Consider the following 70,975-nt stretch of genomic DNA (forward strand, 5'->3'; position numbering starts at 1 on the left):
CTGGATCTCCTAAATGAATAATAATTCAAATTCAATCGTCTTTGTTTGCTATAATGTGATGAGTCAGCAAACAAAGGCGCTGCTGCTGATGGATTCAGCTGTGAGCGAGGTCTCTCACACTGTTCAATCCACATCCAACTCTCCTCTTTTGCCTCGTGCTTCAGAAAAGCTAAAAAAAGAAAAAAAGAAAAGGTGCCTCTCTTTAAACTTTGAGGATATCTTATTGCTCATTGGAAACCACTCATATTGAAATATCTTGGAACCAGACAGCTTAAGGCAATAACTCTGAGGAGTTCCAGGAACAGAACTCCTGGAAATCTGAGAATAATGTTGTTTGAGTTGGATCGGATGGCTGTGAACGGCTCCACTGGTGTGCTCACAATCCATTTAGGATGTCACACCTTCTGTTCTGAGCTCCAACACCCATCAGCCAGTGAGGAGGATCGATCGGCTGAGACTCACTGAGTCCACTTCTGATCGGCCTTTGCAGCTCTGGACCATTGGAGGACACCACTTTGACTTTTTTTTCTTCTATTTTCACATACAACAAAGCACCATTGGGGTCACGTTTGTGTTCACCTGATGAAAGCCTAATATTCTCTCTTTTTTAGCTCTATTTTTGGTCTCCACCAACCCCTTAGCTGCTAAATGCTCCACTATGTCCTCCAGCCAGTCCCTCCAGTCTGCTGTTTGCTGCTGGGTAGGCAGAGCACAGTGGCCTCATCAGAGCTTTTTCACTGAAAACAGCTGCTTGCTGCTGGAAAGAAGGTTGACGAGAGTGTTGAGACCGAACCAAGCAGTCAATCTTGAGGTCATAAAACCCAAACAATGAGCTAAACATCTCCGTTGAGCTGAGGCGAGTGGGTTTGTCACCACTAATGACCCCTTTCACATTACGCACAGTCGTTTGATCCTTCGTTAATATAGAAACACTAATAAGACCACCTTTTAAAAAATATCCGCCCGATCTTAAGCTGACATTCTCTTACAAATAAAAAACGATTAGAGAATAGCTGCATCCGTTGAGGAGACAACCACAACATTCCAGGGCCTCCTGGAAGACCTTTATCATTTTTTTTCACTCAGCTGTTAACACAAAAACAGACCTAAAGAGGGAAGTCCAAACGTTCACATTTGCACAGCTGACCAATCACGATAAAGCCCCCGTTTCTACCATGAGGTGGACCATTCCACATCAACCCTAGCAGTAGTAATGGACTGAACCAGTATGTATACAATCCCTGTGAAGAAAGGAGTCATGTAGTGTTAGAGAGAAATTAATTTAGCTTCAAAAATTCAGCGATACAGAACCGAGTGCTGCGACACCTTGCAGAGCCTTCGTGCTTCACGCCCAAAAATGGAATGATGTCAATTTTTGGCTGCCACACCTGGGACACAACGGCGAGAATAAACCCGGCTTAAAGCAGCTGAGGGAGGCTTCTTCCATCACGTTTCATCTGATTGGTTTCAGTCACTTAGACGTGTGCAACACAAACTTTATGATCCCATATCCTGTAATTCCCAGAAAGCATTTGTACCACTGTGTTCTCTTTCACACTTGCCTGAGGATGAATCAGTATGAAGGTAGATTTGTGTCTTTATTACGCAAACAAAGAAATATGTTTTGAAAGCAAATGTCTCACACTGCAATCAAAAATCAAGTTAGTAAGTGAAAATATATAAACTGAGAATAAATTATTTATTAGTTTTGCTTATGAAACTATCATTTTTGGTTGCAAAACGAAAACCTTTGCTTTAAAAAAAAAACAACCTTTGCTTTCAAAACCAAAAGCTACGGTTTCAAAACCAAAACCAAAAGCTACGGTTTCGTTTTGGCTTTTGTTTTGCAACCAAAAATTATAGTTTCACATATTTTTTTTGTTTGCGTAATAAAGACACAAATCTAAATCTGTAGTTGGAAATGTTGCCTTGAAAAGAGAATTAAACTATTTACAGTGTGCAGAACTCTTAAGTGTCCAGGAGTAAAGTATTTTGTGTCTGGATGTGCTCATACTTGGTCCCTATTTAGATATATATAGAAATAAATATATATATTTTCATGTAGAGGTATTTTGTTAACCGTGTTTGTCGGACACAGACAAGAAATGCAATAGTGGAAAATAAAGGCTTTCCCTAAAAGAGAAACCCTCTGTCTCAGTTTGTCATGTGACGTCACAATATTCCCATTAACGGAGTATTTTCTGGATCTCTTTCCTTTTATCTGGGATGCACAATATTATGGACAAGTCAGCAGTTTGACTGGTCGATGGAGGCAAACCGAGCACGAGGTCATAATTCTAGATTGAATTGTCCCACACAAAGTATTCATAGTAGCAGCAGTGGGCTGCTGTAAAGCGCTGAATGGGTTCAGTGTCTCACTCAAGGACATTTGGACGTGCGGACTAGAGGCGGCGGGGATCAAACCGCCGGTCATGAGATTAGTGGACGGCCCGTTTTAACCCCTGAGTCACATCCGCCTGCAAGCTTAACATCTATGTGCAGATTGTTTCAGCGGCTCTATGAAAAATTCATTCTTCAAATAAAGTGACGTGTGGCGCTCAGATGATGCATGGAGGCCGCATAGCTGCAGTGACCTGACTTCCATGTGGTTTTGGTGCAGGTGTGCTACGGGACGGCGGTGACATCGTGATGGATGGAGGCTCATCGTGAGGCCCATCCGCTCACCGTCGCTCCTCCAGCTTAAAACACCGTCACACGGCCCGCACTCGGCAGCCTCCGGACTGCAGCACTTAGGTGACGGAGGTCTCTAGAGAGGAGGAGGAGAAATTCAACATCGCTGAGCCCCAGACTTCAGCACATCGTATACACAGCAGCATCTAAAGTCCTGCTAGCTGATATCAGAGAGATATTCACGTTCCTGATGACGCACACTTTCCCTCAGGCCATCCTGTCAACTTCACTTTTTGATGTGTGGCCCATTGTTCTTATGTCCTGTGTGGTATATGCATGCTTGTTTTCCACTGGATGTGTGTCTAGACTGCCTGCTGTGAATATGTGAGTCAGTGTTAATGAAAGGGCTTGAAAGCCCCCCCCCCCCCCCCCCCGTCATCACAGTCAGAGGCGGAGAGAAGGCCAAATAGCAGTTTAACACTTTTTTTTTAGGCTGACATGACAGTTTATGGGTGATTCATGGCACAGTTCTACAGCGACGATGAGATCTTTAACTCAAATGAACTTGCTGGGAAAAATAAAAGCATGTGCATCAATTTCTGATTTAAATCAGGGGCAACCTAAGGCTCGCATGCCACCAATGGCCAATGGACCCATGGCACACGAGCCGTGATTTTTTTTTTTATTTCTGTGCCCACATGCCAAATGACCTCTATCACAGCCAGTTAGCCGGTTATTGACGGCAGTTTGATTACCTTTTTCCCCCCCATCCGCATTCTCTGAGTTGCCTACTTTGCAGAAAACGGTGTTGACGATGACTACGACTGGTGAAAAGCTTGATAGGTTAAAGATTTCAACTGGTGTGATGATAGAAAACCAAAGGTCCTTTATTCTTAATACATTTTTCTATTTTATTTAAGGCCTATAGGCCTCATTTGACAGCTACGGCCTACTTAGTTCAGGCCGTGGACCACACCACTGGCCTGTCAGCTGCAGCTCTGATGCCACTATCTCTCCAGTTTGTTTTAGATCTCCAGCTGCTCCTATCTGCTGGTTCTAAAACTGTCTTTTGAGATCAATCTAATTTATTATTGTTTCGGTATGACTCACCCAATATGTCACAGCACCGCTAACCAATCATTCTCACTCACAGCAGCGTACCAGTGTTTTTGGCTGTATAACAGTATCATATAACTCTTTCCAACCTCTTCTGTCCTCCCGAAAAAAAACTTCTGGCTCCTCCTGTTGCGTCTCCGCCGTGCGCGCCGGAGAAGCTCCTTCACTCAGTCCTTACTGGAGTTCCACAGAGCAGGAGAAAGACAAAACACTCCCCCCCCCCACCCACACACACACACACACACCCCCAAGGATTTTAAATTACAGTCTGTGCTCAGCTTCTGTTCTGTGCAGATTTTCACAGTTTAAAACACAAACTTTGTTTATTGCCTCTTAGAGGTTTCCGTTTTTTTTGTTCCAGTTTTAATTCGACTCTGCGGTTTCTGGACTTCAACCGCGTTGAAATGGAATATGAGGAGTTCCCTAGAGAGAGGCTATCACGATTTTGAGGTAAAAGCATTTATATTTCCTTACAATGATTTGAGCTGAAGTTATTAAATATTTAGGGAGCACTTTGGCTGAAACCACCGCTGCAGCAGAGTGCGTCTCCCCGCTGCAGTTCATCCATCCGTGCGGTGATGGAGGCAGAGAGTCACCCACGAAACTCGAGCCAAACTCGGGATCAGCGCGCCAGCAAATTAAGTTTGACCTCGGACGGATTGTGACTGTCATCTGGGTTTTATTCCAGTTAAAGTTTCATTTTCACAAGAATCGTGAATTCTAGTTTTAAAACGCTAAAAATAATACTAATAATGAAGAAGAGTAAGATAATAATAATAACAATGCGGCATGTGTTAATAACTAAATATTGTTATTGTAGTTATTACACGGGCAGCCGCTCCTCCCTTGAATGAAGATGGACCCCCCCGCCGTGTGCGTCCTCCACACTCTGCTGGTGCTGATGATCTTGCCCCCTGTTGCCTCGGTCCCCTGCCCCCGACCCTGCTCCTGCCCCCAGCCCGCTGAGCTCCACTGCACCTTCCGCTCCCTCATCACCATCCCAGCTGCTATATCCAGAAACGTGGAACGCGTGAATCTGGGGTCAGTCCTTTGTTGCATGCCTTGTTATTTTTGCTCCACTGTCCGTGATTGGATTACACTCTTAACGCAGTATAATAAAGGGGTTTAACGTTTTTGTCATGTCAGTGCCCAGGCTCATGTATTGTTTCTCATGAATGGGTTTAATGTTTATTTTACCGCCCACCTTGGTGTTGTTGTTTCAGGTTCAACAGTATTAATAAGATTACAGACAAATCGCTGGCTGGTCTGAGAAAGCTGGAGCTTCTGATGGTCCATGGGAACGACATCCACAGTCTACCTCATGGAGTGTTCAAAGATCTCACTTCACTGCAGGTACACCGGCTGAACACACCATGAAAATATTACCTGGGAAAGAAAGAATGCATGAATGAATAGTGGCTAACTGAAAGTTAAAATACAACTTAGAACATTAGTGCTATTGTCACCACATTTAAAACAGTGTGTGTCCAGCCCTTTGACTATGGGTCCATTGTGTTTCTTGACTGACCAGGTACAGCGACGCCTTCAATTTTCATTTAAAAAAAAAAAAGGCCCAACAAATTTGCTTCTGTATCCCTAAACTAAAATTCATACAACATTCACACACTGTTTCATGCTCTCTGACTTTCACTGTTGCTATATTAAGTTCATAAAAAAATATGTCTGCATCAGCACATTAAATATCCAAATGTGTGGTTGAAGATCTGTCATCTGTTCAGCATAACGTGCCTCATCTAAGGAAAATGTGGGATCATAATGTCGTCATTACTCATGATGATTTTCTTTCTCCTCGTTGGTTTAGATGTTGAAGATGAGCTACAACAAGCTGAAGGAGATCAACAGACACACCCTTCAGGGTCTCTGGGCCTTGGCCAGGTTACACCTGGACCACAACCGACTGGAATTCATCCACCCAGACGCCTTCCAGGGCCTCACCTCCCTGCGGCTGCTACAGCTGGAAGGCAACCGGCTTCAGCAGCTGCACCCAGCCACCTTCACCACCTTCACCCTGATGGGCCACTTCCACGTCTCCACTCTGAAGCACCTCTATCTGTCAGACAACATGCTGACATCACTGCCCTCCAGGCTGGTGGCGACCATGCCACAGCTGGAGAACCTGTACCTCCATGGGAACTCGTGGCTATGCGACTGCAACATGAGGTGGCTCCATGACTGGGATAAAACTTCTCCAGGTCAGACTTTTAATTTCCACACTGCAATTTGATTTAGACCTTTCTTTACAGAGTTCAATGTTAATGTGTTTTAAGTGCAAGTGCTTCAACAATCTACTTGCCTAAGTCAATTTTTACTTGTCCCTATATAATTATTGGACAAGTAAAAATTGTCATAAACTATGTCTTTACTCTATGCCATTTTCTCGCGAGTATCAGTATTTTCAAGTTTAGTTCCTTTATAGAAAACATTTAAAGTAATAAAGGTTGACCAAAATGCTATACATTGTTGAAACAACAATACAATATATCAGAAGGCTCACTCCTTAGCTACTTCAATAATCAGGTCCGGAAAAAAAGCGTTTTCTTTTTGACCACTTGCCTGATTGGGCAAAAAGTGGCGTTTTTCTTTTCCACACTCTTTCAGCAGGAAGTCCTTATTGTTGAGCCTTTAAAGACTAGTGACCTGATAGATTATCTCCAATTTATTATAGATTGGAACATTCAAAGATGTTAATCCAAGAATACTTCAAGGTCTTATTTGACAGCTTTTGTGGTTTTTGTCTCCAGGTGTCTTGAAATGTAAAAAGGACAGGGCCCTTCCCGGTGGCCAGCTGTGTCCCATGTGCTCCTCTCCCAGGCACCTCCAGAGGAAAGAGCTTCAGGCTCTGGAGAACCTGGTGTGCAGCAGCCCCATCATCAGTTCTCCTCACAGGACTTCCCCACCTGTTGACGTCGAGAGTGAGGTCATGACCCTAGAGGACTTCAGGGAACCATTTGGGAACATCTCTCTTGGCCTGTCCGACGAACATGGGAATGAGGTGGATTTGGAGTGTGGTATTGGCGAGCCAAGAGTGCTCACCAAGATCAACTGGGAGCAGATCAACCAGCTCCAGCTGGCCTCCAACATCACTGTGTCTGTGGATCTTGAATGCCCTGTCGATAGAGAAAAGTATGAACAACTGTGGAGGCTTATCGCATACTACAGTAACGTGCCAGCCCACTTGCAAAAGGGGATTTTGCTCAGAAGTCAGCCTAATCCAATCTATGTGTACAGACAGGACTCTGAGAAGGATGCCCAGTACTACACAGGTGTTAAAGTTAATATGATGGCCCAGCCGGCATGGCTGATGCAGACATCTGCAAACCTTCAGCTGAACAGACTTCAATCATCAGCCAAGATGGTAAAATTGATCCTGAGCACGGACTTCTCAGAGACAGTTGAGACAGAGCTCGTGCGGAGAGACAGGAGGACATGGGTCATGATTGAGTCAATAAACACGACCAGCACAGTGTTGAGTGCTATCCTGGGAAATTCAAGTCAAATGTACTGCAACGTGCAAAGTTCTGGCCAACCAGTCATCCACTGGATTTTGCCAGACGGCTCTAAGGTGGAGGCACCATACAGCAGTCCAGACAACAGGGTGTCTCTGTCCAGCGATGGACGGCTGGTCATTAAAGCTGTCAGCCACGCAGACACTGGAATTTATTACTGTATTGCCAAGGTTGATGGAGACCTTGCTGTCATGCCATTCCATCTGACAGTGCAGGAATCCTCTAGCCCTCCCCCAGGGGAGGACGCCTCAATTACACCTATCGAGGGATTTGCTGGCAACCCCATTTCCTTGCCTTGCACAGCATCTGGTTCTCCTGATGCTGAAATTAACTGGATTCTACCGAACAGCAACATAGTTAGTTTCCAAGCTAACTCCTCTAGAGCTTTGGTTTATTACAATGGCACACTACATATCCCAGAGACTCAGCTATTGGACAGTGGTTATTATAAATGCATCGCCATTAATCCTCATGGTGTGGATACACTGTCTACAAAAATCACTTTTGTCCGACGCAAAGGGCTCATAAGGCCTTTGAGGAAGTTGCCAACAAGACCTCAGTCAGTGTCAGGGGTGAACACTCAGATTAAAGTCCCCACAGATGATGCAGAGGAGGCATCAGGGGACATTGAGGATGCTCAGGTGGGGGCTCCAATGAGCCGCTTGGATCCTTTGAGGAAGAGAATTCCAGGAAGTGTGGCCCCTGGCAGGAGGGGCGTCCATCCATCGAGGAATAGATGGCGGAGGCCGCCGGTGCTTCAAAAACCAACAGGATCACATGTTGAAGACAGGAAGAACACAGTTGACAGCAGGAGGAAGATTAATATGTCAAAGAGTAAAATAGACCCAGAGAAATGGGCTGATATTTTGGCTAAGATAAGGGATCGAAATGTTCAGAATACCGTGACACCACTCCCAGTTCAGCATCCAACAGAGAGGAAACAGACAGAGAAAGCAACACAGTCACAAGTTACTATTGAGGGATCTTCAGATGGCATGACTGTGCAGGGTCAGGATTACTTTACAACACCACTCACTCCAACACAATATAGGCAAATGAAAACGAATAAACATACAGAAGGTCAAGGCACATATTTGACATTGAACAGTTACACCACACATAATACACGCGATATGACATCAAACAGTCAGCACACACAAAGCATCCATGCTGCAGCAGATACAACACAGACTGTAGACAATGCACAGCACACAGTCCAAGAAACAAATTTGGATATACACACAACTTCAAACAGTGTATTCCTCCCACAGCAGACCACATCTGTTCCCCTCCACGATGTCACTTTCTGGCAGGCCAACACAAACACTGCAAGCAGCAGCACTACATTTTCTCTAAAAGAAAACCAAAGCACAAATACAGATGTTAATGGAGTCAAAACAGCTGATGCATCCAAGGCATCAGAGAGAAGAGAGAATATAGACAGACCGAATGTTGGTACCAACTCTATTAATGACAGAGAACTATCTTCAAGGGGAAGTCAAATTATCCCTTCGGTCAACCTCAATGAACTAGAAACAAGCCAAGAGGAAAATGGAAAATATCTTAGTGTGACTGCCACAACATCACAGTTGCATACTCATCCAAAGGTTACAACACTTGATGATTTGCAATCTCAAGCAATGCTCACACAAGTACCTCCAACAACTACACTAGTACCCACAAGAAGGACCCCCTCCACAAGAAGGAGGGGGTCTGAAGGACGATTCCCCCCGCGCATTCGACAACCTAACTCCAGGAGAAGGAATGGGGATCGTCGGAGAAATCCAAATAAAAGGAAACAAAAGGTGACTAAACCCACCCAGTTTATTGCCACCACGCCTGCAAATGCTCCCCTAGCAACACTCAGGACCACTGCTTCCACACAGCTAAAAATAGACCCATTAGAAGTTAAAACAGCCAATTTCAATACCACTGTTCCATTCAGCGGCAGCCAAGCAGCGTCATCAGGCATACTGAGTCATGAAGAAAGCGCAGTCTTAGGGCATGACGATGAGGCAGCCAGAAAACTCTCCTCCCCTCCAGCTTCTCCCTCCGAAACAAACGACAGCCATCAACCCACAGCCAAACCACTATTCAAAACCACATCAGCGGCACCATCATTTCCAACAGCCTCTCCAGAAGTAGGTCACGGAAAGACAAGTTCTCAAACAACCCTGAAAATCTCAGAAAGTGCGTCTCCTCCTGAGCTCTTGGATATGATCACATCAGTCACTCAGCAGAGGTTTACGGGCAGCCCTCTTCCACCTGTTAAACCCTTAGAGGAGACACAACAGGTTAGCGCTACAATAGACCTTGGACCTATGCCACACTCTGGGGATTTTCACACTCTAACGCAATTGCTAACAGATGTCGGGCAGAATGAATCAGACTATCAATACACACCCACAGAAAAAGGTGACAGAATGCTTTTGAAAGACACTGACATTCATATTTCACTGCCGCCATCCCCATTTGCCTCAGCTGCTTCCTTGATCGAGCATGAAATCAAGACAACCTCTGGACACACTTCAAGTGGCTTGATTACGACACTGAGCGTGCCTCTTGAGGGTGATTTGGACACAGAAGAGGTTACCACAAAGAAACCTACACTACCTGAAAGACCTGCCAACTTTGATGCTCCTTTGACAAGTATCATCAGAACAACAACTGTCTCTGCTACTTCATCAAGGCCTGATGCTGTGATCCCATCTAGAGTGGCGTCACATGTCACATTACCCAAAACATCATCCACAGAAGCCAAAATTGGCCCTTCATTTAGGGCTATCACTCAGGAGGCTCCCAAGATCAACATAATTTCAGAGAACTACGGTCAAGACCAACAAACACAACCCATCATCACATCAGAGTCTAGGAGAACATCAGACTTTCGTCCTGCAACCCAGTCAACTGACAACAAGCTGGCTCTATTTATTAGTACAAATTCAACTTCCCCAGCCCTAAAATTGACCAGCAGGCAGTCAATCGAACCGACTGCCACGCCAGCCCCAACAATTGCTGCAATTCCAACCGATCCATTCAGAGAGGGACTTCCAACAAGCACTCAGGATGTGACCAAAAGGCACCAGCTCCCTGGAAAAGGATCTATTCCAAGAGGGAAGCCAAGAATAACTAACAGCAATTTCCAGACTTTCACTGTGGATGCTGAAACAGATGCTCAGCTTCCCTGTGGGGCTGAGGGTGATCCAATGCCCTTCCTGTCATGGACTAAAGTTGCTAGTGGTATGTATGACTTAACCTCCTAAAAACTCAGTATTTTATGTACATCAGGTCAAACTTCTTTACAAACACTACGGGAAATAGAAAAAAAAGATTAAACCAGTGTAATCACATAGTTTGTAAGAGCCCAGAATATGTTGCTTTATTTAAGTTTCTAATATGCACTAAGTAATGTAAATTATTAATCATCATTATTGTTAGTAGTAATAATAGTAATAATTATAATAATAATACAGAGTCAAATTAGATAAAAGTGCAGACATCTTATTGTTTTTCAATATGGTTAGAGATTCATCATCAGTGAAGATGTGTTTTCAATATGTACAGTACAGCACATTGCTCACACATGATCTCCAAAATGGATGAGGATGAGAATGATAAAATGTGACACCACAACAACTTTTCATTTTTTGTTCCAAGACCCTTTGTTAAAAATTAGAGGAAGCCGGCTTTATGCTTTATCTGCTTTATGCAGATGTGTAAAGGGTTGACTTGTTTTTCGAGCCAGCTTTATGTGGTCATTTGAGGAACTGCAGGTTTTGGCATTGCCGTGCTTCATTTCTCAGCAGCAGAGGTTGCCTCTTTGTACCATGTTTGTTATAGATCTGGAAAAAGATAACAATTTCCAATATTATTTTTTAAAAAGGTGGTGATGAAATAAACTATGTTTAAGATAAGATCAATTAAAATACTACTATTAAGGTTCGGGAAAGATCATGTTTATCTTTTAAAAAAAACACCCATCCGCCTATCTCCTTTTTACTAAAAGACACTCTGCCCTGGCACTGGACATATATTGTGTGACCAGTGGAATCATTCAATATGAACATAATTTCAAGGAGAACTGGGTTGATCAAAAATAATTATATATGTTAGTTCAATTCACTCACATTTTAATGGTACTTCAATATCTTTTCACAAATAAAGTGGAGGGCGCACTCCCTGATAATGAAGCCATCTAATGTGTATTCATTGGGATGAACAAAGCCTTTCTACCAGTCGAAATGAAGTATCCCCTTGAACATTTATTTGTAAGAAATGGCACCCACACAAATGTATTGTGTACTACACCCATTTCATCTACCCTATATTGTTTTTGTCTTTTTAACATCAAATAATTATTCACCTTATATTTATATGTCTGAGCGAACACTGTCTTTTTTACAATTGCTGTCTTTCCATTCATGCAGGGGCGAGCATTGCTCAGAACACCAGGGTCCAGAGGTTTGAGGTCCATCCAAATGGTACATTAATCATCAGAAACACACATCCCTTGGACGGGGGCCAGTACCTTTGCACAGTCCAGAACCAGTACGGCACAGACAAGTTAGTAGTCAACCTTGTGGTCCTGTCTCAGCATCCGCGGATCCTCCAGCCTCGGCACAGAGACATCCCTGTGCACCTCGGTGACAAAGTCAAGTTGGAGTGTAAAGTGGAGGGTCACCCTGTGCCTCGAGTCACATGGGTGCTGCCTAACCATGTCCACGTGGCTGCTGCCCCACTTGGTGTTGCCCCTCAGCAGCATGTGGCCGTCTTTAGTAACGGAACACTCCAGATCAGCCAGGCCACTTACTCAGACAGGGGGATTTATAAGTGCATTGGCAGCAGTGCAGCTGGGGCCGACTCAGTCTCAGTCCGCCTTTATGTCTCCATGTTGCCACCTGTGATTCAGCAGGCACAACATGAGAACACCACCCTCCCAGAGGGCAGCCCCGCCTACATCCACTGCACTGCAACAGGGGCCCCTCAGCCAGTAATCACCTGGATCACACCTGATGGAGTGCAGCTCACTGCTTCCCAATTTGTTACTGGACGCAACCTCATTGTCTTTCCCAATGGCACCCTGTACATACGGGGATTGGGCCAGGGAAACGTTGGGAGATATGAGTGTTCAGCCAGTAACGCGGTGGCATCCAGCAAGAGATCAGTGATCTTGAGCACAAGAAGGAATCTGAACTCTGCCAAGGCCAGTATCACCTTGTCGTCCCCCCAGAGAACAAATGTGATCTATGGGGGGAGGCTGATGCTCAACTGTGTGGCAACAGGAGGGCCGGAGCCCCGGATCATCTGGAGGACACCCTCTAAGAAGCTGGTGGATGCTCAGTACAGGTAACAAATGTACATGCAAAATAATCCTTTTTCTAGAGCAATACATGTTTAAATATATGCATACATTTAATGTCCTCCTGAATGCTATTGTTTCTATTATCTTTGCAGTTTTGACCCCAGGATAAAGGTCTTCCCCAATGGCACTATCACCATTCATTCTGTGACCGACAAGGACAGTGGTGACTACCTGTGTGTGGCACGTAACAAGATGGGTGATGACTACGTTCGGCTGCGGGTCGACGTGTTGACCAGACCGGCCAAGATCGAGCAGAAGCAGCAGAGATCCAATCAGGAGGTGGTGTACGGTGGGGACCTGAAGGTGGACTGTGTGGCATCTGGTGTCCCCAACCCAGAGATCAGCTGGGCACTGCCGGATGGCAGCATGGTCAACCCGGTCAAACAAAGAGATGGTGTCAGCGGGGGACGCAGTCGCAGGTATAAGCTGCTTCATAGTGACTCTCAGAATTAACTTTCACTTCTAAAATATACCTCCATTGGTCCATTCAGAGGTGCTGAATCAACTGAAAGAACTGTTAACAGGTTGTGGTTTTGGTGACATGAATGATTAAAAAAGACTTTATGAGAAGAAAAAGGATGTTTGAGAAGTTCTGAATTAGTTGTAAGTTGGTTATTACAGCCATCTCTTCAAAACTTTCCAAAAAAGCTTTAATGGGGTAAAGAATGTAAGAAACATCAGGAAGCGTTACAGAGGAGGGTCCATTTAGACTTAATAGTAAAGCAGGGTCGTCCTTAAATCAGAGGAGCATTGGTTCGATCCCGGCTCCGCTATTCCCTGTCGATGTGTCCTTGGGCAAGACACTTAATCCGTGTATGAATGGTTAGTTAGAGTCCTGCTGGGCAGGTGGCACCTTGCATGGTAGCCGCTGCCATCAGTGTATGAGTGGGTGAATGATGATATGTAGTGTTAAAGCGCTTTGAGTGGTCAGAAGACTAGAAAAGTGCTAAACAACCAATAAACAACAGAATAAAATAACAGTAAAGTACTGTAAATCCAAAATGTTGGATTATTGCACAAATTAAGCTCTGTGGCAAACAAACGTTTATGATACTTTTGTTGAGGCATAAATGCAATGGCCAGATGTAAAAGATGAATGATAGGCTTTGACTTCAAGACAAGACACATTTTTGCAGCACTCTGTTTGCTAATCTGTAAACCAGATTTGAAGAGGGCCCATTCACTGGACCTTTTCAGGAGCCCAGCCATTTCTGTGGACTGGCCTGCATAAAAGTAATCAATTAAGACATGTAAAGGTTAATTAGAAATGTACATAATGTCCATATAACTAATTGGAAAATATTCCGTGACTCTGCTACTGTGGCAGCTCACCACCTTAAGATTGATGACTCTTTACACTTCCACAGAAAATTACTTCAAGAACCAATTTTGGCATGTGCTGTTACAATACAAACACTCCTTTGTATTTCAACTGGATTTCCTGGTTTCCTGCCATGATACATGCAACATACTGTAGATACTTATTTTCAGTCTATCAAGGCTGGACAACCAAACACATTGTTTTCTGACACATAATAGCTGACTGAATACAGAAAAAGGCTCACAGAGTATCAAATAGTACCTTTGTTGTCAACTGTCTCAAAAAAGCCTTGGAAATAAATACAGAATCTGCGTTCCTGGTACAGTATGGAAAGAACTTCACAACCAGCTTTCATTACGTGCACATACAGTTCCTGACAAAGGATTTTTTTTTTATTTGTGCTGAGTATTTCTTTAGTAAGAAAAGTTGTACATGGAAAAAGTAAGTTACAATAGGTGATGTCCAAATTTTCATAATTGCATTAATTCATAAATGTTCTACTAAATTTACATGAATGCATTTAACTCTCAACTGATAGCTACAGTCATAATAGTGTAAAAATCAATATGTCCCTTCTCCCCTTCCCTCTCTCAACTGTATGTAGGTATGTGGTGTTTGACAATGGAACGCTGTTCTTCAACCATGTCGGCATGCCAGAGGAAGGTGATTACACCTGCTACGCTGAGAACCAACTTGGCAAAGATGAGATGAAGGTTAGAGTCAAAGTCAAGGCTGCAACTTCCCCTCCACAAATCCAGGATAAAAACCAAAAGTTCGTCAGGGTTTTCTATGGTGAGACAGTCACACTGAGATGCAATGCCAAAGGGGAACCAACGCCAACCATCACATGGATATCCCCTACAAATAGAGTGATCTCCCCTGCATTAGACAAATACCAGGTCCTGGATGATGGGACACTGGTGGTTCAAAAGGTCCAGCGTTTTGATGGAGGTAACTACACCTGCATGTCCAGGAACAATGCAGGCCAAGACCATAAAGTCATTAGGCTGGAGGTCCAAGTAACATCTCCAATGATCAACGGCATAAGAGGAACTGCCAACGCCATCAAGGTGGCCGCAGTCCAGGATCAGCGGAAGCTGGTGGACTGTGTGGCAAAGGGAACTCCCACCCCTCGCATCATGTGGGTACTACCAGGAAATGTGATCCTACCTGCACCATACCACAGCAACAGAATGACAGTTCACCAAAATGGTACCTTGGAAATCCGTTCAGCCAAGAGGACAGACTCGGGGCAACTGGCTTGTATCGCTCGTAATGAAGGAGGAGAGGTCAAGCTTGTGGTCAACTTGGATGTGAAAGAGATTGTTGAGAGTCCACAAATTAGAGGTTCCAAAACAGATAGCCTTTCACTGACTGTGGGGAATACAATGACTTTGAATTGCTCTTTTGAGGGCTCAACACTTCCTCACCTTATTTGGATCTTACCCAACGGCACACCATTGCATAGCGGTGCTCGGTTCTCTAAGTTTTTCCACAAGCCCGATGGCTCTTTGATCATCAGCAACCCCTCTGTTTCTGAAACCGGTATGTACCGCTGTCTTGGGCGTAATTCCCAAGGGCTTGTGGAGCGTACGATCACATTGTCCCCGGGGAGAAAGCCAGAGATTAACAACAGATATAACTCTCCTGTCAGCGTTGTGAATGGGGAAAGACTTTTGCTTCATTGTCTAACCAGTGGCGAACCTCTCAGACTAACATGGACGATACCCAGTGGGGTGGTCCTCAACAGGCCACAGAGAGCTGGACGATATGCTGTTCTACCTAATGGGACACTTGCCATCCAACAAGTATCAGTCTATGATCGGGGTTCCTACGTGTGCAGGGCGGCAAATGAGTATGGCAGCTCTCAGCTTTCTGCATCAGTAATTGTGATTGCATACCCACCTCGAATTACAAATGGCCCTCCCCCTGTGGTTTACGCTAAACATGGAGTTGCTGTCCAGTTAAACTGCGTAGCAACTGGGATCCCAAGAGTGGAGGTAGCATGGGAAACCCCTGATAAAACCCGCTTGGCTGTCAGTGCGCAGCCACGCCTTTTTGGGAACAAGTACCTCCATCCACAAGGTTCCCTCATCATCCAGAACCCGACGCAAAGAGATGCTGGCGTCTATCGATGCACAGCTAGGAATGCCATAGGCATCGACTCTAAAGCTACCATTCTCCAAGTGTTTTGAAGAATTTCACTTCATAATGGCCCACTGCCATACTGTATGCCCAAGCAACTGCCTAGATACAAGTTTTTTATGATCATAATGTTGTAAAAACTGCTGCCACAATGATGAAATATTGAGTTGATTAAAACCTGCAGTTGTGCTGTTTAGAGGCAAAACGTTGATGGTATTTTGCAGCACCACAGTTTACCCTTTACATATATTTTTGTATAATCCCCATCACTGGGAATTATCAAGGGCCTCCCATTTTGAGCAATGTTTGCTAAAGAAATGTTAATCATGTGGGTAAGCAGACTACAATAATGTTTTTTGCGTTGCATAATTTTTACAGTTATTGCTCATAGACAGTTGCTGTTGTTGTTCTTTTGGATACCAGTTGTTGTGCTTTGCAGTTTAGCTTCAGGCTAATGACTTGTATAGTCCCTTTGTGCAGTCTATTACCCTTTACTGAATGATTTACCTTTTACGAGTGATAATTAATATTCATTCTATAAGGGGATGGCACAGATGAATAGTTGTAGTTACCTGATTGGTTCTACACAGGCCAAGCACCATAATAAAACCAAAATTAATTAAAATATGTTGACACATTCCTTAACGTCTATATATTTGAAATCACTCAGGGAAATGGGACAAAGAGTAAAAAACAAGTGTCTCTATATTCCTACCATACTAGGACAAAAATACCAACAATCACGTTAAGACTACTGCTGTCCTCTACACAGTAGTCCTACGACTACTCTATGAAATATACATAGGTCAGTGACTAAATGGGAAAACACCACATAATATTGAACAAATTAGTCATTTTAGACTGAAGTAACAAACTGTATAATGACATCAGAATCTGCCTCTATAAGCTTCTTTTAAGTATTTCACATTAAAGCAATTGATCCATTGATCCTGAACAAAGAGTCTCAGGAGCAAATGTACCTTTGCTTCGATGACATAGTACAGTTGCTTCTGAGATTGACAGAATAATTGCGTAACTTATATAACACATTTTCTAACTAGGAAATATTGTTTAACTTAATTACAGAATTGTATGTTCCGAGTAAGATTTCTTAAGGCAGATGATTTGTATTTTTTACTCCAAAGACATCAGTTGGTATCCAATGCTTTTCATAAATGTTTATTTTAAGTAGTTACTGTGTTTTCATAACTGCACATATTACAATAACTGATTGTTTCTGCTCTTAGCAGTGTGCACCATCTTTGAATCTGCTTCTGAAAAATGCTGATCATGGTTATATGTCCTCATTTGTAAATTATTTGTCTTTGACAGACCGTGGTGCAGAGCAATTTTCCCATATTTTATTAAAACATCACCTGTTTCTACGAAGCTCAGAGTTGAAAATGAAACTTTTTATTAGTAAGGCAGGGAAAGCAAAAGATTGGAAAATGATGACTCAAGAATGTTTGCCACTGTACCATAAATGACATAACTGAGCCCCATAACTGACAATATTTTTTTATTTAACTTTGAAATGGTAGTATTGACCACCAACGTTTCAGGAAACATACAGACGTGTGTGACTTTATATACTTTTTTGTAACAGAATTATTCAAAAGTTGAATGTAGTTTTTGTTCAGCTGTCCTTAGAAAGCAGAGCACAGATCTGAGAGAATACTCAATTTAGCATGTTGGATGAAGGAAGTAGGTCACCATTATTCTCGAAGACTAGAAACTTGCAATAATGGCTCAGGGAATACAGCTGCAGTCTCATCTTCCAGAAAGAAGAAACATCTGGAGCCATGAGGAAATCCCCCATTAGTTCAGCAGATTCGGCCTGAAAGAATTACACTTTGACAAATTTACAGGGTGAAAGAACCAAATTGCATTTACTCTTTTTCCTGCAACAAAGTTGATTTACGCGAAAATGTCCTGATAAAATGTGAGAATGGAACAAAAGAAAGAAGTTAAATCAGCAGCTGCAGCAGGAAAAAATGCTGCTGATGTGTCTGTGGCTGCAGGAGGGCAGAGCTCCAGAGAGAAGGCTCTCAGGAAAAGACGGTGTGTGCACCCTAATTAATCACTGGTTTATTGCACCATCCAGCGAGCATGCTAGATCCAAATCAAACAAACCCAATAGTGCATACTGGGTCTGGCTATGTTAAAATCATAGACTATAAAAGAAGGGGACAAATTGGTCTGCACACTACCGTTTTAAAGCCTTGAATTTGGCATTTTGTCCGTCAACATCTTGTTGTTTTTGGAACAGAGGTGACCATATTTGGAAGTAAGGGAGAAGTTTGGGAAAAGCAAGGCCTGGCAGGGCCAGGTATTGTCAGCCTAACAAACGTTAAGTTACCAACTAACAGTAGCGCTAGCTTGGTTAGCACAGTGCATCCACAATTCACTTTAACTGTTGTATTAATTGAGATTCTAATTTTGGCTCGACAAAATGTTACAATTAACTTTCATGAATTGAAAACACACTAATTGTGACGTTACCGATCCTAAGTAGTCAGCAATCAAAGAAAGCTGCCTCTGCCATGCATACGTGAATATTTACTAACGATACACGTATTCGTATTGAACCGCTCGGTACGCATTACGAACCGAACAATACGTCTGAATAATATTAAATTGCTTTTGAAAAAAAATATATAGCTGAAATTGGTGGAGCGCTCAAACATGGCAACCCACCCGACGTAACGTGATGTCCTTCCCTGATTCGCCACGCTCCTATCACGTGACCGAATGTTCACGAACAACAACAGCCTTGATTACAGATCGACTACCGGGTTAATTCAGCATGATCAAGTGAGTACAGGCGTTGCTGACCGTGTTGTCTTTACTAGCAGCTGTTGTTCAGTTAAAGTCTGCATGTCTGCGGAGGAAGCAGCTGTTGATGGAGGTGTTATCAGACCTACGGAGCGGCCGTCTGAAGCGGCTTTAGAGAGGACGGACACAAAACGGAGGACTTTCCTTTTCTTATTAATGTTTAATTTGTTCTGTACAACTATGTACAAGAAGTTAACAACCATAAACTATAAAGGAATTATATTTATATTACTAATATATTATTATATTACATGGATTGCTTTTATTCTTACTATATATATATATATATATATATATATATATATATATATATATATAATTTTATTAATTATAATTATATTACATGGATTGCTCTCAGAGACAGAGACTTCAGACTTCAGCAGAGCAACGAGTGAGAGACGAGTGTTGACCACATTTATGGACCATAATCTAGTAAACCTTTGTGTGTAAGTGTGAATATTAAAGTAGCACTGTAGCTAAGTCTGAAAAATAAAACTTCTAAAACTTTCCATGAACTGTGTCTGTTTTGAGTTTATAGAGGAAGATTTTAGAGAACATCTTAAGTATCAAACACAACCTTTCATTCTTAAAGACTACCTGAGAGTCTCACCAGAGAGGATTTGGCATTTCTGCTTTTTTGCTGTACTGAAAACGTACCGAAACGTGGCCCCACTGTATCGTATCGAACCGAACCGAGAGTTTTGTGAAGCGTTACACCCCTAATATTTACTGTTGCAACAAGTGAAAACTGACGTTGGTACATATTAGCCATCTTAGCATAATGAACATCATGCTGTATTGAAGAAGACTTGAAACTAGAGATTGAGACCATAAACTCATGTTTACAATGTTTACTGAGGGAATAAATCAAGAGAGAAGTAGAGTCATTTTAGACTAGACTTCTATACGACCAGAGGAGTCGCCCCCTGATGGACACTAGAGAGAATGCAAGTTTAAATGACTTTCACATAGTGGGACAGACAGACTAAGTGGACTGGTTATATTATGCTTTGGGAATAGTCCAGCAGAGAAGTATGAACGTTACTTTTACTTAAGTAAAGTATTCTCAGGCTCCTTCCATCTCTGGAGATGTCCGTGTCCATTAACCATCACAGTCAGGGGGTTCAATCACTCCCACCCAAACCCTCTTTAGTTTTCTTCTTGCTGATGAAATCAACATTTTCCACTCTGAGAACTGATTGGGCTGCAGTGATGCATGTTGTCCTCCAGCTAAACCAGATAGCTCACAGCGCTCCACTGGGATGTCTCTGTGTTATGAAGAGCTGTCTGTTTGTGACCCAGAACCTGCTTGGATACAGTTTGGAAAAGCTCACATCTTGTGCCCACCTGTTTTCCTTTACGTGTGTCTGTAGTTTGCTCTCATTACTGAAGGAGACGGTCATCACCATTGAGTAATGCCACGCTTACGGATGTTTACGCCGCTCATGCACAGTTACCTTCCTGTGCTTATCTGCTCTGACTTCAGATGGTCTATTAAGGAAATTGACATCACAGTAAATGGTAAAAAGAAGTCCCTGTTTAAGGGCTCATCATGGCATATATTCTGCTGAGATGCAACAAAATGAAGAGAGGCTTCAGTGAGGGAACCTACTCTGATCCGTGAATGATTGGTTTTTCACATGGTGCTGTAGCTGATTGACGAATCAAAGACAGTACGAGGGAGCTCTGGCTGTGGAGAATTTGTGTCCTACAGCAACACCCAATGCATCTGCACATCAAGGCACTTCATGTCTGAGCAACAGAGACACTGAATTTGAAGAAAAGTTGAAAGGACTGCTCCATCAGAAGGCATTGGCTTCTTTCTTCAGTGACTGAGAACACGGTGTGGGTTCCTTGGTAAAGAAACAGCACTGAGCTAACACCTTTCTTCCTCGGTGGCTGCTGTGATGTTGACGACATTTTCATCAGTCTCAGATTTAGCGCTTTAAGTATGCACGTGTGATTTAGTGCTTGTTTTTGACACGAGGGCTGAGCTGTCTTCCCAAATGCTCGCGTTCATGGTAAATCACATGATCATCAATGTCAGTAAATAAAAGCTAAATTGAAAAGAGGTGACACAGAATGGTGTGGCCTTGATGGTAATTTGTGGTCGGCTGCGTAAATCTGCCAGACTGCTAAAAGTTCAATCTACTAACATTCTAGAAGTGTTTTTTCTGAATACAGTGCAGGAGTGACGGACTCTGCCACTTACGTGCAAACTAAAGGAAATTACATATTAGTAAATATGAATGTAATCACTGAATGAAGCGTCCCTGAACCCCAAATTGCCTCTGAAGACATCGGTGTGTGTGAATAAGCATTCACTTTAGATTCTGATATGGTATGGTACATATTGCAGCATTTGGCCATCAGTGTTTGAATGGATGTGAATGGATGAATGTTGACAAGAGGTCTACAAGCGCTTTGAGTGGTCAGAAGACTAGGAGGCAAAAAAAAAGTTACTCTCGTGTGATTTCCTACAAAAGCCAGCAACACGTGTCTTCAGTCTTCACAGGAAGCAACTTTGTTGGGTTTAGGCAACAGAACTACTTAGTTTGGTTTTGGAAAAGATCGTTGTTTGGGGTAATTTAATTTAACTTTTGGTAGTGCCATCACTGTATTACACAAGTTACATGACAAATATGTCAATGTCGCTTCCTTTCATCCCCCGCGCTTTCACGTGGGGGATGAACAGCGGTCTCCTGGGTGGGAGATCCATCTTTGTTGGACCCATCCACTGCAAATCCCATCAAGATAATGTTTATTAGTCCCTTAGAATTCCAACCCCACGGTTTGTTTCCTGCATGTTAATATCAACAAACTCTACTGTTTTGTTTCTACAGTTTAACAAATACTTTCCCAAATATTCTCGGAGGTTCCAGCAGCTGTGTATTAACTTTTGGACCTTTGGATCATCTCCCACTCAGGGAATTAGAGTGTAAGTCTACGGCAGATGTGGACATGTCTGTAGGCCAACATGCGGCTGTTTCATTTATTCTGCTTGGGTTAGGAAGGATTCACAGATTCGGTTTGTAATTTACAAGTTCTGGACCCCGGCAGCAGAAACAACAACTGTGAAATCCTCTTTTACGAGCTCTCTGAAAAATGTATCTTAGTCAGTCATGAGGTAAGAAATGGACCTTCAATGTTCCAGATGATGCATCTGTCCATTAAATAGAGTGCTTACCGGTCTAATTGTGGGGAACTGGTTTGGTTTGTGGCCCAGTTTCAACCAGCAGCCTTGCGACTGCAAGGACAAACTCCACCCAGCTGCTCCGCCCCAGCAGGGGCCTTGAAATGAGCACAGACCAGAAACCCCTCCACAGCTGACTGTCATTACTCTTGCAATCTCCAATTAGCCTGATCGCAGAAATTGTGGTTCATTAGAATTCGAAGCCGCCGGTTGAACCGCTGATCAAATTAGCTGAGCGGCTTTGAGCATGAATCAAAACAGTCATGTGACGGCTCCCACACAAGATGAGCGGAGGAGGCGGTTCAAAGCTGTTAACCCCAAAACATATGGAGGTGCTTAGGATTCTCCGACAGCTCACATTTCGCTCTCGTCCGCACTGTGTATGCGGAGGCAGACACAGCATGGTTTTAATAACAGCTGGTGCTGACTCGCATGGACGTCTAGCCTACACCTGCACACACACACACACATTATCTCCTTTCGTTTCCTCTATCCGCTCTCACACACACACAGACTCATTCACAATCCTCACCGAAGCACAAGCACTCCATCAAGCAGAGAGCTGTGTACTCATCAAGCAACTGAGGAGTTCCAGATGGGGACATTATCAGGACTATTTGTTCATCTAAACACAATAAAAGAGGTGAGAGAGGCGAAAACACTTTGGTTGAAAATGACGAATAAACAGGGGAAGGGGGAGAGGTGGGGAACAGAAACCAGGCGCTTCACCAATCTAGACCAAACAGTGCCCGGAGCTCCTGCTCACATCATCAGGCATGGCTTTCACTTTCATCCTCCTCATTGATGTGCCCCACAAAGGTGGCTTTTTCTTGGAAGCACATATGGGTGTCAGTCCCACACTGTCAAAGCAAATAGACTGGGTCAGAGTGGTGAAATTCTTTGTGGGGTCAGTGTGGTGTCAGCGCTGGTTACGTAAGAGAGGCTGAAGGCTCTCACTGAGTTATGTATCAAACAAACAGCAGATTCTTTTTACCGTGAAGTTGAAACATCTCTGTAAACGACTATTGTACATTTTCAAGACACATTCGTGGTCCCCAGAGGAAGATGCCTGCTGACTGCGTGTCAGACATTCATGTTCCCCTCAGGGTGAAATGCAATAACTTTTCATTTAGCGCTATCATCAGGTCAACAACACCAAAAAGAAGTTAGACGAAAGATCAATGTTTGTGTTCAAACAACGTAGCAACTTTAGCCTTAGCTGTACTTTGTGCTAATTAGTAAGTATTAGCATGCTAACTTGCTAAAATTACATGGTAAACATTATAGCTGCCAACATCAGCATGTTAGCATTGTCAGACAATGAACCACTGAGCCTTAAGTACAGCCTCACAGAGCCTCCATCATGAATGTTCAACATTCATGATGCTATGACGTCAGTTAGCATGCCGGGTAATTAGCTTTTACTAGATATCAACTGTAAGCCTCACAAAGTGCTTTTGTATTTCTTTCATCAGCTTATCATAAACCAGAATCCTGGTTCAAACTGCGCTTGCAGTATCGAAAGATATTCATCTAGCTTAGAAAATAGCTGCTCTACAATGGAAGACAGCATGTTTGGTTAGCAGGCCTAGCAAACATGCTTCTTTTCACATCGAGGCAAAGGCTCGTGGCTTTACAATATCGTTTTCCATTGCTTGTTGACTCCTGGCGCATTTCGAAAATCATTTCACATGCCCTCCTTTACTGCTCCTCGACCCTTGGTAATTCTTAGAACTGTACATCATACGGGTTTGCAGGGCGAAAGAGCATGAGAGCGGAGGACTGCAAATCAAACCTACCCTCTGGCAGGCTAATGAAGGATGAGCCATTGAAGGGTCGGTGTAGTTGAGTTTTCTAAGTAGTGGAAGATTCTCCCTCAGGGACAAAATGCTGAGGGAGAGTCAAAAGGGCTTTGTTAAAGGGTCACTCCACCAATTTTAGACATTAATATGAGTGTAAGGGTCATGAGGAATATGTACACTGCAGTTAAAAAGTTGTAAATCTCCCGCCACAAAGCGTGATCTTGTCAAGTCAAAGGTCTGAACGGACTGAATGGTCTTTTAAGTTTTAAGCTTATTGAAAGTCTCTTCACTAATAGATGCTGTTGAGTTCTTGTTGATTTGTTTGAAAGAAGAGCATGTTTACCAGGAACGACGGCCAAACGAAGCTGTTGAGTTGAATCGTGGGAAACGTCTGGAGCTGAACTTTTATTAAAAGTCAAGATAAGTTTAATAATATAATATAAGTCAAGTTTAACCATTAACAGACATTGACATTTCGAACTGCTTTAATTAAACAGTATTACTGTCACTATAATTCTGCCTTTTATTATCTTGGAACGCCACGTCGGTTATTAATCAATTCCAGTGTTTGCCACGTGTGTTGACACACTTCGTCAATCCCCTCTTGTAATTACCGGCAGGAGGCCGACATGAATGACTTCTCCCTGCTGACAGGTCATATTTATGCTCAGTCTCAAAACACAAATTCAGGAGGAGACTCCAGTCTGCCAGCTAATCATTACAGGAGCTGATTTCACAGATTTATACACATTCGTCTGAGAGGAGAGCTCAACAGTCCACTCAGCTGCTGGCTGTTTGATAAAACCTGCAGATTGCTGGAGCTTCAAAATGAAGACACTGCCGTTAGTTTAAGGTGCATTTCTGTTGCCTCTTAAAAGCCTCTCAACATGGCAACAGCTGAGCTTTCAGCTAACTGTACCAACACACAAATAATAGCTGTGTGCTGCTATATTAATGCTCCGATTCCTGTTTGTTGCACCTTTTAACCTGCTTTAAAAGCTTCTCTAACGGCGTTATTTGAAGAAGCGTCAGCAGGGACGGATGCTCCTTCTGATTCCTTTTTGCCTTTTCAGAGCTTAATGAACGAGGCGGTCAAGAGAAACCGGCAACCTATCCCCAGATCGGTGCCCGCACTTTAATCTCGATGAATCGGAGTCAAGCGGGAGCCGCTCATCCGAGAGCGCCGATGTGCCGGGTTGCCTTTCAAAGCAATCATCATATAAGGCCCCGGCCCGAGTTCACCTCCTGCCATTTTGCTTTGTATTCAGCGCACTATCTTCCTCCAGTGTGCCACGGCGTTACGAGAGGGATGCCTATGAAAATGACATGCACCATGTGCCCAGCGGATAAGGATCACACGGCACACTGTCGACTGCAGTCAGACATCTATTAATCTGGGTTCCTGCTCCTCTGATGTGCTGCCACGATTGGACAGTTCTGATAGAAGAGCCACAGTGCCCCCTGGTGGAAGAGAAGCAGAAACCAGTCTGTGTTCATGCGTGTGTTTATTGGTTTCGACATCTTTCCACGTGAATGGCAAAATAAAATAGGTATCGCGCATCGGACCTCAGTTTGAATATGAAGTACTGTAGGAAGAAAAAGAAGCAACGTGAAGAGATATCGTGTTGGTTTTAATGCAGGACACGTTGTTATGCAACTTGGTCGAGTTATGTGCAGTTATATGAAAGCCTCTGTGCAGAAATGATGCTTTGTTTGATTGATCGTTTGTACGGAGGAGTAGGACGGCCATGCATAACGGGAACAAAATGAAAGGAGGACGATTTGTTTTATTTTGCATTTCAACACTTTCTTCTTCTCAACATTTTGTCCTCGTTCTCCAAATGGCATTTCAACTTTATTCTTAACATTTTGACTTTACTTTATTTGAAGCGCTGCTCTCATTGTCCTCTTCCGCCCGGCCCTAACACTCTTCTGTTTGCTGTATGGTTTATGCAACAGATAATCTAAATCCCGACATTTTTGCCACTTCTTGAATCTATCAGAGTGTAAACAACAAAAGTAGATGGTAAGAAATCCTGGCATGGAGCCAAAGTAAAGACAGGACAAGCATTTTACCTGGAGTACTTTAAATATGTGAGTTATAATATCCTCTTCCTCTTGCTCCAACTATTAACGACACATCAATGAGCCACGCTGTTATACCAGTTGTATGGTTTCTACTGAGATCAGTCCAGGAGTTTATTAAGCCCAGACGCGGCATTATTTTTCACAGGCATAGCTACGAATAATGGATTTTTAGAACCTGACGTTGAGGCCCGATCGAATGATTTAATAGTATGGATGGTTAGGGTTTGTAGAAAAATAAAACAATCCCAGTGAAGATGGCTGGCATAGCCGTCCTACACATAAAACTCATGCAAATCAGATCCTGAAATCAGTCGGGCTATCACCGCTGGGTTCAGACTGACCTCTACCTCAGAGGAAATGGAAAATGAACCAAAGGACACAGGTGTGTTTGGGTGACGGAGTTGTTCCCGCGTGTTAATCCAGAAAGCGGTCCAGCATCTTCTGGATGTTTTGGAAGGCGTCTCGGCCCAGGTAGTCGGCCTGCCCGGCCTCCCACAGCCGGCGATGCTCCAGCCGCTCTGCCTCCGTCTCTTCGCCTGCCTCCGTCTCTGCAGCCCTCTGCCGCGATCAAGTAGCAGAATAACAAATCAGCCTTCAAAGGCAGTTCATCACAAGAAACAGCAGACTCTCTCTATTCAGGCTGACTTTTAGCTTCTAGTTTCATCTCCGTGTACAAACAGAATGCGGTCGAGCATATCAAATCAGAACGGGGAGAGCGACGCTATTCTTTCATGGCTTCGTCTTATGAACACTTTCAACTAAGCTGTGTCTGAAACTATATTCCATATCATCTCTCAACAGACACTTTGTGCTGGGAAGAAAGATACACGTTCTAATGAACGCATCTTTTATTGATGGGAGTCCTTTTTGTAATGCTTAGGAATGAACAAGAGCGGCTAAATAATTACATTTATAGCTGCAGACTTGATTGACATTTAAAATATCGTAATTATGGAGACATTATGATATTAAGTCTTAAACTCTTATATTTTGGTATAGAGGTCAGAACACAAAGGTTTTACATACAGGGTCTGTATCAGCGCTGCTCTCCGACCCCTTTGTCCCAAGTCCTGGGTCCTGGATCTCCGTCCTCTCGCCTGTTCTTGGCTCTTCCTCCTCCAGCGGTTTGTCATCTGTGTGGGAACACTACAGACACCGCAGTCATGTCACCCATGTGTGCCGCGCACTCCTATAAGAGCAGCTCAAAGTGTGACATCGTACAGCAGAAGGAGTGAGGGTTTAAAACAGAGCGCTCGATAACACTGTTGATGTATGTTCGCGGCTGTTGTCCCACCGGAGGCCGTGTGTCTGTTCAGGCTAATCTTACAAGCTTGTTTAAGCACAATGCATCAAGTTGAAAGGAATTAAAACAAATGACAGAAATGCAATGAGAAGCTCAGAGGCCTGTGGCAGATAATAAGCTCTGTGTCCCCGTGTTGTGTTTTTCTGCTGGAGTCAAATGCAGTCAAGCAGAAATGCTCATGCATTAACAGGAACTAACAAGAGGCACTTGAACTGCCTAATAAGCCGCCATAATAATCAACATGACATATTATAAACACGGCTATGCTAATAAGGTCATCCATTCGGCTAATTAAGGGATTGATCAGCATTTTTAACGACTACTCATTTGGCTTCACGGAACATGTGTGACTTTTAATGAACTCTCTGTTTAAAGTAGTTTTAAGGACATATATCTGTCACTGTAGCTGCCCAATGCACCTCTGTTTTCCCCATCTGTTTGGTGCTGAGCAGACAGTGTACAGTGGGCTTTACCAGAGCTTTCTGATTGGACAGTGGGTAAACACTGTTGGCTCTGTCGGCACTGTCGCCGTTTTTTTAGCGCTGCTAGCGCTGCTAGCGCTGTTAGCTGCTAGCGCTGTTAGCTGCGAGCCGCTGGCTCAGCCTTCCCCACGCTGAGAGCCGTGTGGAGGCTATAGACATGCTTTGAGTTTAGCACCTTAAAGCAGAGGTCTTCAACAGGGGGTCCGCGACCCCTAGGGGGTCCGCGGAGGTACTGCAGGGGGTCCGTGAAATTTTTGGTTGATTTGACAATTTTATTTTTATTTTTATTTTTTTTCCCAAACATGAATCTGTCCATTATTTTAATAGTTCAGTATTGTATGCAAGATAACAGGTATGTTTATGCATGGCAGTGGCACTAATAGGCCCAGTTTAATATAAAACACAATATAAATACAACTAAAAACAGTGTATTTTATACAATATACTGTACATAGTAGGGGGTCCCTGCTCCATCTCTCTATCAGTTTGGGGGTCCTTGGCCTGAAAAACCCTTGCCTTAAAGGATTAAAACTTTAGAGATATGGTTTCAGAAAGTGTGTTTTATTTACTTTAGTATATAAATGTGTAGCAAGGTACTTTAAAATCTGAGATGATCTTCTCTATAGGGGGAGAATGACACCATTATATTACTGCGCTTCCAAGGATATGTCTATACAAACGCACACATTTAAAGATACCAACGACATCATATCGAACAGCGACACTAAATAAGGTGTGTTGGTGTCTCAGCTTACTGTCTCTGGTTCAGACGGTGAGTGAAGACTCCCAGAAGGGGGCGGCAGATGTACAGGCGGGAGATGTACAGGCGGGAGATGTACAGGCAGCGAATTGGAACTGTTCAAGTTTTCTCTAAACGGCATCTTGGCTTCGTCTTCTCCTTCTTGGATCTGCAAAACAAGGGAGGATGTTGAGTGTTGGTACGACGACCAATCCGAGGGCCGGGCAGCCATGTGTAGCGCTTTGGCTGCCGGTGTGCATGTTTATGTCGCAGCCAAACTCTGCAGCAGCTTCTGTGACTGATTAACAAACCTTCAGCTAAAGAGGGGGAAGTCATCAGTGAAATGTTCTGCTCGAGTGTTTGGAGTGAAAACCTGCAGAGCATCCGCCAGACATGGCACATGGCTGACTTCCTGCACAGCAACATTGAGTGGCACTGCTGAACGCTATAATCAGAGCCATTACACATCACTCAACAGTGACTGCGCTTTATTTTACGGGCCCCATACCATATTTTTCATCAATCTACTGTTTATTTAGGTTCCTGGAAATGACTATGCGTGGTATTACCTACAAGGACGATGGAGATTTGATTCACTTCAAATGCATTAATGCTGTTTTATTTTTAGTGAACCCTGGGAATAATTTAGTCAGAATAAATATACAGGCAAAAGTGGATTAATTCGCTGCTGAAAATAGTCACAAATAAATGCACTCCAACAGCATTTAAAAAATGAAACTATATACGTGTGAGGCGTTTTTAAAGATGGATGTCTTAGGAACCAATGAGGCCTTTTATTTTCTTCATAAACTTTGTGGAGCCGACTCCATTCATTGACGTGGCCTACTTTTAAGATAAAATAAAGATTTCGGATCACAAAGACGTCCGTACCTCTTGTTGTTTCCCCGCTTCGGACGATGTCTGAGGCAACTGAAGGTATTCCTTCCACCACAGAGACACAAACTGTTCCATGGTGTGTGAGCCGCTCTCATCCCTCTGACTGCTGGAGCTCCAGGGTTTCACTGCTCCTAAGAAATGGACGATCTTTGCGTTGTGGCCAAACCTGCAGGAACAAGGCTGTGACTCCAGCAGGTGCTACGGTTTATCAATCGGAAAGTGTGTAAAGGGATTTGAGATGTATTGTGAGTACAGTAGGACACACACTCACTGTTGGAAAGCAGGGAGGTAGCTGTAGAAAGAGCTGCCACTGAGGTTGTAGACAAACGGCAGGTGTTTGCTGATGTCTTCAGCCGGCCAGCTGCTGAAGAAAGAGTTCAACAGGCCCTGGTCCCCTCCTGACAGCAACAGAAATGTATTAATAACTGCAATTTGTACAAGTAAACAGCGATTTGAATTTAATGTGAGTAGATGTCTCCTCTAAACAGGTCATGAATGCACGGCTTTCATGTTCACTGTCCAATTTTTCCCTTCTGAAACTCCTTGAAAATGAATCTTAGTACGAACAAACCCATTCTCTTGCGTCACCTTTCAATGCTGTATGAATGCATTCAGTTGAGTTGTCAGTATTCGGAGCACACGGCGGTCTCTGCCTGTTAGTGTGAACCCAGACATCATTACCGTCGTTACCATCAAAGCTGCCGTGCTGCAGCGCGTGGTCCACGAGGCTGCTGTGGGTGTGCAGGGACGGTCTGAAGACAAACACGCCAGAGTTGAAGCAGTCGGGCCAGCCGGGATCAGGAGCCGCCGACAGCTCGTCTCTCTCAAACAGCTCGTCCACGTTACACAGAACCTGAGAGGGAACGGGTCGATCAGAGAGCAGGAGCGGTGTGACATAGCTGATCTACGTACGTCTGCTAACAGACAGACTATGTTCCAGCATTGTTATCAGTTTTGTTGTACTTTTGTTGTTTTAATGGTTGAGTACGGAGTGTGCCATGGTGCCATTTGATCAAGGCACCATGCCTCTTACTGCAAGGAGTGCCTACTATGTGGCAGCCCAATCACTCTGACATCTACCCATAATAATACATGTCTATAGGTTCTGAGTGTGTATTTAGGGTCCATCTGTGTGCCTAAAGAAAACACTGCATTTTTGTTGTTGTTGTCAGGAGAGTTTTAGATCCAAGTTCTTTACATTTAACCAGATCTTTGTCATGGCGTATTAACTGTAGTGTAAAAGTCGTGATGTTATTGCCTAAACTTTGGTGCGGCAAGGAGATTGGCGCAAACCTCCGGTTCTATAAAATGAACCGAGTACTAAAGTTCCTTAAACTTGCATTCTTTCTAATGGCCAGCTGGCGGCGACTCCTCTGGTTTCAATTCTTCTTCCAAACATAATTTAATAAATTATGGTCCATTTAGATTAAAATAGACCATAAGACAGAGTATGCTTTAGGGCGGGGCTACCTTTAGGTCTTCACCACGGCGTTTTGGTCGCCAAATGAAGTCTTTTTGCGGCGTTCGGTTGTACTTAGCTGAACCCTCTCGTGTCACTTCTGGTTGCAAAAAACCAAGATGGCGACGGCCGAAAACCAAGATGCTTGCTTTGTTGTTACTACAACATCTTTACTCAACACGGTAACTAGTACATAGTCCTAGTTGACTGCTTGTAGTTCAACTACCTTCAATGAAAGGCACCTGCAAATTTTGCAAATTTTTGTAGGTGGGGGAATTTTACGAGTAAAACAACAAGTTCATCACTCAGAATTATTTCCTAATTTGTAAAACAATAACATGAAAACAGTTATTTAACACATAGGCTATAGTAGTGACATTTGGTTGATTCAGACTAGCCATAACGCAATATGTGTGCACAAGGAGATGTATGTGCGTCTGTGCAGGTACAACCTTGATGCTAACATGACAACATGTTTACACGGAGCAAACAGAGACAGGGACACGCTCCAATATGTCCGCCGACATGCATGCTGGTATTGATCTCAAGAACGACACGGGGACATTGGACAACAGTTCGCAACATGACCCGTAAAAGAGACTAACACGGCATGTTGACTGATAGATAGTGATGCACAGGAAGGTCAATACGCCGGCATGTTCTCATGCTGCAGTGATTTGTGCAATATTGACATAGTATGCATTTATTTACACAGTGTCTATGAATTATTCCTCTGAAGAGTGATCAAAGCTGAGGTTTTGTGTAAGACAGGACAACAAAGAATAGAAAGTTGCACATAGACTGGGACCTATACCGTCAGAATAATCTGAAACACACTCGGAGACATTTTCCACAGTCGACATATGTTACTGTATGTTCGGTGGACTCACAAGCGTGTCAGCATCCAGGAAGACACACTTGCTGTACTGGGTGAGAGTCCAGCAGTGGATCTTGGTGAAGGTGATGCCGAGATCAGGACGTCCCAGCCAGGACAGGTGGAGACGGTCATCACTGTCCATCACGTCCACCGTGATGACCTCGTCAAATACGTCGTTAAGGGCAAGCCTGAGATATAAAGATTTAGACGGTTAGCAGCACTTCCGTCCACTTCACTTTCAACTGCGTCAGAATCACAGGCTTTGACAAACTTTCATCGCCCACCTTGACTGTTCTGAGATGTTTGGTGTGACCATGACGACGGTGCTGCGAGTTGTCCCGTGGCGCTGTAGACTTCTGGCCACCACTATAGCTCCCTTGCAGTACGAGTCTGTGGTGGCCAGGGTGACGAAGGCCTCGCCTGCTACACAATGGTCAGACGACAGGATTAGACTGATATCATTGTTGACCTCACCTGGGATTAAGTGGAATGTGTAAATTCATTACGGCGTCTGAATATAAAGTTCTGCACTGGCTAGTGTCAAACTGGTGCGCCATTAAACCGTAAGAAATGTCTTCAGCTAGAAAAGACTTTAGGAATGTCTAAATCACTCTCTATGACACACTCCAATCAAGAGCTACCAACTTTGTGAACAGGAAGTAATTATGGCATCACGAGTAAGAATAAGTTCCCAAAATGACGGTTTTACAAAAGATAGTCAAATGTTATCGGCATATATATATATATATATATATATATATTTTTGGATTCCTGTGAGACCGTTTAACTGCGATGTCTCACACAACATCCACAAATACAGGGAGCATGTGACTCGTAAAATGTCACGTACTTTGCATCTCGTAAAAAACACAATGCGGAGTGATTTATATCTGTGACTCTGTTTCTGTAGCTGTGCCTCTTATTTACAACTCTTCTAATCTCCAGCAGATGAGGGCAATGCAGCATTCATGGACGCTGCAGGAAAAAAAAAAACCGAATGTTTAGCTGATAACTTAACTATTTAACATTTATGGATGGCAACTGCTGTTAAACTAGACAGAAGAGGAAAAGTCAAATAAACACGAGTCCAACGGTACCACTTTGTATTCATTCAGGCCTACAGGATTTATACGGGTAAGGCGCTGCGCCTCAGTGTTGTTGCATTCACCGTTTTACCATTAATGGCAGCTAGGCAGAATATAAACGGTTATGGGCTTTTCCTTCACACGGGGTGAAGGCAAGCATGTATCTGTTCCGTCTGCAGTCTCTGACCGGAGTGGTGTGGACTGTTAACAACAGAACCCTCAAAACATTGTGACGTTTTCATTCATTATCCTGCAAAGTTTCAACAGTTACAGCCACAACATTTCACGTTTCAAACTTCTCTCGCCACTTGGTCCTAATCCCCTGGGATCAGGACCAGCTGGACAGAGCACCGCTGACTGATCTGTCAGCATCACTGGGTTCACAGGTTCAGAGCCTGTGGTGTCCTCTTGACCGCACAGAGCACCAACAAACCGTCCACCTATGGAAGTCATCAGTTTTACATTAGTTCTTCTTTGAGGCATCCATAAATGTGACATCATCGCCACCTACTGGAGAGTGCTCGGTTGACACAACAACGGTGACAAATATATTTCCATTTTGGTCGACAATTCACAAATGAATAGAAGGATTGTGGCTTTTACTGACTCTGTGCGAGATGCTGGTACTATTGCCACCTCTGCATATCACTATTATATCAAATATCTACTTTTGAGGAACTTTTTTTAAGTGTCAGCAGCTTTATGTCTGTGAAGTTTGATCCTTCTCTCAATTATAGAAAAGGTTCACAAAAATTCAGACTTTAAAGATCTGTGGTCTGTAAGAGGAAATTGTCCGCACATCATCAGATTAAATTAAGTAAGAAAAATGCCTTCTAATTAACTTTTTTTGGTAAAACAAAACAAAAAATCTAATTTGTGAACATATATTTCACTGCTTATCATCGCAATGTTAATGACAATGGCTTTGAGGTTGTTCACGTCTCCGTTGGGGAGGCCGTCCAGAAACACAAGTTTAAAACGTTGCTGTTGGTACCCAGAAAATAAACATCTGTCATTGTCCTGTTTTTTATTACTTCTACTCGGGGAGATTAGTTGTTATGCGAGCTCATTTGAATGAGGGTTGCTTAGTAATGTACAGTGTAGTCATTAATGTTGTTGTTGGAATGTTGGAATGTTGGATTCAGGATTGATGTGACTTCATTCCGATGCGTTTGAACCATTTGTATTCGATGGCGATTCAGTTTGAACTGTTTATCTGTCATGTTTACTCCCATCCCATAAGAAAACATTCAAACATGAAGGTGTTAACATGAAACCAAGTGTCTTGTTCTACATGTACGAACCAATTCTGCTTCTAAAAATGACTTAAGCTCCCAGTGCAACTCTATATATAACTTTGAATGTGTTGTATCTCTGTTATGTTGTTCATTCTGTACACATGACATCCCTCCTCTGTTGCTCTCCCTAAGATATCTTCCTCTTTTCTCCCCGTTAAAGGGTTTTTTTTGGGGAGTTCTTCCTGTACTGATGTGAGGGTCAAAAGTCAGAGGATGTCATATGTGGACAGATTGTAAAGCCCTCTGAGGCAAATTTGTGATTTCGAGCTGTACAAAAATAAATTGAATGGTTGTACCATGAGTGTAAATCCAGTTTCAGGTGGATATATTAAGTGTTTAGTTGTGACAGGAGTGTCAGAGTTTCACTTTCCTGGCCGGTAGTCAGATGCAGAGTCTTGTAACCTTTTGTCTGCAGCCATCTCTGGGCTGTGTGTAGTTTCAAATTTCAATTGGCACACTGAGCAGAGTGAGCATGAGTACAGGGTCTATTCTGATTCCAAGTCAAACTGGGTCACTACAGAGTGCGTGATACAATGTAAGAACTCGGAGAAAAGGACCGGAGAGAATTACAGTCTGTTACCGAGGATCAAAGCTGAAAATTGTTGGGCAATTTTGGGAAATTTGTCTTTTATTTCTTTAAACTGACTTAACCTGTGTACAGATGGTCAACTAGCAGACTGAATCACATGTATTACCCAATTGAACTCAACAAATGAGAAGAACAATTCAATCTATTTCGTTTTTTTTAGCTAGATCGTCTTATATTAAATGGCGTCACCTACCTGACATTTTTGAAATGTTCTGCAAATCCAGCAACTTTATCCACAAAGGAGATCCGGTATTGTCTTCACTTGTATGCAGAGGGCCTCTCATACATGGATGTCAGTCACATCTTTGCACCGGCTGCTACTGGAACCTTAAATACTGAGAGGAGGAATTAGTATCTGATGCGCCGCACAGGGATATCACATTCCATTCTGTCATCAGAGTAAAGAGTGGAGCAGGGACCCGGCTATGTGTGTGTGTGTGTGTGTGCGTGCATCTGTTTGTTCAACTGGTCGTTCAACTAGTAGATAGTGAGCTTTGCCAAGTGTTGAGCAACGGTCTCGACCTCTACGGCCCTGTCCCTCAGCTGATAGCTCGCTCATATAGTGTGTCAACTTTCCCTTACCACATTTCAGTGGTCCGGTAAATAATCATTTCACAGAGCTGTTCTTGTCACACATAAAGGAAACAAACAGATAAACAGAACAGAACATCACGTAGAAGCACATTCTGTAGTAGGACAATGCAAACAGTAGGATATAGTTCCGATTTAAATGGTAACTTTTCTATAAATGAAACTCGAGGCCTGCAGTTGTGGTCTACATAGTTCTTAATGTTTGTACATACCCGTGTGAAACCAAAAGTCAACTGATTTTAAGTTAAGTACACAAGCTACCAAAACAGAGGTTACGTAACTTAACATAACGTAACATAACGTAACGGGACGTAACTTAACGTGACTTAACATGTCTTAACGTAACTCAACATGACTTAAGGTGACTTACGTTAACTCAAGTTAACTTAAGGTACCTTAACATGTCTTAACGTGACTTAACACTACTTAAACCAACTCAACGTGACGTAACTTAACGTAACTTAAGGTAACTTTACGTGACTTAAGGTAACGCAAGGTAATTAAACGTTTCTTAACGTGTCTTAACGTAACTTAACGCGACTTAACGCAACGTAAATTAACGTGACTTCACTTGGCATGTCTTAATGTAACTTAAAGTAACTCAAGGTAACTTAACGTGACTTAACGTGACTTTGTGACTTTATGTGACTTAACTTAACATGACTTAACGTGACTTAATGTGATCTTAACGTAACTTAGTGTCACTTAACGCAACTTACTGGAACGGAACTTAGCTTGACGGAACGGAATGCAACGTGATGTAACTTAATCAACTTGTGTCGTATACGTACATAACATAACAAACGTAACAAACAAACATACTTACTTAAACCACATCATGATCTTTTGCTAAGCGTAAAGTTGTTTCCTGTGATTATTTAGTAACTCTTACTGTTCTCGAGGTCAAGTATGATCTTCCGTCCACAACTTAAATTCATAATTATAAAGCAGGCAACGACAAAATGACAAAACGCTGACAAACTGTACAACACCACTTTATTGGAAACATATACACACACTTTGAATCCACACACAAACGTAACATTCGTCTCATCGTCAGTTGTAATATACCTGTAATATACCTATGCTTGTAAAACTAAGACGTGACAAAAGAAATCTCCAAAAATGCACTTCAGATTGAGAACATGAGGATGATACTGAAAAACGAAAAGCACACTGCAGCATCAAGCCGAAAGCAAAAGTCAGCAGACATTTATACGCATTATTATCAAGTATTTACAGCTCACAAGAGGGCAACTCTTTTTAATATTCTAGCATCATAACAATCCCCGGATGCAATACCTCCGATTTTATGATATGTGCTCCTCCGATAAACTGATGACTCATGAGGGAAATCAACATGATTAATGTTGTGTTGTGGCCTCAGAGCGCCGCCCGTCTGCTACGGCAAGCGCAAAGCTGAGCAATAAAACGGATACAATACACAGACCGCAGACACTCTCCATCTCATCAGGTCATTTAATGATTCCTACAAAGCTTATTTTCTTAAAACAAGTGAGGAAAATATGAAATCATCTTTGTATCGAGAAGTTTGCTTGTTTTGAAGCTGCATTCAGGGGCAGCGGGAACCTTTTATGGTTGTGATGGCAAAGATGTCAGCTTCGTTGCTTATTTACAGCAGCTGCAGAGCAACGCGACCATTCATCTGGAATCGTGTTGAAGTGCTGATGAAGAGTAATAATTATTCTTCCTCGAGTTCAGCTTAGCTCTCCACCAATTAGCTAAAAGAGGCTAATTATCTGTGGTGACACGCTTCACGTTACACATAGTGAGGTCAGTTCATATAGAAATATTGATCGGTGCAGCTTTGAAGAAAATACAACTTTAAGGAATCAAATTACAGACAAAATGAATTTTGCAAACACAACATGACGGCGAACAAAAAGCGCTGCGTGTGTTACATTTACATTTATCATACAAAAGATTGTACATCTACTGGATGTATATACATGCAGTAGGCTTCTCCTTTGTGTTTCATGACCAATCGGCATTTTATATTAAAAAGCTCCTTCTGCTGGATTCAGATCCAGCTACATGATAACTGTGTCAATATCGTTGTGTTATGCTGCAGATATCATAACTGTACACGCTCTCTTTACTGCAGAGAGAGAGAGAAGCTGGCCTCTTTTATGAGCATACTCGATCACGCTGAAGTAATTCATTTGCTGTTGATGCAACACTTTGTCCTTGTTTACGGGTTGTCCCGATGCATTCTGTGTAATGTACATTTCCACAACATGAACGTCACACTCACTCCTCCGTTGCTCTGAGCTTCTCTTTCTATTACTTTATTCTGGTATTCTGGCACTGTGCATGTTGGCCCACTGGGACCCTTTAAGGGTAACTGACATTTTTTTCACCCTGGTCCCTATTTGCTCATGTTTTTGTGTCCAAGTGACACGATATGTAATCGTATCAGGCAACTCCTCACCGCCAATGAATACCCACTAAAAGTGCTTGTTTCTACTGACCGGCTCAGACTGAACATCTTTTCACGCAAACACTAAGCTACGCTTTCTGTACTCCAACTCTCACAAAAAAAAGGTTTTACTTCTCTTTCGACAAAATGTTGTCGGCACACGACATTAATAATGACGAGTTGCCAGATATGATTACATTAAAGCCTGTTTAGCGGCTCCCATCTGCAGCGTTGTCCCTTTAACACTGGACCAGTTTCAGAAAGAGTTTTAGTCACTTGGACACAAAAACATGGGTAAAAAGAACCCAAGTTGGAAAAAAAATCAGAAGTTATGTCGACAGGTGTTAATGAGAGAAAAAAAGAGAAAGTGAGAGCAGCAGAGTGGTGAGCATGACGGGACTGAATTAGTGCGGTGGTGTTCTTTAAGTGGTCGGAAAGACTAGAAAAGCGCTATACAAGTACAGTCCGTTTACCATTACCATTTGTTATCAGTGAGCCGCTCTGGTTCACTGTTTTATGGCCTCAATTAGCAGCCAGCTTCTATTTGTTCATGCTGGCCACACTCCTTGTTGTATTTCAACAGCTACTTCTATTAGAGGGTTTAAGGTATTTGGTTCAGGCAGACTCTGAGGTGAACGATAAACAAACTAAAGAAAGAAAGAAATGTCGGGAGGCAGAAATCGCAGATTTATCAACACATGGGCGAACGAAACAATGAAACATATCACACATATTATTTTTGATTCGATTGAATAAACTTTTAGGAGTTTAAGTGCTAAAAAAATACTGAGCCAAACTAAGGTTTGTTTGACCCTTCTTAAGCGCCAGCTGGGGAAGGGGGGGGTTGGTTCTGTCACCTTGTTGTCAAACCTCTGTGCATCACTAGTAGTCGGGCTGAAAGTTGTGTTATAAAGTCGACAGAGTCTCATTTTACAGACCAAGCGTGACCGACGGCGGTCGATTGAGAGCTGGATGAAGTCGCGCGTCGTGTAGAGACGCGTCTCCTAGGACGTCCTGAGCAGGTTGCTGAAAACTGAAAGAAGGGATTAAAGAGTTAGAGCTCACTTCCTGCTGTGCACCTCTTAATGTCAGGCTGCTCACAGATGTGGGTTTTCATTCAGACATCTGTTTTAGGGCAGCTATAACTGGATATGATATCAAATATAATGCTCCCCTCATAGACACTGTGCTGAGATGTTAAACTGATCTCCTGAGGACATGATGTCTACATTCTTTGAAAACACAGTTCTTACGTTAGTATTGTATTATATTATTGAGGTACTTGTACTTTATTGGATATACTACTTCACTACATTTGAAAGGGAACTATTGGGAGGGATGGGAGTAATATTCGGAGAAATAAAAACCTCACAAATGTACGAAACAAAACAAATATTCTCTGAATATATAAAGTCATGAATTTAAAGTATAAATTCTAAATTGTGCAAAACCGCCAGTTGCTCTCTGGATTCCGTTGGCCCTGAAAGATGCATATACACGTTTTCTTTTATGACTATCAATATAATCATTATATTTTGAACAGTTTTTCCCTTTTTCCATCAATTTCATTGCACAAGAACCCACCTTGGGGATCAGACCGATTCCCGTGCTGGCTTTTACCGCTCTCTGGATCTGCACCTGCAGAAAGAACATGTCATCAGTGTGTTAGCGGAGTCACGCTCCCTTGTATTCGTGAATCTGTTGATTTCTTTCTCTATATATACACGACGTTGTAAAAACATAGCGACCTCCTTGCAGCTTGAAGCAGAGCTTTTTCTTCTGGTAAGCAATGTAACTGGTAATCGCTCCCATCAGAGCGACGCCGATGGCGCTGGCGATGCCTGCGATCTTTCCAGGTCCAGCTTCTGCGGGACAGAACACACACACACACACACACACACACACACACACACACACACACACACGCACACGGTGTTACAGCAAACTGCTCTTTCATACAGGAAGCTCTTGTTTCTCCTCTACCAGCAGCACAACATCCTCCTTCTATGCTAATTCTTTTTGTTTCCATTTCTATTCATAGAGTGTAAATATATTCGTGTCAATTTCACGGGTTGATTGCTCCTGAGATATTAAATAATTCACATCTATATAAACTATACTTTAGAGAAGAAATCATATATGTTTTCATCTTTCAAAAGAAGAATACAGATGTTGGTGTATATTTGTGTCTGATTGGCTATTCCTGCTCAGAGCGGACATGTGATGAGTCATGTGATCACTTGATAACTCTTTCATTTTTCTCTCCTCATGGTGAACACATAGCGTACTGAAGTGTCGTTCTTTTAGTCGGACCGTCGTTCCTAAACTGTCATAACCTCAGTTTGCCACAAGGTGGCGGTCAATGACTTTAGGTGTCGGATCTGTTCCCAGAACACACTGTACAAGTCAACAAGAGCATCGCAAGGACAGAGATTCATTTTCAGACTGGAGGGAATCCGTCGGCGGTAAAACCAACACGGCGAATAAAAAGAGAGATTAAAAGTGAGCGCACCCAAGCTCCAGGGCAGGGTGTGGCACACACACAAACACACACACACACACATATACACACACACACTGGCAGCATAAATAGTGAGTCATGAGGGAGACGACTGTCTTGTGATGTGTTAAAACGGGGTGTCGCCTGGACAGAAAAAAGAAACACAGGACCCCTCCAGCCTCCGGCGTGACTAGCTGCTGGGAAATGCTGAGCATGTAGACAGCGTGCTTCTTACACACACACACACGTACACGCGTAGCACACTTTAGGGGGATCTTGATCCCCACATGGACCTCATACCGCCCATTTCAGTGGTACTTCATGTGTGTGTGTTTTTTTTATGAGAAAGAAAGCACAGCACACATATCTGCATATGAATGATAGAGGATACGCATCCTGTTGGGTGGACAATGTTGCACACTGTAAGAAGAAGTCTTCCTCAGGGGCCCCTGAGGATTCTGGGGGCTGGAGTCAGCCCAGTGTGTGTGTGTGTGCGTGTGTGCGTTACTCTGTTGGTTCTGCAGATGATCACAAATCCAACACATCGTAAAGTGAGCGCTGACCGTTCCACGTGGGTTTTTATTCATTATGCTTTATACATCTCATGACTTTACATTGCAACCATTGCGGCCATGTTACAAAATCCCATAAAGACTCGAGGCAAAAGAAAAAAAAAAAAAGAAAAAAAAAAGCTTCAACTACAAAGAACCCGCCAAAATAAATACCGTTACCAAAGAGAAGACAGAGAACTACTCATGAGCTGAAGAGAAAAACATCATCTGATCCAAAAAAGTGAAGTTAATCGGAGACAATGAGAGGACAAACACCTCGACATGCTGGATTTGTCAATGCTGGAGAATGTGAGGAATGTGAGCAGACTGCTGCTGACTGTGGAGGAAAGCAGCCGTGTCCTCACGGCCCAAAACACTCATTCACAAAGACTTGATGCAAACATAACGACAAGTTTATCTTCACTGACAACATATAATCCATCTATAATCCAATACCTTCTACACATGAAGGTAAAACCGAGCACATCAGAGTCACGGACTCATCAACTCGAGACGCTTCACTTCCTGTCGTAAGAGCTAAATAAAATACGAGCATCAAACCAACCGGCGTGAACAAATATATTCTATCGTCAGAAAAGTACCAGATCCACTCACACGTTAAAAGAAACCATGCACCATATGAATGTATGAGTCATGGCACTGCTGGGTGGGGAGTGACAGAACAATGAGTGTGTGAGCACGCCCAAATACAGGGTGTCTGGTAAGTCTGGAATAACAGGGATAAAATCGACTATATCTTATTTCTTGCAGCGGCGCTGACAATAGATTATAGCCTTAGAGCGGTTCTTCGTTTTCCAGTCCAAGCACAGACCTGCAGCTGTGAGTGTCCATGAGACGGAGGAAGCCAGATGTCAAAGGGCACAGGAAGTGTGTACAGGGTTTCAAAATAAGATGAAGAGAAAAAAAAGAAGAAAAAAAAGTATCCCGGTAGTATTCCTGACTTTTCAAACACCCTGCTATGTATTTTTCTAATCAGTGTTGATGGTAGATCCACGGAAGCACTTCATTCCTCAGTGCTTAATAGCTTCAAAGGACTACATTTACCATCAACCCTGACTGGACGACCACATCAAAAGGTGTCAAAGTCTCCCTTTAAATGGACAGTGGCTCATGGCATAGCTCGCAGCAGATCCATGGCCCTCTCTAACAGAGGGGTTAACATTTGCTTTAAGTTGGACAGCCACATATAGAATTCCTCGGGCATGTTAGCATTTAGCATCTTCAGGATTTGGCCCCACGGAAGGTCTGGATCTGCAACGACACACAATCGAAGCAGGGTTTTAGCCAGAGGAACCAGACCGGGGGCTGCTATCAGTTCATCCTCAAAGAGAAATGAAACCAAACGCAGCTGATCGAATATGTGAAGCGATCCAGCTGACAATGCCCACGATTCAAATAAGAGTACAGCGCCTCCAGAGCCACAAGCAAATATGTGACGGCGGCATGTAAAACGAATAAAACACCAACACAACAACTGTTGGTTCAGCGACGGAAAACAGAAGCAGAGAACACAAACTTCCTCTGAGACGGGAAAACGGGAAACTCCCAACAACAACTCCAGGAGAGACCGGCCTGCAGGGAGACATAATGATGCCCACAAAGACAGGAAGTAGATCCACAGAAAAGCACAGAACGAGAGCAGACAGGGATTTACCTTGAGGCTGATCGGCTCCACCTGTGAGAAAGACACAACGCGAGTCAGTCTATGAGGATTAGGACGGCCAGATAGTGTTGCCAGTGAAGCCTTTCTGCTCTTCTGTATTAACTATAATAAGTAGACTAAAAAACATGAGGATAAAACGTACCCTGATCGTAGCCGTCCGACGCTCCACCTGGATTCAAAAGACAGAAGGAGAAAAGTCAATCAGACCTGAAGTGAAACTCTACTGACTATAAATAGAAATAGACACAACAGATCAGTATTGCTGGCTCTGTGTGCAGTAAGCTGCAGTTAATAACAGGTTAGCATAGCTGCTACGACGGAGCACAATCTCATCTGAAAAGCAGCCATGTGGCTCCAATTAGGCTGGAGAGCTTTGTGGGCTTTTTATTTCCTTCTTCTTTCCCTGGTAGAAGAACTAATCACTTCCATGCTCTGACTAAACCAGAGCACGGAGACACAAAACAAAGAAGTCGCCTGAGCGATGCAATAGGCCCGTTTTACTATCCCACATGTACGGATTACTACTAGGAAGATTGTGCATTTTTTGATCTATAATACCCATGACTCATCAATTACTTACTATTCTTCTGAGCCTCCCAGGAGTCATATGGTGCAAAAAAAATAAATCTGTGAAGCCCGAGCACCTTTTACTCTCTGTGGGCTTGATTTTGACTGCAGTATATAAAAGTCCTGCACCTCTATGGAAACAGAACCATCATGACAAAACAATGGAATATATATACTCAACATTTCTCCAAGTGTCCACAAGGAGACACTTGTCCAACCAATGTGTGGAAAAAAAAAATGGAGGCTCCACGTGCTATTTACATTTGAAGAACCTGCTTTTCAACCGTGAGCTTCTGGATGTGTTGGGATGTACGGTTAATCCTCCGACCGACAAAAAAAACAATAGCACAGCTCTGACAGTGTAACATGTGTGCATGTGAGCTTTATAGGACTAAAGGCACATATTGTGAAACCAGTTTCCTCCTCCTCCCTCCACATCGCTCTCTTTAACTGCTCACTGCAAACCGTGCTCGCCCTCCTTCAAGCAACCAGGGTCGACGGTTCAAAAAGCGGCACGAGACCCACGCGTCACGGTGCCGTCAGCATTGCGGTGACATTTGATAAATTCTGTGCCGTTCTCTGGAGACGCTCGGCTCGGCTGAGTCAGCGGTTGTTAAGGACAACAAGGCACAACAATGGAAAGACGGCTGAATGAGGAGATCACAAAGTTCACTCCAAAACACTGGTTTTCATATCGATATATGTATCTACACCAGTATGTTACACTGTACACTGGACTAAACTCTGCAGTGTGACAGCTGATCGGGCTGCTGGCTCCACAGTCATGATGGGGGTAAAAAGCGCTGGTGGTGCTGATGTCTTACCTCCATACGGGCGGCCTCCATCAGGCTTGTAGTTTCCACCACTGACATCATCTAAGTCGGAGAGGTCAAAATTTCCTCCACCTTCAAGAAATGAACAACACAAATGTAAAACAAATCACAAACTGTAGAATAGTAAATGACTTCTAACAGTTACACTACGGACCGCTTTCACAAGGACATTTATTAGGATATGGATGAACCTGCTGCTATATTTTCTCAACAAATTATATTCCTAAAACCAACCAGGTGTTACATCGTCTCTCTTTTTTGATGTCTTAGTTCTGAACTTTGGATTTGACGTCAAGAAGAAGACTAAAGAACATCACCAGCCTCCTCTTCTGACATCCGTTAAAATGAAGATTCCAAAAAGCCAATGAAAAGGGTTGAAACGACGGCGGACTCACCTCCTCCACTGCTTGGTGGCTTCACGGCAGGTTTATCAGGTTTGGGATCTGTGGGTACAAAGACGTTATCAACGTCAATAATCTAGTAAATACAGAAGGAGAGCAGGCGCATTCAAACCGGTACACCACCGATATTAAGAATTCCAATGAATTGAAATTCCATATATACATAGGTAAATTTAAAGAGTCTTTAATAGGCAGCTGATGGCTACATATGTGATATATTGGGCTAAGAGCTAAAAGAGGCTAACGCTAGATGTCGCTCAGCGGTTGATCCGTGCAGACGGATTGAATTAGAACATCTGGTTGCTTAGCTTTCATTCTTGGACAATAATAATAATACAAACAGGAACGCATCAGCCATTAAAACTACACACTGGGGCGACCCGTATTACTTCATTACCTCCGGGGCCGAGAGCGTCCTCCAGATCCAGTCCAAAGCCACCTAGAATACACAAACACACAGCTGTCACTGATCAAATCATAGCTGTTGCATCTGTAGGCAAAACTTGTTTACGTGTAACCATATCGATGTGATTTTTATTAAGTTTATTTAGTGGCTTTTTTTGCCCTTAACTGGACAGGAAATCATTCAGCTATCGGTGTGACACGGTATTGGTATCAGTTCACCCACATATACCCAAAACTAGTTCTCTGAACTTCAAAAGCAAAACTATCTTCACGGCCGGAGAGGTACGAGGGGCAACATTAAACCTACCAGAATCTCCGGAACTTGGTGGCTTGGGTTTTGGAGTAACAGGCTCATCTGCGGAAAAAAGCATATTCATTTAGACAAGAACAACTAAACATCTGTAGAACAACTGTTCAGTATGAAACACCCGTGTCGTGTTAAAACATGTGAGCACATGACCTCTCACTGCCGTGGCTGCTTCACAGCTCACACTGGCATTATGTTTCAAACACCAGCTGACACGTTTTAAAGTTCAAGAGAGGACGCAAGAGGGACAGTGTCATTTACCTGGTCCAAAAGCGTCCAAAAGGTCCAGCCCACCTGGAGGGGAAAAGAAGTAGAACACATGAATTAGTCCAGACCAACCATCTCATGCAAACTGAGCTGCTCCATTCAAATAAATAATGACTTCTTTGTAATCACAACCACATGAAGTACACTATCAACCCAGAAGTAGCTCCACGAGATCCAGTGGTTATTGTCTGTCTGTCTCTTTTGTTTTCGCTTCCAAATAAGTGGTTACTGTGGTTCAGGTGTGGACCCGTCTCAAACCTGTCTGATCACCTGTGTGCTTTCCTAGGGCACTCCATTGTAGAGCTGTGTGAGCAATGTCCCGTTTTGACGGATTCTTTTAATAAAATAGGAAGTGCCTGCAAAACAACATATTTGTCCAATAACACCTTTTCCTTACCTATTGGATTTTAACGACATTGTGCAATTCCTTGGTTTATGTGCAAATACCTTTAGAACTAAAGACATTCCCATTAGCCTCGGCTGGACTCTGCATTCAGACTAGGATGGTGAACATGGGACACGTCCCACAGTCATCATGGTATGTAAAGGTTCAGATGTTAGCATTTAGCACCACTGTGCCAAAGTACAACCTCAGAGAGCTGCTAGCATGGCGGTAGAACCTCGTTGTTAGACTCTGATCCCCTGCTAGGCTTGGTAACTTACAGTCTAAGAACAACAGATGGAACTCTGGGACAGGTAGAAGGATACAAACCATCACTTTTCGGCTTCTCTGGGGCCTTCGGTTGCTCTTTGGGCTTTGCAGGTGTTGGCTCTGAGGAACGCAAATAATTGAGCAGCGTTACTATCTGACAGCCGGTTAACATTTCTACCCAGCATCCCCACTGTTCCTCTTAACTTTAAGGAAGTACATTAACCCTTAGGAAGTACATTGACCAAAAACATTCACTAAAGGTCCACTTACAAGCTTTTTCAAGTGCATTCACAGTCTTCCTCGGCAGAAGGTTTGCTCAGCTGTGATGGAGATTGTTCGGACATGAGTGAAGCTTCATACTTAGATCATGTCACGACAACTGAGCAACGCCCATCCCCCGAAGAAGACCAAAAGATGTGAATGAAAGCTCTGGTAAAAAGTGGATTCTGAGGGTTTTCTTTACTTTTCTGTTTATTCATTGAAGCTATACAGTGCGCTGTGTATTTGTTCAACACTCCACATTATAAAAACTCGACAGTGTACCATGTGGTCCACAGTAATACCCTACCAAGATTCACCTGGTCTGACCCAGGTCCAGGGTCAGGTTACCAACCACGTGGACCAGTGAAGACTATATATAGATCATATAGTCCCAGTGGGAATAGGGACACTAACAAAGATATGTACTGTTTATATATGTGGTTGTAAGAGTACTCAGAGTATTGGATCAAATAATACATCATAAAGGAGGAAAATACCTCATAAACCCCCATATTCACACATCTGAAGTATGTCCTGCTCCAGAGAAAGTCACTCACCTGGATCCAGAGCATCGAACAGGTCAAACCCTGTGTGAGGAAGAGACGAGGAACATTGTTACAGATCAACAGTGGAACTCTGAACTGATCAGCTGACCAGAAGGTCTTCCTCTGCAGCCACACAGCACTGAAGGGTTTTCCCCTTCATAGTGGAAGCACACGTGTTCTGTGTTTGGGTGTTGTAAGGACGTCCTGCAGTGTATTGGTTGATCCCTATGGCAACGCCGACTGATAAACGCATGAGTCACTGAGACTAGCGAGTCGTTTCCCCCACAGAGAAGCAGATGCCAACACTTTTTGCCCAGCTGATATTGTGACACACTCGCCCATAAAAGCCTTACCTCAAGGACAGGCTTATCTTTTACGCACACTCACACTCCATGTGTGCTGATACAAGCACACATGGTTTCTGGTTAACCGTGAATGTGGATCGGTTATATGTGAGGTCTGAGTCCCTTACATGCAATATGGCTAATTCCTCTTCCAGCTATGGTTAGACGAACACATGCCAGTTTGCCTGCAGACTATTTCAGGCCAGTTGAAGTCATTTACATGTAATATTAGGACTCCCTTTTTCCTTTCCTCAGTGAAACCTGAGTAGAATACTTCTCTTCTGCAGGTTTCGCCATTATGTTTATCATGTTCCACATGCTATTCCAGAACAAATGACCGAAAACAAATCTCACCAGTTAACTTTTACAGATGTGGAATCTTTGCAACACATCAGCATCCGCCTCGACTGAGCTACGAAATATGGGTCGAACCTCCTTCAACCAGACCAACGTGCCAACTGCTTCTCAAGTGCGTGCCTGTGGTTTTCTCTAGCAGCCCTCGCCCTTACCTCTGCAGGAAGCAGAGACTCTGAGCATTTGTACTTCATGTGGCAGAAGCTTTGCTGTGGTTTCAGTCTTTTACCATCGCCTCTCTGTCTGTAAGATGAGCTACAATGGAGCCATTGCTACTTTGTCCGTTTGACTTTTCTACATGTATTCTTACTTCACAGTAATGACTTAATCAACACCATTCAACTCTCTCGACACGAGAGCATTAGTGCACACTGATGTCGGCTAACGAGGCCTAAACATAGACTCTATATGAGAAGTGGACAATTCTGGCTGAGGGAATAAATCAAGAGAGAAGTAGAGTCATTTTAGTTGTCCAAACCATCAAAAACATGTTCTAGTGTACTGTTCAGCTGTAAAATCAGAAAGCGGTCAAGCCGAACACCAAACGCCGCCCACCGCCTGGAACGACCTCATCTCATGATCTCATCCTAATGAAATCATTTGTAAAAATGCAGATTTACAGAGATTTACAGTTTATACAGTTAAATGAATAAATAAAGTATATATGAAAAAATACGTTCTTATAAACTTGGTGTGGCACTAATACCCACATGGCTCCTGTTTAAGTAGCAAATGATATATTTTTTAAAAATCCCAAATGTCCTTGTTAAGACTAAAGCTGCTATAACACACTTTAACAGCAGGAACGGGCTACTTAAAAGACTTTCCTTGCGTCACTTTAAACCACTAAAAATACATAATGCCATAAGCATAATTACACGCCCTGCCGTTGCTGGTAATAATCTCAAGAGCGCTCTTACCGTCTTGCGTTAACGTTCCAGTAACGAGTAAAAGGAGTAACGCAATCCTCAAACAGAACTCCATGGTGGCTGTCACGTTACTTTCCTGTTAATTAGTTAATTTAGCTTAATGCTGTAAACTTGGTCTCCGTGTGGCTCGCTTCAGCTAGCAGGTATTTGTGGACTCTCTCCCGGACTGAGCAGCAGACCTCCCCCGGTGTCCTGTTACAGTCTGTCGGTGTGAGTCAACTTCTCCGGACCGGGTGTGGCCACCTCATCGGAAGGGCGGCTCATATTTTTTTTTTTTTTTTTTAAAACGCATGTGACTTTATTTAATGAGACAAACATAGATACAGTAACATAACATAGTTCGGTTACCGCCCTCCTCCCGAAATGCGTTCATTTCACGCCGAAGTGTATTCACAAATAGTGACGTTTATAGTGTTCTTCTTGCTTTTGATAGAAAATAAAGACCTCGGAAAAGTTGGACGTTTGCGTACAAATGACTATAATATGGTGCTGGATTCGGCACACTTTCATGGACAAAAGTCACAAATGTAAACTCCAATATTAGAATAAATGTAGTTCCACTACTTGCATGGTGTTGACTGCTGCTCAACTGAGCCAACGTGAAGCAATCGGCACTCGTGTGCCACCTAGTGTGTGTGTGCACAGCTTCCACTTTGACGAGTCCAGGGTCATAAGCATGTCTTCACGTTTTATTCTGAAGGCATATTTTACCTTTTCATTAGGGTTATTACTTGTTCCTTGTTTTTGTCAAAACAGCTTCAATAAGCACAATAAAGTAAATGCTTGATGAATAAACCAGGTGTGTCAAATATTTACTTTCCTCCGATTTTTTATCAGCCATCTTAAATCCTTCAAATTAAAGTTTCTGTATAAATGAATTATACATGAATGGTAACCATTTTTTGGGTGTATGTTCAACTTTATTGAAAAAGGAAAACTGGGCCAGCAATTCAATTTAAGGATCATTTTGTCGATATGTTTTGGTGGAAAGAAATATATAAATTTTAGGGGAAATACCACATTTACAAGAAGACATGGGTATAGACTCAAAACCAAATATGTTTTTATCAAAAACTGCATCAATATGGCACCATGATAATAAAGAATAATTAAGAATATTAAGAATAATATGATAACAAAATGTCTTTTCATTTTACTTGTATGTACCCTAAACGTTTATGTACGTATCTTTAAAAAAATCCAGCTATGAATGTCATATGAACAATTTATTACTCCTAATGGTTCTGATGAGCATAATAGGCTGAGATAAATATTAAATATCGCATCCTTTTATCAAAGTTTTAGAGAAATATATTCCATCATCATGAAGATTTTATCAGAAAGAAATACAGTACATATGTAGAGTATTGTAGATACCTTTGCTTTATTCATTGTATTGCTCCCCTCAGCCCTTAAATACGCCTTTGATTAAATTATTTTTCTCTTACAGTCATCTGATTGTAACACTGTGGTTGGTCCTACTTATTTATTACAACAAATCATCTGAAAGCCTCTGAATCTTGTAACGTAGTACTTACTTTTTGAAGCAACGATTGACACACGTTAATAACCAAATCATATCAAGCTTATACAAATGAGCGAACACACAGGTTCACCATTCATGATCTTTATTGAAGCGTATTTCAGTATCCTCCACCAGAAGCTTCCATGATGCTCGGACGTTCTGGAAGACATCCGGCTGGCTGCACGCTGAGTCATCACATTTACAATACAGTAGATTAGTGTTGGCATTCATATTAGCGCCCGTTATAGAAGCGAGAAGAGGGAGCCTTCGGCTTCAGCAGCAGCTTTTGATTCTCAAGGACCTCGTTCAGTTTTTCAACCAAAATTCGCTGGCAGTCTGAGGAAGGGTTCAGAAAGATGTCATTTATTAAATATACTTTACACACTATACACTTTCTATGACGCCTAATGCATACTGACTTATTATCTGTCTATAACACAGCTCAAGTATAGTAAAATGATTCATAATGCTTTATGTATGTAATACTTCATAACTGACTTACAACGGTCTAAAGCAGTGATTCTTAACCATAGGGCCGCGAGCGCCACCGAGAGGTCCGCAAAAATCTTTCAGTTTTGCGCCTGTGGGCCGCGAGGGCCGCAAAACCGCATAGGTCAGGGGTCACTAACTGGCGGACCGCGGTCCGGATCCGGACCTAGACGCCGTTTTATCCGGACCCAGCACCTAAAACTGATAGATAATTGAGAATTATTCCATTTTGACGGAGCGCTACTATTTTAACCGGCGCAGCTTTTCTAGCATTTACGGCACTTGTTCAGCGGTGCAGGAAACACACCGACCAATGCGTCACGTGATACAGTTTAGCCAATCAAATGTGGGTGTTCTGACAAGTTTCCTGACTCGAGTGAGATGTACACACACCGTGACACAAGGGGGAGAGACGAGGAAAGACATCACAGAGCAGGACAAAAGGCATTTATGCTGTGAAAATTAAATCTTAATAAACTAAGACAACTTAATTAGCGTTAAATTTCTGTTCATACTTGACTATATCAAATTCTTAACAAGAAGTCGGTGAGGCTTAGTTAAAGTAATTAATATCGTCTCACTGACATGATGACTGCAGTCTTGTTTATTCCCTCTCAAATTTTGCAACTTCGTAATTCTTTGATACGAAATTACTAATGATAACAGAGGTGATTGATATTCAACAAAGTCCATAATACCTATTATTATATATTATTAAAATGATGTCATTTCACACTTATATTTAATATAGCGCCACCAATTTAAAATTATTATATTACATGACTATGAGTTGTTATCTAGTGCTTCATGATTATTGATGTCATTTATAATCACTTATAATAGTTATACAGCGTCATAAACAGTGTTATCACAATGAAATATGTAATGGTTTTAATAATGATGTAATAACATGGCAGTATGTTTAGACTCACTTCCTCCACTGGGGTCAGTTGTCTCTGCTGTGGAACAAGAGCGTTGTGTCATTATGTCAACAAAATGAAACAATTGATCTTGAACCGGCCCAATGTTCGAATTTATGTTCCGGAAAATTAGCTCATATTTAATCAAAAAGAATGCCTCATTTGCATATTGAAACACAACATTTTTCAGAAAACGTGTAACACAAATAATAATTGAAATATTAAGTAAAAGAACCTAATGTATGTAATATCAAATTAAACAGGAAAAAAATATTAAAATACCAAATAATAAAAAATCTAAATATAATACTGCTTTACCTGAACGGAGAGCATCTTCCAGATTGAATCCATTGTCAACTGGAATGAAGAACATTTTACAATTCACAGATGAACGCCTTCTTGATTATTCCATGATCATAATTAATTGTAAGTGGACGTTTTGTGTACTCACGTCCTCCAACAGGCTTGTGATGTATGGGAACTATTGATCGACAGATAAAGTAGTGTTAACAGCTTGTTCTGCCCCCAAGTGGCCAAACACTCATCCTACAACACAACAATAACTACTAAAAAACACCCATTACCTGGATGAAGAGCATCAGCCAGGTTCAACCCATCTAAAACAAACGCAGAAGGTCAAATCGAAGAATAATAAAAACTGTGTTTGCTCATAATCTATGTATAATTTGTATTAGTGAGCTGTTTCACCTCCTACTGCAGGCGTGGGGTTAGCAGGTCCTCCTGTAAGATAGAGAGGCAGGGGGAAATAAATAGAATGTTACATGTTAAGAAAATAAAATGACGTGAAATTAAACTTTCACCAACCTTTGTAACAGAACCACTAAAGTAACTAATGAGCCGAGGGGGACTCAACCCATCTGGTCTTCATGGAATCACAAATGCAACCAACCCCGGCACACATGTGGTGCTGATCAAACATGAGCATTCTGTTGGTGTCAGCTTGCACTACTCACCTTTGCGACCGAAAAAATCCATCATTCGTTCTGATTGAGAAAGACATGAAAATACAGTGATAAAGTCACTTTGGCTGATAAACAATTATTACGTTGACAATATTCTGAGCTATCTATTCGTCATAATAGAAAAGATGTGACCAGTGCGTCTGAAGTCTCACCGCCGAAACGCTTCGGTCGCTGAGCCGCTGATTCAGGGTGGAGATCTGTGAGCACAGAAACATCAATAAGTAGAAACACTGCATTTGTTATGTAGTTTATCACATCCATCCTGGCTACAGTGTACATGAAAGATCATAAAAGGTCTTCTTATGAATGTATTAGCACTGATGTATGAAGCATTACTACATGAACAACTCATTTCATGCAGATATTTAAAGATTTAGAGAAAAATTGTGACACAAGGCCGGATTATGAACTCCGCCCCAGGCCGTCTGTGTGGCAATGAGTCTGCGGTGATTTCGTCATTACTAATGTGTTCATGTTGGGGGGTCCACGTCTGGCTGGTGGAGTGAACCGGACTCAACCTGACTGGGCCAGTGAAGGTATGTTAGGCTAAAAGAATCCACTAGATGTCGCTGTGTCTTTAAAAAGTCTCCTCAGTCCTGCTCCTGGTGTCTATAAGTATATATACTGTGTGTGTATATATATATATATATATATATATATATATATATATATATACTACTAAATGTATACTAATGTTTTAGTAGTAAGTCAATGTAATGTACTACTAAAGGTTAGGGTTAGGGCTAAAGCAAAACGTATGAACATCCACTGTCATTCCATTATATATTTGATTTAAAAAAAAAGAAGTATATATTATAAAACTGAATCAATTAAAGGTCCATGAAGCTCATGTTCACTCTAGTTGTGGCATTAATAAATATACAAGACTTAAAAAATGCAGGATGAGTAAATAAATAAATGTCTATAAATAAAACCTCTGGGCCTTGGGCCCCTGTGAGAGCGTGTTGGTGCCGGGATTAGTTACACCACAGGTCTAATACTCGGGCGGCAGCAGAAATGGTGCAATTGTTGGTTGCTGGTGCACCACCACCAGTCCTCCACCACCAGTCCTCCGCCTCATTAGGACAGAGACCTGACTCGTGCATATATAACCATTCTCTGCATTGAGTGTTTCCTTAATAAGATCTACTTGTATGATTTTGGAACACTCACCATCACCATTGTGGGCTTCGGAGAGGTCCGATCCTGTAAGATGAGGAACACGTCAGGCTATCATGAGCAGCACCAGTGATATGAACTGAGTTCACTTGGGGTGTGTGTCGGTGTGGCCTCCGCCTGGACCAGCGGCCCAGACGACATGTGCTCAGTGTTAGCAAATGTGGATTAATCCGCTGCTGAAAATAGTCCCCAACAAAATTCCTCCCATGTTTGTTAGAAGCAACAGTGACCAGCTGGTTTTTGAAATAAAAATGAAAGGAAATATTGGAGCGTCTCGGTCGATTCCGGCCTTCTTCATAAAGAATTCAATGATGGACTTTAATTCAAACTCCTGACATGTGCTTTAAAGATCAAACAAGCATAGAAAACACCTCAGAACACGAGTACAAGTATTGATGTGGAACCCCACAGCTTAGCTCTCTTAACTGACGCTTCTTACCTTCTGCAGTCACTGTTCCAGTCACCAGAAGTAGAAGGAGAGCGACCCTCAAAGCAGCAGACTTCATGTTCACTGTGTCTCTCCCGTAGACGAGCTGTACCTGCACACCGGACTCCTACCCTTTTTAAAAGAGCGGACTGGGTGTGGGGACCTTACGAAAGATGCATTGCAAAAGACTCTTCTTAAGGAACCTGAGGAAAACAGATTAGTTAGAAACAAACAGAACAATTAGTGGTTCGAAGGACTTCTGTCATTCACGGAACGAGGAGCCTCCCTGTGGTCACTTTACACCGCCTGTGAAATGTGTTATGATTCATCATCATCATCATAATGTGCATGCAGTTCCAGTTTATCTGTTCATTCTTTATTTCTAAGAACAAACATGTTTTATTAATTCATATAACAACCTGGTATAAACCTCAGCTCACTTTTCCAATACTTAATAATAATAAATTACTGAATACTTCGTATTCATATGTGATTTTGGGCAGCACTGATTTTTCAGAAATGAAAGGTTGTAGCCTGTATTTCACATATTTGATAGCTCCTCTGTCTTTTTCTTTAAAATCTATATTTTTTGAGAATATAGAACTATATCAAACACATGGTGCCAATAAACCCCAAACCCCATAACCTGGAGTTGAGGACAGCTTTTATAATATTGTTTTTTTCATCCTAACGTGGATTTTTTTTCACTCAGTTATTAAATTGCGGAAGACCCCCCAACTCCTCTGCAGACGCCAGACGGACTTCCCCCGCCGTGTGCGCGCGTGTCCGCAGCCTCCCCGACACCTGCAGGCGCGTGCAGACGCGGAGGATCCCCCCCCCCCCCCCTCCCGACATGCAGTCCCTCATCTCTCCCGTGTGCAAGGCGATCCTGGTGGCTCTCTTCATCTTCGCCATCCTGCTCATCCTCTACGTGATCCTGTGGTACATCTGCCGGGACGTGGACTGCGACCACGGCATCTGACGGACATGGACTTACTGAAGGACACCCAGGAGCCCGGGGAGAGCGGGGTGACCCTGACCACCGCGCGCACCTTCAGGTGACCCGCCTCTTTGGTTATTTAACCGCGGTCGGGAGTGTGCTCTGATTGATATTCAACATGTTGCACCAACTGAGCTGCAGTCAGGTAGAGGACAAGGGAGCGGATTAGGATTTATCTATGGATGATCATCTTGGATGGTTATTAAATTAAAGCCCTTTTTAACATTGAAGTTGACACTGTTTACATCCAATTGACTGCACGAGGTGAATCTCCTGCTGGTTTCTGATCTAGAGTTTAAATGAGTCTAGACACAATTAATAGTAGCAATATTTTCAGAAGTAATTTTATGCCACATATATGGCAAATATATGTGGCTGAAAGCTTATGGAACAGAGGGAGGTCAAAGATGTGAGTTATGATCTTAATGTGTCATCTCTGCCATCGTTGGAAATGATGACAGGCAGAGACTCGTCATGTATTCTCTTTGTTAGCGACCATCTAAGATAATTACACTTGTTTAGTAATATTGATTTAAAAAAGAAAAAAGATTTTGAATTGTTTAAATGAAAATATGTGTGATGAATGCAGTGTTCAGATTGCATAAAAACGTGTAATCAGATGTTGTGCATATGGCGGTGTGTTCTTTATAATATATTGCCTTGCTTACAGTATTGCCTTATATTCAATCACATATATTGCATCACATATCTTCCTGGTGATGAGCTGCAGGATTCCCATCACCACTGAACTTAATGAAATTATGGTTTGTCCTAATTCTTTGTAGATGTGGTGTTATTTTAGGACAGAAGCTTGCAGACTGTTTCTATAAACACTAGCAGTAGCTATCCATGTTGACATCATCTGTCATGCTGAGACATATTTCTACATATATACATATATATATACAGTTGTGGTCAAAAGTTTACATACACTTGTAAAGAACATAATGTCATGGCTCTCTTGAGTTTCCCCGTTATTTCTACAACTCTGATTTTTCTCTGATAGAGTGATTGGAACAGATACTTCTTTGTCACAAAAAACATTCATGAAGTTTGGTTCTTTCATGACTTTATTATGGGTTAACAGAAAAAGTGATCAAATCTGCTGGGTCAAAAATATACATACAGCAGTGCTAATATTTGGTTACATGTCCCTTGGCCATTTTCACTTCAATTAGGCGCTTTTGGTAGCCATCCACAAGCTTCTGGCAAGCTTCTCGTTGAATCTTTGACCACTCCTCTTGACAGAATTGGTGCAGTTCAGTTAAATCTGATGGCTTTCTGACATGGACTTGTTTCTTCAGCATTGTCCACATGTTCTCAATGGGATTTAAGTCAGGACTTTGGGAAGGCCATTCTAAAACCCTAATTCTAGCCTGATTTAGCCATTCCATTACCACTTTTGATGTGCGTTTGGGGTCATTGTCCTGTTGGAACACCCAACTGCGCCCAAGACCCAACCTTCGGGCTGATGATTTTAGGTTATCTTGAAGAATTTGAAGGTAATCCTCCTTCTCCATTATCCCATTTACTCTCTGTAAAGCACCAGTTCCATTGGCAGCAAAACAGCCCCACAGCATAATACTACCACCACCGTGCTTGACGGTAGGCATGGTGTTCTTGGGGTTAAAGGCCTCACCTTTTCTCCTCCAAACATATTGCTGGGCATTGTGGCCAAACAGCTCGATTTTTGTTTCGTCTGACCACAGAACTTTCCTCCAGAAGGTCTTATCTTTGTCCATGTGATCAGCAGCAAACTTCAGTCAAGCCTTAAGGTGCCGCTTTTGGAGCGAGGGCTTCCTTCTTGCATGGCAGCCTCTCAGTCCATGGAGATGCAAAACACGCTTGACTGTGGACACTGACACCTGTGTTCCAGCAGCTTCTAATTCTTGGCAGATCTGCTTTTTGGTGGTTCTCGGTTGACTCTTCACCCAACTGACCAATTTTCTCTCAGCAGCAGGTGATAGCTTGCGTTTTCTTCCTGATCGTGGCAGTGACAAAACAGTGCCATGCACTTTATACTTTATACTTTATACACAAACAATTGTTTGCACTGTTGCTCTTGGGACCTGCAGCTGCTTTGAAATGGCTCCAAGTGACTTTCCTGACTTGTTCAAGTCAATGATTCGCTTTTTCAGATCCATGCTGAGCTCCTTTGACTTCCCATTGTAGCGTTTGTGGGCGTTTGTATCCAATGAGCCCTATTTAAATGGCCTCAGAGAAGTCACCGGCTGTAGTCACTCATAATCACTCACAAGAAGTTAAGAGGCCATGCTATGAAGCTCATTTCATTGACACAACTTTCTAAGTCACCAAAATTGCTAATTCATGTTGCTGTATGTATATTTTTGACCCAGCAGATTTTGTCACTTTTTCTGTTAACCCATAATAAAGTCATGAAAGAACCAAACTTCATGAATGTTTTTTGTGACAAAGAAGTATCTGTTCCAATCACTCTATCAGAGAAAAATCAGAGTTGTAGAAATAACTGGAAACTCAAGAGAGCCATGACATTATGTTCTTTACAAGTGTATGTAAACTTTTGACCACAACTGTATATACATATATGCCGGACCTTTGATGTTAACATCAATTATATCAGAATTAAGTTAACAGCCTTTATGTTAACTTATCTCAGCTTGTTGATTTGATTGCTGAGAAATTCAATCCTGTGGCTCCGAAAATCAAATAACTCGACACATTGGTAACGTGGTTCGAAAGAAAGATAATATCAAATTTGATCCTCTCGGCTAAAGTTAGCTTTAAAAAAAAATTTAAATCAGTTAATACACTGACAATTCAACACAAAACGACAAAACTGGGTAAAGCTAACTTTGATAGCATGTGAACTCGCTTGTTAAGTAAACCCATCTTGAATATAATCAGGGTCCATGATATTTAACGACTATTTTTCTAATTTCTTTATGATGAGTTATGAACGGTAAAAAAATACTGCAGTATATGCAAGATTGGACAGTAGCTTGCTGTTGATACTTTTTTTCCTCCCAAGGCATCAACATGTGGTATATTCAATGGTATTTAACTGTTTATATAAAGAACAGTACACTGCTGTCTAGAAGTCCCTTTTTTTTTCAGCAATTTGTGACGGCGTTGACCGTGGCTAAGTGAAGCGCAGGGCCATTCTTCAATCAGAGGATCGGCGGTTCGATCTCTGGCTCCGCTAGTCTCATGTCAATGTGTCCTTGAGCAAGACACTTAACCCCAAAATTGCTCCCGTAGCCATGCCTACGGTGTGTAGATAGATACTGAATTGTAAGTTTGGATAAAAGCGTCTGCTAAATGACTGTGGGTAAAAAAAAAATCACAGGCGTATTATTAGTAAAGAGACGATGGTTTCTGGTCCCAAATGTCAAGCGTAAAATGGCCTTACTCTATCGCCATGACAAATCTCATCTCTCATCTTCAACCGCTTATCCGGGATCGGGTCGCGGGGGCAGCATTCATTGGTATCCTATTCATTAGATATCCTCATATCCAACAGTACTGCAAAACAACACGACTGTTATCCTCCAGTGAAAATCTGCAATACACAAATTACATTAGGAGGAGATCGAGGAAGAATGTTCACTCTGTATCCTCATACAGAGTATGAGGATACAGAGTGAACAGAGTATTTGGTGAATAATACCAAAACTGTAGGTGCTATTATTCAAAGACTATATACAGTATGTGTGTATATATATACATATATATATGTATATATGTATATACATATATATATATATACATATTTCCATGTCTGAAACTTTATTCAGAATTTATCAGGTTTTAGACGTTTGCGTTACAGAAAACATAATTGATTAGTTCAGTGAAGCGATACAACAAGAAAAATCCAGATAATTAATATGAGGGTAGAAACAATGGTCAGGTGGGGTTGGTTTGGACTTCGGTGTTGTAAAAAAAGACAGGAGGCTACAGCTGTTGGTTGATGGAATATTGATGGTCCTGTTTGGTCCTGTTTTCTGTTATGTCCTGTCTGTGCGTTCCTCTAGTACGGATGTGAGCAGCCCGTCGACCCTTTTCTAATTCACAACCAAAATAAATTGATTCACAATGAGATTTTTTCTACTATTAATGTAAATAAGGTGCTGGACTGTATAAAAGAGGTTGTTAATCAAAAAACAGCTTGTTTTCTTTATTTGTCATTGCACGTTATACAACGAAACTTTGTTTGAACAATCTGTTCTGTTTAGCAGAACAGATTGTTTTTTATATATAGTAAAAAAAGTAAAACAGTAAAAAAAACAGTAAAAAACATTAAAAAAAACCATTAGAATCTTTTATACAGTATTTATTTTACAAGTAAAATACTAAATAGTAGTAAATACTAGTAAATACTAATACAAATGTTTTACAGTTTGTGATGTTCCCACGAAAGAATGTGTGAAATGAATTTGTGGTGGTTTCGACCACAACGTTAAGCCTACATTACAATACAACACAATGCATTCATGAAATGTAGTAGGACGAAGACAGAGTCCTAAAAGTACGCTTTCTTGTCTTATCAGTACATCTGAACCAATCTTCCCGTCATGTGACGCCATTTTTTCTTGGAGGCGGAACCACGGACGGATAAATCCCTCGCAGGCTGCGAGTCGGACACTTTAACGTGAAGCACAGACGAACTCGGAAGCTGTCCCGGTACGGAAGCATAATGTGGCTGCAGTCCGTGCTGCTGCCTCTCCTCAGGCTGTACCTCTGCGGAATGAAAGTTCTCTTCTATCAGATGTTCAACAGAGCTTTCACGCTACCAGGTAAAAATCAATGTATATGTTATTTTGCGAATGCTATTTGAAGTTATAATCTCCCGGCATGCACAGCATGTGCCGTTTCCATGCGGAACTCCGTTAGAAATGGGACTGTTTACATATATATGATCGGTATGATATAGCGTTAGTCTATTATAATCTTCCAACAACATACATATTGATGAATCAAATCTAAATAACGCGACTGTAGTGAACAGACATGCTGCCGGAGGGACTGTGGGATTATGTAAATTGTGGATGTTTCTAACCGAGTTTGGCATGTTCATATTTTAATTTATATATTAAAAGTCTTATAAACAATAGTCTAATATTGTATCTGTAGATAATTGCCGTTTTATTTTGGTTTTTTTTTTAAGCTGTATTCAAATGCATTCTGTGGCCTGTTCTATGAAGTATTAATGTGAGCGCGCTCATTAATACTTGAAACCTATGAAACCTCAAAATGTAGTCAAATTTGCAAAAAAAAAAATAATTATTAAACCCAACCGCGTAATAAATTAGACCAACAATGTAATAAAATGCCGGAATGATACTGAAATATCATTTTACCGATTTAAAGTAATACAAAGGTATTCAAAATGTATAATACTCTTAGTGTCATGGTAGTTCACTGAAAAACAACAATATTTAACACTGATGTCATATCGTCTTTTTAAGTTATCACAATATTGGGTTTTATTCCATTTTCAATAATAAGTGCAAATTGTGTGACATATTTTAGGAGATTATTACATTATTGGGTGCTATGAGACATAACAGAATAGTATTTGGAGCCTACTATGAAGATATATTTACCCTCATTGAGTGTGGTTATTAATAGAATGTATATTTTCTGATTATGAATATAGCTCTTGTATGCACACACCCAAACTACTCCAACTGATGTTGAAAGCAGCGCTGTGTTCCACTGCGAGGTACTACATCAGCCCTTTGCATGTGACAAATACTAGTTTAGTTTATTAGAGTAAGACAAAGAGAGGATTGTGTCTCCAGAGGTTTACACACTTCTAATCTCTCAGAGAATGCAGGCTATTGATCAGCTAATAAGAGGATTTCCTAAATTCTCGTTATTTGTATGGAATTTCCCACACCGTGACTAAAAGGTAAAGCCTGACTGGCTCGTGATTTTTTTTTTTTTTGCAAAAATTCCAGTTTTGCAGCTGCCCTCTTTTTATAAATAATTTTTTTTCCTTTCTTTATTTTGTTGGTTTGGACATCAGTGCGTTTTTGAAATGCGCCCTTAATCTGTGTATGTATGTACTCGAGTGAATCAGTTTTCACCCGATTTCTGAAATGTAGAAGGTTCTTTGGTTGCACCGAGGCCTGTGTTTTAATGCCCACAAGTGGTGACCAAATGCTTAATTTCTACATGTGATGAATGAAATTCTTTCAGCAGAAAACTGGTGTTGAATCACGTTTTAATTACAATGAACTAATAACGGGCTAATACACTTAAAATGTGCCAAGCTTGTTGAAAAATGTGGTCGAGAGAGCTCTTATTAAAACACCATTTGACTGTTGCCAGTTTATTAGGTACACCTAGCTAAAGCGTGTGCAGTCTAATACCACAGTCCTGCAAGAAATCCTCCCTTCATGATGGTTATAATGTTCAACAAATGGTGTAAAAACAATTAGAAACGGCACTATAATTACTATTGTATTACAATTGATTACCTCTGAATAAAAACGGAACTTTATAAACTTCATAAAGGTAGAATGTATTGCAGAACTGTTCATGATTTTTCACTGTGATCTAGTTTGTTGCCGACTGATTTTTCAAAATCCCATCTCAGCGATGTTTTTTAACCACATCCTTCAAATGTGTATTTCACTATTCTTGTTAGGTGCTCAATAAGTGAAGGAATCCAAGTGGGATTGCTCACCAAAGGAACCGATGGAGGGTAAAAGTTCAGGACCTTCATGCTCTGCCCCCAAACTGGTGGCACACCCGCGGGCAAAAAGCAAAGTCTGGAAATACTTTGGCTTTGACACGGATGCGAATGGCTTCATATTGCACTGGAAGCGGATATACTGTCGCGTATGTATGAGTCAAATCGCTTACTCCGGAAACACCTCCAATCTTATGTACCACCTTGAGAAGAACCACCCCGTCGAATTCAACGCGTATGTGAGGAGCAACACGGATCAGATGCGCGAGGCGTTTGCCACGGCGTTCTCCAGGATAAAGACCGAGCCTTCGCTTCTACCTGTTCAGCAACAGTCCCAGGACACGAACCTGAGGCAGAGTGTAGATGATGAAAACAGGCGACACAATGATCTAACGATAGCCGTCATCAACTTCATCTGTGAGGGGCTGTACCCTGTATCTGTAGTTGAAGAGCCTACTTTCAAGACCTTGATGAGTACTGTCGATCCCGGGTACGCTCTACCGAGCAAAAGTGACGTGGCCGTCAAAATGCTCCCTCAGATGTACTGCCGTACCCGGGACCTGGTCTTCTGCGAGCTTGCTGGGGTTGTGAACTGTGGCGTGACCACTGACCTTTGGCAAAGCCAAACCCAGAAGAGGACCTACATTTCGCTCTCTATGCATTCCGTTAACTACAATAGTACTATGGGCTTCTCTATGATCAACAGGTGTCTTAAAACCTTCGAAGTGCAAGAGGACAACACGGCGGAGAACATCACCAGAGCGATGTACGAGGCGTTCGTTGAGTGGGGGATAACTCACAAAGTCAGCGGTGCCACCACAAACGGTTCAGTGGACGTCGTCAAAGCGTGCTCGCTCCTGGAGCTGTCCGTGGAAATGCCTTGTCTCGGACACACCGTCAACCGCGCGGTGGACGAAGCCTTCCAGCTGCCGCGAGTCGACAGCTTTTTGGGATGTTGCCGAAAACTGGTCGACCATTTTCAGGAACCGACGCTGTTTCTGCTGAAGGAGAAACAGAAGCAGCACGGCCTCCCGCAGTGTGCACTCATCGCAGACAGGCCCAGGTCTTGGTTGGCCACGTTGGCGATGTTTCAGAGACTGGAGGAGCAACATATTGCTATAACTGCGACACTTAGAGAGAGTTCCAGCAGTCATCACTTCAGCTTTGAAGGCAATCACTGGGCTTTGTTGGATGGCTTGATTGAAATCCTTCAGCCTTTTAAAGTTGTGGCGAACATGATCACTTCTTGTAGGTACCCAACCATCAGCATGGTTCGGCCCGTGCTTCATATGCTGCTGAACACCACCCTGAAGATCAAGGACGGGGACCTCAAAGAGATCAGCATGACCAAAGAGATCATCTCAAAGGTCCTATCGAGCACCTATTCGCAGGATACGCCGCCGTCGCAAGAAATTTCGACGTTCCTCAACGTTGCTACATTTTTGGACCCTCGGTACAAGAAGTTGCCCTTTCTGTCCACTCAGGAGCGCTCCAAAGTTGAGAGTACCATCATAGAGGAGGCGAAAGCGATCCTGGAGAAGCAGAATGCAGAGCGACCATGCCTCGATGACTTCTCCTTGGAATCTGATGAGCCACCGAGCAAAAAGCCTCTAAAAGAATCTGCCAGGAGTTCAACCCAAGACAACCCTTTGGCTGCCATATTTTGTCAGTTCGATACGGACCAGAGCCAGGAGGAGCTGCATGCACAGGTGTTGGAGGAGCTGAGCAACTACAAAGCCCAAAGAGTCCTGGGTCTGAATGAAGACCCTTTATTCTGGTGGTCGAGTCACGCGCCCTTGTTCCCCGCCCTCCCTAAGGTGCTCCAGAAGTACTGGTGTGTTCCTGCCACCAGTGTGCCGTGTCACCGGCTGTTCGGCTCCTCTGGGACCGCTCTGTGCGGGAAAAGGAACCGCATCGCTCCGGCTTTGGTGGATCAGCAGATCTTCTTGTACGAGAACTCGAGAAGCTACTATGAGCCTGAACCCTGCGAGGGGGATTTGGACAACGTTTAGGAGAGCCTCTTGAGTGACTGTGCTTAAAATGAGCAAAGAATTGTGATGACTTCATTCCTTGTAATGGAACTGTTATACCAGTAATTACCTTTCTTAGAGTTTTTACTTGTACTGTCTTACCCAGTCATTTTAAAAGGAATTCTAGAGAACTTAGAATCTTCTCATCTCAGGGAAAAAACGTTAAAAACTTCAAACTGGAAGGAGTTTCTTAAAGCCTATAAAGCTATACAACTCACTTTTTTAATTTTATTTTGCCATCGCATAAATCAGAGGAAATCCTTAAACTGCTACAGTTATCGTCACATTTTTCCTTCATCATCTTTTTGTCAATCTGCACAGTAGATCTCTAGAACGCCTAAAGAATTTTAGAAATCTTTTAAAAGATTAAGCTCTATGAATCCACTTTAGTATTTTTTTTGTGAAAACCAAATGTATATGGATATTTCAGCATTAACACTGGATGAGTTTTTGTTTTTTTTATGTCTTGATGTAAAAGCAATTTATGAAAGTAAAGATTTTTGTCTTCATCATTTTACTGTTTGACTTTCCTTTTTTGTTTTTATTGCAACATTGGTGCATTTTTATGACATTTTCATCTTTCAGAGGGGCAACGTATTTTTTATTATATTAATTGATTCTTGAGTAATTACAGATTAGTAATTAGTGATGTTATTCACGCAAACATTGAATCATATTGATTCCTAAAAATAAAAAAATCTGCAAATGAAGGATTGGATAATGTTGTCATGTGATCCGCTCTCTCCTACACAGTCTTGCCCAAGCAGAATGGAAGGGTTGCCGTTGTGACGGGGGGCACCAGAGGAATGGGTTATGAGACAGCGAGGCACCTGGCACGCCTTGGCATGCATGTTGTCATAGGTAGGGTGGATTATTCTAAATACTAGGAGTGTGAAAGATCCTCCAGGATCGGCCACCTTTTTTACATTTCAGTCATGTGACGTTGGGTCAAAATGTTGAATAAATACAGCTACATGACAGCTAATCGTCTTCAGAAAGAATGAATGATTAGTAGCGACGTGAGCTTTAGCCAGTCCGGTTGAGTTGCAGTAGATATCTGCTGGACATCCGCCCACCAAGTCTCTCTGATCTCCATCATCTCCAGCTGGGAACGAGAGGGAGGAGGGAGCGGCGGCCGTCGGCAGGATTCAAGAGGAAGGCGTCGAGGGGAAAGGTAATCATCTCCGTCTCTGGTCACATCTGTCATTTAAGACAAAAGGAAACTCTTGAAATAGTCTGTTGTAGAATGTGAGCCGGAAGAGTAGAGGAGCCTTCAAACCAAAGCTGCCAAAGATGTTCTGTCTTGACATATACACGCACAGAAGCTAAGACTTTGGCTGTATGAAGTCATTTGTCGTCTGAATTATTATTATTTTTTTTTAATATTTGAATTAGCCACACAATATTTGTCATCTCTGAAAAAGATTCCAATCCTTTTTTTTGATATTCATAATCAATATTAGCTTTTATATTCCACTCAAAAAAAGTTGAATATGAAAGACATATTTCGGCACACCTTCCTCATATGATATAGCTCACATCTTATCTGAAATGATTAGTTATGTCAGTAGACTACATGGTTAATATATTGTAGACATAATTATACTATGACTTTTTAATAACTTTCTTCATCATACTATCATTTTAATGAATTTAAGTCTAAGCCCTTTTATGTTGGACAGCATACTGGACGCTACGATGACTCGCCATCACTGTTGTGGTAGGACAGGGCTAACTGGTTAGCATTCTCATATCGGTAGATATCTCTGCAACATTAATACGTAGACGTCTATGACAAAAAGTCAACGCAGTAACCTCTTCACATTCTAAAATGATGACGTGCGTGAAGCTGCTAAGAACTAAAACCAGGATTTAGGGGGAACACATTCTAGTTTATATTCTTTTTCATTTCCAGTTTTCCCCTGAATTGTCCCCTGTGCACCAATATGCTTTGTATTACCAATGGATGTAATGTGAAAGCTCTTCAGTCTCTTTCAGCTCTGTGGTTTGGTCTCCAAGCCCACGTTCAATGATTGATTGAAGATGAGGGTTTTGATTTGAAGACGCCAAATCCAGTTTTTGTAAATGAAATTCAATGAAACGGTAGAGACGTGACGCTGTTTTGTGCTCCATACTTCTGTACTTTCATCTAAGGGTGCATAATACAAGATCGGGAGCATTTTGATTGCTAAAACTACTTTATCGATTTAAGAATATCTCAGTATTGTGATCCCAGCTTGTTCCGCTGCCCCAAGTAAAACCAAATGCTAACGTGGCTTTTTTTTCCTGTTCAACAGTGGAGTTTGTCTTCTTGGACCTGACCTCGCTCAAATCAGTGCGGCAGTTTGCTCAGGCGTTCAAAGACCGAGGCCTCCCGCTCCATGTTCTGGTTAACAACGGTAAGCTGCGGTAAATGCGTGAAAGAGAAGGTCATGCGCACCGACACGCTGCGTTCACTAAGAGCGTATCTCTGTCCGTGCAGCTGGAACCATGATGGTTCCTGAGAGACAGACGGAGGACGGCTTCGAGTTCCACTTCACGCTCAACTACCTCGGCCACTTTCTGCTGACCAACCTGCTGCTGGGCACGCTGAAGAGGTCGGGCCGACAGGGCTGCTGCTCCAGAATCATCAACATGTCCTCCGCTACACACTACGCGGGCGTCGTGCACATGGATGACTTAAACAGGAGGTGAGAGTTTCACCGGTATACGGCTGCGCCTGATGATTCTGAGGGTGCTGAATTCCAGATTCCGAGCAGAAGTATGAAAAATTGCCTCCACGCAGCTCTAAAGATGGCGTTGGCTGAACCGGCGGCTTGCTGCTAACGGTGCAAACGGAGCCAACGGTGTTTACCAGGAGGGTGGGCGTTACGTGGTTGAAATCGGAATCAAAAAACGGTTTATTGCCAAGTATGTTTGCACATACAAGGAATTGGACGTGGTGATTGGTGCGGGGCAATAATAATTATTATTATTTTACATATAATAATATAATATAATTATATATAAAATATTTTATATATATAAATAAATATAATTATATATAATATAAAATATTTATATAAAAATATAATAATAATAAAAGATATTTACAAGAGATTTAGAATTTAACACAAATTCTCGCATCACAATATGAGTCCTACTGATGATTTTAGTGATCCTCTAGTTTTCCAGTCTTGTTTACTGCTGATTAGTAGATGGTAGCATGCTAACACACCGGCGTGGTGCACTGTCGCCTCAAAGCATGAAGGTACTGGGTTCGATCCCCGGTCAGGACCTGTCTGTGTGGAGTTTGACGGGAACAACCAAAAGCAGAAGACGCTAACGCACCAAACTATGACAGTGAACATTTGTTCATATGTCATTGTGAGCACGAGGCTGACGTTAGCATTTAGCCCCATGGAGCTGCTAGCCCGGCTACGGTTCACCTTGGTGTTATTTATCTGGACTTTCATGTAAACTGTTTACAACAAGTCTGCTTTTTTTTTCCACAAGCGATTAAGGATTATTTTAGAGTCTCAGATACATTTTAAGTCATGCAAAGAAGATTAAGGCTAGCCTTGGCTGTTTTACAATGCTTGCCATCTGACTGTGCCTTGCTGTGTCTAAATTCTAGAATATTATAATTGTTGGCTGCCTGGTCTCAGGCCAACCAGCCTGTAATTAAATCTATAGAGTGTCTTAACAATTGGAAATCTTGGACAATATGGTACCATCAGTACCACTTTTAAGTAAATACAAGAATTCAAAGTTTTGTAAACTTTATTGATTTTCATTATGTGAAGCTTGAGTCTAAATGGACTCGGTCCTCAACTCCTTAGCCGTTCTGCAAATACTTGAAGAGATTACAGAGCTGCAGCAAATCCACCAGAGCAGCTTCAAGTGGGAACTGTAAGGTTCCATTCTGCAAAACGTCTTTTGCTCAAACAGCTTTTTCTGTGAAAGGAACTTGAAATTTGTTGCAAACCTCCCCGCTTTGAAGAGAGCTACCCTAACCCGGTTAATACAGCAGCAAACCTGTACTTGTGTCTAGCTTTTAGATATAATTGTTTTAAAGGGTGCATTGTTGTATCTCTTCTTCAAGATCAACAATGAGCCTTCAAACCAACATAGTCAACCTACAGCTCCGAACCATAACCACTGTTGGAGCTCAGTATGTGAAGCTGACCCTCTCCCCCTCTCTAGGATCTGCTACAGTTCCCACGGTGCTTATTCCCAAAGCAAACTGGCTCTGGTCCTCTTCACCTACTACCTGCAGGAGCAGCTTACGGCCGGCGGCTTCCCGGTGACCGTCAACGCCGTGGACCCCGGCATGGTGGACACGGCGCTGTACGACAACCTGTGGAGCCTCGCGCAGGCGCTGAAGAAACCCGTGGCCAAGCTACTGTTCAGGGTACGTCTTCACAGTCTCGTCTAGCTCTGGGAACGTTAGTGGCCAGATCAGTGTGTTGCTGACCTACGTCCCAATTGGATTGTTCTCGCATGAGGCCAAGCTCTGCCAGTATTAGGTCTGCTTCTTAGGAACTAAACTTCCATGGTTTCGCTTGCATGCTCCTCTCAGACTCCAGCAGAGGGAGCGTCCATATCCATCTATGCTGCGGCTGCCTCTGAGATGGAGGGGGTGGGGGCCTGTTACCTGTACAACAGCCACAAGACCCAGTCCTCCGACAGCTCCTACGACTCCGAGCTACAAGCCGAGCTGTGGAAGAAGAGCTGTGAGCTGGTGGGCCTTCAGGGGTAGTTCCACATCCTCCAGAGTTACTCCTGCCTGACTTCATACAGCCTCCCAACACTCAAACATCTAGACTTCCTGGCCGTCCACATCTGCTGACACAGATGGTTTTAGAGCTACAGCTTGCATCACAAAGCGCCAAAAATCATCCAATGAGAATACTTTTAGGTTCCAATCTACCACTTGTATCTACACCATGTTGAGCGACTATGCTAACGGCTAATGCAGTTGGATGTTTGGTGATGTCAGTTATACACGATATTCATCAAGTTGAGCAATAGTCCCCAGGCCACTAAAATGACTTCCCTTTTAATAAAAATACAAATAACATTCCATACGACAAAACTGCATTTTCAAATACATTTTGAGGGGAAAAAAATCCCTGGATTCTGTTTGACTTTGACGTATTTGTCTGAGCGAGGTCAACGCAGGACACTGCTGTCCGTGAAACCAAAAGGCATCATTTTAATTTATGCCTGCAACTTAACGTAACAAACGTACGTATTTTAAGCCAAACTATGACGTTTTTACTCAACATAACCAAGAAGTTTTGTTATTTTTAGTTTCAATTCACGACGTTAACCACGTGTTTAAAAATGCAACCGTTATTCAGAAGAAAGCATATTTCTCTCAAAACCAGAACACAGTCTATTTATATGGGAATGTCATTCTGTAGGTGACGGAGTAGCTTGTAGGTGCCTTTTAATAATGTAAAAGAAATGATATCAATATAACTGAAATGACATGACCTGATGTGCTGTATTCAGTGTATGACTAACTCCTATATGTTTTGTTTTTTATTAACATAACAGTTGTCACTCTCTGCTCTTATGTTTATAGAGACTGAACCACACTTTGATATATGTTAATATCTTACCATGCGTCCATATGGAGCAGCTTTGCTGACACATGAGATTCCTAAATGCCTTATTGGTGCCTATTTAAGCCTCCAGATGATTTTACATATTTGTGATTTAATGTGAGTTTGTAAGTTGTATTCAATCACTGGGACTAACTTCATTTAAACCTCGAGTCTACTGAAAAGTGAGTTTTCATACATTTTAATTTATCTCTATGCCAAAAATAATGAATTATTGAATGTACCATATGTTATTGCTGAAAGGAAACACGGTAGAAGTTCCAGTTGCAATCTGCAACCAGATCCTACACACCGGCCTTTTAAGTGGATTCAGTTTTAGGGTATAGATATTCCATTTGTATACCACAAAGTGCACTTCTTTTTTTTTTTTTTGCCTTAATGAAAATGAATTTTTACATTCATATATTGAATCATTGCAATATAATTTCACATAAGAGTCCCCACATGCTAATAGCTTCATACTATTTAGCTGATGATCCAAGATGTGTAATACAGCTAGAGCCTGTGGCTTACATCTTATAATTATATTATATTTGAGTGTCATAAAAACTACAGTGACCAGCTGTTTTAGCAAATTCTTGCAAATTGCTTTTTAAATGAAATATGTGATACGCTTTTAAAGATTACATAAATGTAAATTGTCGTCCTGGATCATGGTGTTGTCCAAAAGTAAAGTAAGTATAAAAATTAATTTTCATATATTTACGTTTATGATATCCTGGGCCGGAACTCTTCTGTTTTAATGTTCTGGATACATTTCAGTGTTTTAGCATCAAAAACTGATGATACTGCGCACAAATGGTTTACCATGATCACTGTGAATTATGCCTTTCTTTCCAGATTGTATTCATTTATAGTCATGTGAGCCTGTTTAGTTATATTAACAGATTAAGATGTTCCACCGATTAACAATGTTAATAAACACTAATTTACAAATTGCTTCGTTTGAATTCATTTTTATTTAAAAAAAAGCTAAAACTTCAGGAAGAACGTGAAGAATAGTTAAACTGTTGATTATTTCTAATTGGGAAAAGAGTTGCTGGGGACCCCTTCAGGGACCACTGGATGTCCTGTAAAAACAGTCAAATCAGACACAAGCCTTTATGAATATGCAATAATGCAGTTTTATTGATTTAATCAGAGTAAGAACATCAAACATGCACAACCTTAATGGCCCCTTAACCCAGTCCAAGTAACCAGAGGAAATATTTACCATTCCTTTAACATAAAGGTTTGTGTCATGGAACTTATTATAACGTGCAAATAAAAATCTAAGAGCTGTTTTTGTTCAAATGTGCAAAGATGTAACAAAATAGATCAAAGGTGCCATTGTAGGTCCAGAAAACGACGTTATTTACTGCGGTACGCAGAAAAGGAAAGCGCCTCACTGTAGATGGCATAATAACAGACGCCGATTCCTTACAAACCATCAGTGGAAATACAGTATATTCCTGTTAAGTAAACCATTTGTAAACGTCCACTTTCTTGGATTCAGCCCGCTCCAGGTATGTCCAGAGGAGGTCTGTCACTTTGTTGTGACCTCAAACACTTTAAGGGTTAAATGTAGTGAGTGGACCGAAGTCATACGGGGTAAAACTCAGAGCTGAGGTTAAACAAATGTTTTTTTCAGTATATCGGTGTACATCATTGTATGCTTGTACCGTTGACATCCCTGTAAACCGTTTCCTGTCCTGTGTCAGTACTGATCTCACCCAAAGAAATGTGTCTTGGGTCTGGACTTAAAGGAACCT

The 70,975-nt window shown here is 42.2% G+C and overlaps 6 protein-coding genes across 8 annotated transcripts in view; 3 read left to right on the plus strand and 3 right to left on the minus strand.

The window, feature by feature from the left end:
• Positions 1-4,114: 4,114 nt before the first annotated feature.
• mxra5a (matrix-remodelling associated 5a) lies at positions 4,115-17,599 on the plus strand. The gene is made up of 8 exons (XM_068719641.1): positions 4,115-4,197; positions 4,568-4,788; positions 4,971-5,100; positions 5,570-5,960; positions 6,510-10,514; positions 11,702-12,620; positions 12,729-13,055; positions 14,562-17,599. The coding sequence occupies exons 2-8, from the start codon at positions 4,598-4,600 to the stop codon at positions 16,150-16,152; spliced, it is 7,554 nt and encodes a 2,517-aa protein (XP_068575742.1). The 5' UTR covers positions 4,115-4,197; positions 4,568-4,597; the 3' UTR covers positions 16,153-17,599.
• Positions 17,600-25,420: 7,821 nt separating this feature from the next.
• gyg2 (glycogenin 2) lies at positions 25,421-35,125 on the minus strand. 2 transcript variants are annotated; one of them, XM_068719819.1, is made up of 9 exons: positions 34,943-35,125; positions 32,062-32,197; positions 31,791-31,965; positions 30,132-30,294; positions 29,713-29,839; positions 29,436-29,607; positions 28,561-28,713; positions 27,047-27,166; positions 25,421-26,578 (listed from the first exon to the last, which is right to left on the minus strand). In XM_068719819.1, exons 1-9 carry the CDS (start codon positions 35,031-35,033, stop codon positions 26,435-26,437), a joined length of 1,281 nt encoding a protein of 426 aa, XP_068575920.1. In that variant the 5' UTR covers positions 35,034-35,125; the 3' UTR covers positions 25,421-26,434. The 2 variants fall into 2 exon arrangements, with proteins under 2 accessions (XP_068575920.1, XP_068575919.1); XM_068719818.1 differs by having other exon boundaries at positions 32,062-32,200.
• A 1,194-nt stretch (positions 35,126-36,319) lies between these two features.
• Positions 36,320-48,613, minus strand: cd99 (CD99 molecule). 2 transcript variants are annotated; one of them, XM_068719535.1, is made up of 13 exons: positions 48,372-48,610; positions 46,766-46,795; positions 46,008-46,067; positions 45,290-45,322; positions 45,029-45,076; positions 44,714-44,755; positions 44,311-44,358; positions 43,907-43,987; positions 42,658-42,684; positions 42,507-42,527; positions 39,529-39,645; positions 39,365-39,418; positions 36,320-38,813 (listed from the first exon to the last, which is right to left on the minus strand). In XM_068719535.1, exons 1-13 carry the CDS (start codon positions 48,433-48,435, stop codon positions 38,785-38,787), a joined length of 654 nt encoding a protein of 217 aa, XP_068575636.1. In that variant the 5' UTR covers positions 48,436-48,610; the 3' UTR covers positions 36,320-38,784. The 2 variants fall into 2 exon arrangements, with proteins under 2 accessions (XP_068575636.1, XP_068575637.1); XM_068719536.1 differs by lacking the exons at positions 36,320-38,813; positions 39,365-39,418; positions 39,529-39,645 and adding an exon at positions 40,828-42,103 and having other exon boundaries at positions 48,372-48,613.
• Positions 48,614-59,557: 10,944 nt separating this feature from the next.
• LOC137879094 (dehydrogenase/reductase SDR family member on chromosome X-like) lies at positions 59,558-70,160 on the plus strand. The gene is made up of 7 exons (XM_068719667.1): positions 59,558-59,678; positions 64,366-64,473; positions 64,718-64,786; positions 65,910-66,011; positions 66,095-66,302; positions 67,798-68,005; positions 68,174-70,160. The coding sequence occupies exons 1-7, from the start codon at positions 59,579-59,581 to the stop codon at positions 68,351-68,353; spliced, it is 975 nt and encodes a 324-aa protein (XP_068575768.1). The 5' UTR covers positions 59,558-59,578; the 3' UTR covers positions 68,354-70,160.
• LOC137879093 (E3 SUMO-protein ligase ZBED1-like) lies at positions 59,590-64,124 on the plus strand. Its single transcript, XM_068719666.1, has 2 exons — positions 59,590-59,678; positions 61,538-64,124. The coding sequence occupies exon 2, from the start codon at positions 61,588-61,590 to the stop codon at positions 63,592-63,594; it is 2,007 nt and encodes a 668-aa protein (XP_068575767.1). The 5' UTR covers positions 59,590-59,678; positions 61,538-61,587; the 3' UTR covers positions 63,595-64,124.
• A 201-nt stretch (positions 70,161-70,361) lies between the features above and the next one.
• The window catches only part of LOC137878997 (ankyrin repeat domain-containing protein SOWAHC-like), a 2,479-nt gene continuing 1,865 nt past the window's right edge, over positions 70,362-70,975 (minus strand). The window contains exon 1 of the mRNA XM_068719551.1: positions 70,362-70,975. This exon is cut by the window's right edge and continues 1,865 nt beyond it. Coding sequence (XP_068575652.1) covers positions 70,933-70,975 — 43 coding nt within the window. The 3' untranslated portion in view covers positions 70,362-70,932.

Source organism: Cebidichthys violaceus, unplaced genomic scaffold (assembly GCF_023349555.1).
Source record: "Cebidichthys violaceus isolate CVI_PGR_0920_01 unplaced genomic scaffold, fCebVio1.0.p SCAF_24, whole genome shotgun sequence".
Taxonomy (NCBI): domain Eukaryota; kingdom Metazoa; phylum Chordata; class Actinopteri; order Perciformes; family Stichaeidae; genus Cebidichthys; species Cebidichthys violaceus.

Coding starts and splice junctions, on each gene's coding strand:
- LOC137879094 (XM_068719667.1), top strand. CDS start 59,579: ATGTGGCTGCAGTCCGTGCTGCTGCCTCTCCTCAGGCTGTACCTCTGC. Junction 66,303..67,797: donor ATGGATGACTTAAACAGGAG/GTGAGAGTTTCA, acceptor CCCCCTCTCTAG/GATCTGCTACAGTTCCCACG. Junction 68,006..68,173: donor TGGCCAAGCTACTGTTCAGG/GTACGTCTTCAC, acceptor TGCTCCTCTCAG/ACTCCAGCAGAGGGAGCGTC.
- gyg2 (XM_068719818.1), bottom strand. CDS start 35,033: ATGAGAGGCCCTCTGCATACAAGTGAAGACAATACCGGATCTCCTTTG. Junction 31,966..32,061: donor AACATCTCAGAACAGTCAAG/GTGGGCGATGAA, acceptor TTTATATCTCAG/GCTTGCCCTTAACGACGTAT. Junction 29,840..30,131: donor GCAGCACGGCAGCTTTGATG/GTAACGACGGTA, acceptor TGTTGCTGTCAG/GAGGGGACCAGGGCCTGTTG.
- LOC137879093 (XM_068719666.1), top strand. CDS start 61,588: ATGGAGGGTAAAAGTTCAGGACCTTCATGCTCTGCCCCCAAACTGGTG.
- cd99 (XM_068719535.1), bottom strand. CDS start 48,435: ATGGAGTTCTGTTTGAGGATTGCGTTACTCCTTTTACTCGTTACTGGA. Junction 45,077..45,289: donor TTTGGACGCTTTTGGACCAG/GTAAATGACACT, acceptor TTTTTTCCGCAG/ATGAGCCTGTTACTCCAAAA. Junction 43,988..44,310: donor GCCACCAAGCAGTGGAGGAG/GTGAGTCCGCCG, acceptor CATTTCTTGAAG/GTGGAGGAAATTTTGACCTC.
- mxra5a (XM_068719641.1), top strand. CDS start 4,598: ATGAAGATGGACCCCCCCGCCGTGTGCGTCCTCCACACTCTGCTGGTG. Junction 10,515..11,701: donor ATGGACTAAAGTTGCTAGTG/GTATGTATGACT, acceptor CCATTCATGCAG/GGGCGAGCATTGCTCAGAAC. Junction 13,056..14,561: donor AGCGGGGGACGCAGTCGCAG/GTATAAGCTGCT, acceptor AACTGTATGTAG/GTATGTGGTGTTTGACAATG.